The sequence below is a fragment of the Cynocephalus volans genome, chromosome 4 (genome assembly GCF_027409185.1).
Source record: "Cynocephalus volans isolate mCynVol1 chromosome 4, mCynVol1.pri, whole genome shotgun sequence".
Taxonomy (NCBI): Eukaryota; Metazoa; Chordata; class Mammalia; order Dermoptera; family Cynocephalidae; genus Cynocephalus; species Cynocephalus volans.
The window spans coordinates 127,066,578-127,138,666 of record NC_084463.1 but is presented as its reverse complement, the minus strand read 5'-3'; positions in this window follow the sequence as shown (position 1 = coordinate 127,138,666).

Sequence of the window (72,089 nt, the reverse complement as noted above, 5' to 3'; positions counted from 1 at the left end):
ACTGTCATAGAAGGATATATATCAAAAGCATCAGGAAGAATGAGAGAGTAGCAGTTGCTGGAATCACCAGCAATTAGTTTTCAGAACTAGGACATTAAAGTCAGAGACTGATGAGTAGCCAAGTTGCCAAACACTGCAGAGAGCTCCTTAAAATCACCCCTCCCGACTGCAGCTGGAAATAGGCCCACAGGGAGAGGAGTCAAAGCCCAAAGCTGAAGGGAGGAGAGTGATGGGAAGGCATCTACTTTTGGCAGGTGATCATCTGTCCTCCACACCCTTCTCTAATATTGTTTCTACAGATACCCTCACACCTATGTGGTTGCATCCTTTCCTCTTGCAGCAGAGGGCAGGCCTTTGATCTTCACAGAGCTCTCAATGCCCATTGTGCGTGGAACACTGAAACTATTTACCAAGTCACCATATTGATGGCTCCGTGTCAGATCTCACTCAGATCAAATATGGGATGTTGATTTTGTAAATCACCACGTGTAGCCCAAGAATGGACAAGAAGCACACACATCAAAGACGCTTCCCGCATCTGCAAGTCATGCGTGTTTTCTAAAGTACAGGATGTGATGGTAGCAAGGAATACACACACAGACGAACAGATGTGTGTGTTCACATATTTCATGGGCACACAACCATGTATTTGGGCCCGCAGGTGGACCCTCGCACTTACATTTCCATTATTTCAGATGCATGCACATACACATACATAGGAAAACATGGTCTCAGCAATCCCAGTTTCTATTACAGCATTTGACTGGGACTGGCAGATGGAGTCCATCCTAAACCCAGCAGCCATCTTCACTCAAAGGCCATGTTCAGTGCAACCTTAAAAGCACAGCGGGCTCATTACAATGCTATTACCTGCATTTGTGCAGAGATGGTGTGATTAGTCCAGCCACAGAGGCAGTGGAGCCTGTCTGCCTGCCTGCTGCCGCCCATCCAACACATCCTTAGAGGGAACGGGCAGCGCTGTGTCTCCACACCTGAAATAAATTGCTCCCTAGCTGATAAATCCCTGACCTCAGAGCAAGAGCCTTAGATTCAGTGCCAAGACCCTTGAGTTTTATTCTTTCCTCTGTCCCTTTGTGGTCCTAATAGGCCACTTTCTGTCTCAGCACTGCCTGATCTATAAAATGAGGATGTTGGTCTAAATTCTAAACTGTCTGTTTATCAAAACCTACTAGGTAACTTAAAAAATGTAGGTTCATGGGTTTCAGATGTCATGAATCCAAATTTCCCTGGGTAGAATTCAGGAATACATATTTTCACAAGTTCCCAGAGTGATTCTCATAAATACCTGTGAGCCAGGGTTTGAGAACACAGGATTAAATGTTCATGCAGACTCTTTTTGGCTGCCTCTCTCATTCTCTACACATAGCCCCCTCCATGTCAAGTGCTTTTTACTAATATGGGAGCATATGTGTGGAGTTTTCTAGAGAGGCTCTAGGTTAGTTATCTATTGCTAAATTACAAATTATTCCAAAACTAAGTAGTTTAAACCTACAATAAATATTTGTTCTCTCTCATGGTTCCTGTGGGTTAAGAATTTGGGAGTGGCTTGGGTGGGCAGTCCGGCTCAAAGACCATTATGAAGTTTCAGGCAAGATATGGGCTACAGTCATCTGAAGGCTTGACTGGGGCTAGAGGGTTCAGTTCCAAGATGGTTCACTCACAGAGTTGGCAAGTAAGTGCTGGCTGTTGGCAGAAAGCTTAGCTCCTTTCCATATAGGCCTGTCCACAGGGGTGCTGAATGTTCTTACAATATGGCAGCTGACTTTCCCTAGAAAAAGTGAACCAAGAGACCAAGGTGAAAGCCATGATGCCTTTTATGACCTAGCCTTGGAAGTCACACCCTTTACCACTGCAATAATTTATTGGTCATACAGATCATCTCTGGTTCAGTGTAGGAAGAGACTACACAACAGTGACAATACCAGGAGGTGAGGATCACTGAAGACCATTGTGGAGAAGAAGTTTAGTGGAGGCTAGGCCTTAGGAGACATGCAGGTATCAATGCACTAATGGCACCAAAAAGATGAGACCGGGGCAGCCTACCCATGCTGTTCTCTGAGCTCTGAAAATCCCCATCTTTCCCAGGTCTGCATAAGGGATCACATGCATGTCCTTAACCTGTGTTTACCAGCCTTTGACTTTACGTACACATTTAAGAGCACAAGGCCACCCATCTGCAAACACAGCCTTTGCTGGGGTAAGCGAGAAGCTCATTCCATACCCTCTCAAAAGCCATAGGCATCAGCTCTGAACCTGAGATACTGCCCCAGCTCTCTTTAGCAGAGAGGGAAACCAAACATTGCCTCTATTTCTCCTGTTATTCTGACAGTCTTGTGCTCTCCTCTGATCTTATCTAGAGATTTTGCCTTAGGCCCATTATGCACAATATTTGATTTAACCCTCACATTAACCATGACAGCTTGATATCTTTATCCCCACCTATGGACAAGGAAACTGAGACTCAGAGAGAGTTAGTGACTTTACAAAGTCACACAGCCTTTCAGAGGTGGAACTCCAGGCAGTTTGGCTGCAAGCCCCAGACAGGGGTACTAAATCTGAAACAGGCTTTCAGCTGCCTCAGCATCAGCAGACCACCCACCCAGTGTCTGACTGGAGCACTGATGTCTACCCAGCAGGGGGGTCTCCCCCAGGAATCTCCCCAGGGCCACAGGTCATAGGTAAGCTAGGGGTTTAGAGTTCCTTTAGGGCAAGGAGGCCTCCCCACGTAGCCTGGCCCCAGACCTAGCGGCTGGCAGGTCCTTGGTTACCCAGCTTTGAGGGGCCAGGGCAAAGGTCAAGCTCTCTTGTAACTAGAGAGCACTGCTTTGCCGGGGCCACGCGTGTCAACATGCTAATGTTTCATGATTGCGACTCAGTCTCTCACTTCCACACTACCTCCCAGAGCAATCATTGCAAAGCGATACCTACCGGCTGCCGTCTGATTATTTTACAGCCCTCCCCGGCTCCAGCTGCACTGGCCTCTCCTCTCTGGTTTCTTTTCCCTCCCTTTTCCTAGCAGGGTTGGGGGAGCCTTTAGAACAGAGGAATAGGAAAGAGGGAAGGAATTACTCTCTCTTTTCCCCCAGCACCTAACCTCTCTAGCCTGGGATCCCTCTGGAAGGGAGGTCTGAGCTGCAGCAGCCCTGACAGGGAAAGATGGCTAGTACTTACCCAGCACTACACGGTGCCAGGCATTGTGTGGGGCGCTTTGTATATATGATACATGAAATCCCCACAACAGCCCTGGAAAATGTGGGAACTCTCCCAGCTTCCTGGTTGCTGACTATGTGCTCTGAAGAGAAGGAGGACTCAAGGTGGCAGAGTCAAAAGAGACCCTCGAGACCACTCTTGTCCAGTGACCTCATTTTTCAATGGTGGCTGGGAGCCTCCTCCACTGAGGTCAGATGGCTTTGTCAGGCTGAGAGCCAGCTTTTCCTTCCCCCCATCCAAGGTCTTCCAATACCCCAGGCTGCTGTCACCATCTCTGTCATTAGAATCGTATTTGTGGAAAATGTTGAAGAAATCTCAGGGCAGCAATGGGACCTAGATAAATGCATGAAAAATTAACTTGAACATATATTAGAAAAAGTTACCAGTATATCAAACCTGTGATTTTTTATTTTATTTTATTTTATTTTTGTATTTTATGGTTTAAGATAAGACAAGATGTAATAAAGTAAAAAAATAAAAAGTGGGTTGTTTGGGAAAAAAATAAACTATAAGGCCAATGTATGAGAATATAGCAAAAAATTCATCAAAATAGTAAACAAATAACTGAATTTAGAGAAATACAGGTGCAGGGCATGGGATTTGAGTCATGACTTGTGCACAAATTCCAACAAATTGAATTTGTGTTCAAATCCCAGGACTTTTTTCTTGGGAAAGTCTAATCTCTATTTCTACCTCTATAAAGTGAGAGCAATAGCAGGATTATTGTGAAATGCAGATTGCATAAAGCATGTCAATCCCCACAGACACTCTTTTTAGGAGTGTGCTATGAGGGGAGGGCAAGCCAAGGTGGGTGCTCAGGGACCAGGGTGTGGTGGGGCTGGAATGTTAAGTTTGCACTTGGTGTAATATGAGCTGTGGGAGTGGCAGAGATGGTCATGGGGCTGGACCTGGGCTGCGTCGAACAGGTTGCCACAGAACTGTTGGGAATGATTCCAGCAGTGCATACTGGATGGATGGAGCAGGTGGGTCCCAGAAAGCCCAGAAGTGGGCTGTGGCCCTCATGCAGAGAGAGAAGGCAAAGGTCTGGACTGTGGTCTGGAGGCCTGGGAAAGGATCCAGCCAAGAGGCAGGGTGGAGGAGGCAGGAATGGGATGTAGAAGTTTATGTGGGTAAGTGAGGCAGGGATACTAGGAGCCCAGCCAGACTCTGGAAAAGAAGGACCTGAAGGCAGCCCATGCCTTGGACAAGAGCAAACTATGATGTTCGATGCTAAAGAATGGAGCTGTGAAGTCAGACAGGCTGGATTGGACCCTAGTTCACCTTCTCTGGGCACTAGCTTCTTTTCCTCTCTTATTGGTGGTGGTGGTGCTTGAGGGGGGGTGTTAACAATTAACACCTGCTCTGTAGGATAGTTAAGTGAAGCAATGCATGTGATACACTAGGGGCGAGGCATAGAACAAGTCCTTCACAGATGTCTTCCAGCTCTCACACCAGTGCTTAGCACAGCACCTGGCAACGAGGAGGCATTTGGCGAATTCTGTTACGAAATGTCTATAGGGACTTTCAACACTGACCACATCAGGCCTCCCCCTGGCATAAGCAGAAGTGCTTATTGTGCTGCAGTTTAATGTCAGAGAAGAGAACAAAAATGGCCCCAGACAAAATGTGCCCCAGTATCCCAAACATACCTTCTCTGGGATACCTCCCAGATGGTACAACATCCATTTCTAGAATCACAGGCTCTTGGAGGGGGCAGGGTCTTTGGGGCTGCTGTTGTTTAACCACTTGTCATGCAGATGGAGCCCTGAGAGGCCAGTGACTTGCTGGAAGTCATGGCAGAGCAAGGACTAGAACCTGGATGGCTCATTCCCAGCCAGAGCTCTTTCTGCAGAGCCAAAGGGCCTTCCTTGCATGTGTCATTTGCTCTGGAGAGCTGGCTCAGGGCCTGGAACCTTCCCTTCAGCAGCCACAGACAGCTGGAGTCCCTCCCTCCCTAGATCCTTCCAGCAGGGAGCCTTGTTTATTTTCCAGTTTTGAATAGACTGGACACCCTATTCACAGACTTCAGAGGGGGTAGGGAGGACAGAAAGTGTTTTGCAAATGGAAAACACCAATCCAGGCCCAGCAGGAAGCAAGTGCCTGCTGCTAGTCCTGGTTCAGTGGGGAAGGGGAGGAGGGTAAAAGGCCTGGGGCTGCACCTGCAGGAAAGAGCTAGTTATAAGCTTGGCAGCTCTTGGATCTGATAGAGACCCGACTGGGGATGGGAAATGTGGGGGAGGGAAAAGCTGTAGCAATAAGGTAAGAAAGTATAGTAAGAGGTTGTCATATTGTGATATAATAAAAAATATATATTTTGGTCTTTATCCACAGTTCCTGGCACAAAGCTCCTAAAACGCTCGTAGATGGAAATGTTAGGAGAATCTTTTTCTCTAATATTTGGTCTTTTAACCCAGTTCCTGATACAGAGTGCCTAACACCTTTGTAATTTTCTGAGTGATAAGAGCTTTTCATACAGAGCTCTTAAATTTCTTGGAATTTCCTGGGTGATAGGAACTTCTTTGGTTCTATAAGGCCAGTCTAGAAGGGCTCTTAGATGGGGGCTGGTCACCAGAAAGGCCAAGCCATGATTAGACGCTTGAAAAATTCAGCCCCACTTCCCAACTTCTGGGGAGGAAAGAAGAGTTCAAGGTTAAGTTGATCACCAATGGCCAATGATTTAATCAGTCATGCCTATGTAATGAAGCCTCCATGAAAACCTAAAAGGTCAGAACTTGGAGAGCTTCTGGGTTGGTGAACATGGGGAGGCTCTGGGAAGACGGTGTACCTGGAGAGGGCACAGATGCTCCCTGTCCCTTCTCCCATATCTTGCCCTATGCATCTCTTCCACTGGCTGTTCCTGGGCTATATTCTTTTCTAACAAACAGATAAATGTTAAGTGAAGCATTTCCCTGGATTCTGTGAGCCATTCTAGCAAATGATCAGAACTGAGAAGGGGATCATGGGAATTTCTAATTTATAGCTGGCCAGTCAGAAGCACAGGTGACAACCAGGACTTGGGATCTGAAGTGGGAACAGTCTTGTGGGACTGAGCCCTTACTTTGTGGAATTCGACACTATCTTCACATACGTATTGTCAGAATTGAGTTAAATTGTAGGACATCCTGTTGGTGTCCACAGGGAACGGGAAGTTGCTTGGTATGAAAAAAACCAACACACATTTGGTCATAGAAGTATTCTGTGTTGAGTGTAAGTACAGAGAGAAAAAATTTGTTTTTTCCTATACGGAGGTTTGTACATTTTAATATTCCTTAAGATTCCTCAGCACCACTCCCCATACTAACTTGGTCTAGGATGGGACCAAGAATCTGCATTTTTATCAAGCACCCCCAGTAATTCTGATCACTGTTTTCTGCAGATCACTCTTTAAGAAACACAAGAATTTGAAACCTGGGTCTGACTTTGCTATTTATTAGCTATATGACCTTAGGAATAATCTTTCTGAGATTTAATCTCTCTGGGCCTAAAACTTCTCATCTGTAAAACCGGTATAAAGAAATACATTTCTAGGAGGGTTGTTAAGATGATAAAATGAAATAAACTTAAAGGACTTAGCACTGGGACTGGCATGCTGGAGGCCCTCAAAAATGATATTTATTAATAGAACAAATGAGAACTTTGTTTTCCAGAAATTCTTCAGGAGAATTTCTCATTAAGAAATAGTCAAGGCAAGAAAAGAACTAAACTTCTGAAAAGTTCTTTGTCTTCCATGGAGTTTGAGCAAAGACCGGGGGACCCAGAGCTGCCTGATTCCTTGATAGTCATAGGAGGTTATGTCCAGAAGCCACTTCTGGGAAGAGGATGACATGGGTATTGAGGAAGATTTTGGAGGAAAGAATGAAAAGCGTAAACTGAGAAAGAGAGAAGTACTACAACAGGTTAGGAGTATAAACAAATTAGGAAAGAGAGACAAAAAGGCATTTAAAAATCTGTGTAATTTATGAAATGGATCTCATTTAATGTTTTCTGAAAGAAGAAACTAAAAATCAAAATTTGCTAGTAATTACTTTTGATTTTGGACTTTACTTCTTCGTATATGATTCTGTGCAAAGACCAGTTCATTTGGGCCCCCACCTATATTAAGGCTACAGTACAGTTTCTTGAAGCATTTCCCATGTAGTCCTCATTTGGTTGTGGATCTGCTAGAGATCTCTGCATTGCAACTTTTTGGACAAAGTACTTCCTAAAGCCTATCTATGAGCTTCATAGAAGCCCGGGCAGAGATGGCCTAGACTTAGCTCAAACACTTCCTGCAAATATAGGAAGGATTTTAAGAAGGCATCTACTTTGTAGGTGTTTTTGCCACTCCCTCTGGTCAATTCAGAGGAAAATAACATGGATTTAGCTGTAAGAGTAGAAGAATAAACTCAAGATGCAATTCAGTGTAGAGGTTAAAAGTACTGTTCTGGAGATAGATTGTTAGGGTTTCTATGCATTCTCTCCAACTCACTAATCGTATTCTCTTGGGAAAGTTTGTTAGTCTCTCTGTCCCTCAGTTGCCTCATCTGTAAAACAGGAATATTAGTACCTACCTTGTAGTGTTGCTGTGAGGATTACATGAGCACTTAGAACAGTACCCATGACACAGTAAGCATTATGTTCGTGTTAGCTATTAATTCAATTGATTGCCAAGGTGAGGAAACCATGAGATAAGCTCTCAATGGAGGTTACAATTTATGAATAACCTGTTTATCTACAAGAAGCAAAAGGAATGGTGTAGACCAGGGTTTGGCAAGCCAGTGCCCACATGCCCAAGGATGGAATTAAAATATTATTGTTACATAATGGCCAGAGCTGTGGAGAGAGACCCGCATAACCACAGCTTTATGTGCACAGTTTATCTGGGCTAATGGCAGGTAGAAGGAGCAAATCTTTTGCATTTTGTGGCCAAATCTATGTTCACCCTACTTCATTTCTTTAAATCTAGCTAACACACCCATGCCCTAATCAGCTGGAAGCCAGGAAAAACCAGTTAGGGGCCCCCAGGCTCTGTTTATCCTCTTGGTCTCATTCCACGTTCCCATTCTATTCTACCCAGCTTTAGACTGTTTAACTGTCTATTCTGTTTCCAGCCCTGCTCTGTCCTCTTAGAATTCAGCCTCTACCATTCAGACCTACTCAAAAAATCCATTTTTGCTTATTCAACATTTCCTCCTATTCTTGGCTGCCTTAGTTAACACGCCCTCTTAGTCCCTGAGCACGAAAGTTTGCTTCAGTCTACACAGTCCCCCTATGTGGAGATCAAAGGTCCACTACCACCTCCTTCACCCCCATTCCAAGTAATGGAGGAAAATGAGAACCACTTTGGAAAGTTGCCTGCTCCCCGATTGAGATGTCTGCCTGCTTTAAGATCCTAGGTAGGCCCACATGTGCCCTAGTGGCTCAAGTTGGGTGAAATCCACTCCCAGACATCACCACAATTGCCTAGCATTGAGATTTTCCTACATGCTTCCCACTCCAAAGAGCTCACCACACACCTCATTAACACAGTCCATAAACCGTGGTGCCTGCCCTCTGGGAAGCCAGGTTCAGTGATCCCAGCAACCTTCATGCCACATGGTCTTGAGCAAGCCACAGACACTCTTGGCAGCTAACATTCCCCCAGGTGGTCAGTTCCCATGACTCAATTGCTGTTGCCAAAGCGAATTGCCAAAACTGGTGTCTTCCATCAATGGCTCTTTGAGGCAAACACCTGGCATTACAGGATTATGAAGGGCATCTCAGTTCATTCCAGGGTTGGGTGGAATCCAAAGCCTCATTAACTCTTTTCTAGGTGGGTTTCAAGATGCTGGAAACATGTTCTAATTTAACTGGGGCCGATATCTAGCCACAGCCACCCCAGAGGGTGTTTCCTCCTGTAACAGCTCCCCCTCCTCCTCTAGCTCTGGCTTTGCAATCAGCACTAGGGGACTCAGAAATGGTTCCCTTTAGCAGCCCTGGGTGTAGGAGTTGGGAGGGACTAGAATAAGCAGCTTACTTTGCCCCATTCCAAATCCCAGAACTCCAAAGGTAAATCCAAAATGGGCAAGTTGTTTTCTCTTTTTTTTTTTTTTTTTTGTCTTTTTCGTGACCGGCACTCAGCCAGTGAGTGCACCGGCCATTCCTATATAGGATCCGAACCCGCGGCGGGAGCGTCGCCGCGCTGCTAGCGCAGCACGCTACCGAGTGCGCCACGGGCTCGGCCCTGTTTTCTCTTTTATAAAAAGCAAATACTGTAGCTAGGGCCTGTTCTCCATGGCAGTTACAACTTGTTTGACATTTGAGTTAGTGGTGCTGAAAAAAGGAAAATCCACCCTCGAGGAAGGAATGCTGTTTCCGTGGCTAATTGACTGGATGACACCTCCCTCCCTTGCTCTCTCCCTCCTGGGCTGCCAGATAGCATAGCTGGGTTATTTGCCACGGATGATGGCCTCAGCAATTTATTGCACCAGGCCAGAGGAATGTCAGGCTGCCAATTCTACAGCATGTTTGCTGTGGTTTATGGGAGCCCTTCTCCAGCTCGCAGTGGACTCATTTGTTCTCTATCAAAAGATGGTCTAATTGCAGAAATGGGATTATCTGAAGCTTTTCAGTAACGGGCAGTTGAAAGCCAGGCACTGAACTTTTGCAGGGGAAAGGCATGACAAGGCAGCTTTTGAGGTTGTCTCTTCCTCTTCTTCCTGGGGGACATGAAATCAGAGGACTGTTGGCCCAAGTGACAGGCCACCATGCAAGCCTGTCTTCTGCCCACGGAGGCATCAACCTGTCATTCTCTACTCTAACTGGGCCTGCTCAGTGTGAAAATAGTAAGTTCCTAGCTTCTGAAACTTTGCCTCCATTCAAATTACCTAAGCGGGGATCTTATTAAAATGCAGGTTTGGATCAGCCAGTCAGGGGTGGTGCTTGAGATTCTGCATTTCTAACAACCTCCTAGGTGAGGCTTGTGCAGCTAGTCCTCAGACCACACCCTCTGAGTAGCAAGGACCTAGAGTGGTTTCCCAAATCTTTCCTATCAGTGGAGACACCTGGGGGGCCCAGATATCAAGATTCTAATTTAATTAATCTGGAATTAAGCCAGAGGAGAGTTTTTGTTTTAAATTTCTCCAGTATGAAGGCTGGCCCGTGGCTTATTAGGGAGGGTGCGGTGCTAACACCAAGGACATGGGTTCGGATTCTATACAGGGATGGTCAGTTTGCTCACTGGCTGAGCATGGTGTTGACAACACCAAGTCAAGGGTTAACATCCCCTTATCGATCATCTTTAAAATAAAATAAAATAAAATAAAATAAAATAAATTTCTCCAGTATGTACCCGGGAGACACACATATACAACAGGTTTGAACATACATAAACGATTTCTGGAAAGATGCATAAGAAAAAATAACAATAGTCGTTCCTGAGAAGGGTAACTGGAAGACTAGAGTAATTATGAGTATACCATTCTGAACTCCTTGCATTTTTTGAACAAGCACGTATGTTATTATTTCAAAAGTATTAAAACAATTAAAGAAAAAAGAACTCCTTGGGTGATCTCTATAATCACCAGGTGTTATGGGCTCAATTGTGTTCCCTCTCCCCCCCCCCCCCAAAAAAAATTTGTATCTTAAAGCCCTAATCCCTAGTATCTCAGAATGTGTATTTGGAGAAAGGGCTTTTAAAGAGGTAATTACGATTAAATAAAGTCATATGGGTGGGCCCTAATCCAATACAATGGATGTTCTTATAAGAAGAGGAGATCAGGACATAGGCTCTCACGGAGAGTGGGGGATGGTGAGGGAAGAGAAGATGACTATAAGCCAAGGATAAAGACCTTAGAATGAAACCAACCCTGCCTACACCTAGACCTTGGACTTGAAGCCTCCAGAACTGTGAGGAGGAAAATTTCTGTTGTTTGATCCACCTGGGCTGTGGTATTGGTTATGTCAGCTCTAACAAGCTAATACATGAGTCTTCACTATCACTGATTTGGTGGAGAAAGCAATCGACCTGGAACAGTCAAAAGATTAAACCCACTCAGTCTCCAATTTGCCAGGAGATCTTGGGCAGATCACTTCTTCTTCTGGTCCTCAGTTTCCTCACATGTCAAAGAAAGGAAATCACCTAAGGAATCCCTACAATTCTTCTGTGCTTGGAAATGGGGATTCTACAAGTACGTAAAAGGAGCTAGAAACAGGCAGCATTGTTAGGTAGAGTGACAAATGAGTTTTCAATTTTTTAAAGCATGAATCCATTTTTATACAACCTGTTATGCTAAAGTCTAGTATATAAACATGTTGATTGAAATGGACCTACTCTGGCTGAAGTAGCTAATGTTCTAATTTGCCTTTGCCTTTATAGTAGAATCTGCACCACCTCTTCATGAACTGTTGGGGATCCTTGGGTTATAGTCTGAGAACCACTTATCTGGTCTCATGCTGTCATATTCCACGCATGGAAACTAAAGCCCGGTCATGCTGAGTAACTCACCTCAGAGTCATCCACTGTGTGAGTATGACAGCTGGGCTCTATTCCTGACCGTCTGGCTCATTAATCTTTTCTCTGCATTTTTGTGAGGCTTTAAGAATAATTTTGTGTTGTTGATACCATACAAACCATAATTTCTATTTTTTTCCTATAAAATGTGCTCAATATTATTTGCCTAAAAGACAGTATTATAGCAGAGGACCTATTCCATTCACACCAGGTATAGACACAGGTGAGGTTGTATACATCAAGAGTAGGCAAAACTCACCCATATTAAAATTCCCTGTTCTCTTCTGAAACTCAGCAGGCTCCCCTATCTTCTAAGGCTAATCTTTGTCAACATCATGTGACTAAGTTGGGATAGACAAAAGTGGGGAGAAAGAGGTAGCAGGCCAGATAAAAATACTCAAATAGATTTGAAGGAAGGGAGAGTAACCAAATATATTGTAAGAAACAGAGAGACCTTGAGGAAAGAAAACATCACATAATATGGATTCTGTGTTCCTTGGCTCCAGCTTTCATTTTTATACCTTGTTTCCTTTAAGAAAACTTAATTTCCCCCCAAGCTGTCTCCTGATTGACTTTCACTTGATATGGTTACTCGATAGCACCGATCAGTTAATCCTTCCATATGGTTAAAATTAAATCACCAATCCATGCTCATTTTCTCCCTTCTGCTTGCTAATTTCTTGTGAAGATTATCCTTCCAGCTAAATCACCCTGATTCCTTTATTATCACATCCATATTTCCCCTGGACACTATAAGGGTTCTCAAGAAATAGGAGGCTTGTTGGAGCACTTCCTCTGTCTTGACATCCTGCGTACTTCTGTGTCTTTCCCAGATTAGGCAACGGCATGGCTGGGGGTAGGGGCTTCACATTAGTGACCTCTTAAATTTCCTATAACCTATGGACTAGTTACGTGAGACCTTCGCTGTGATGGGAGTCTCACTCTCAGAATTCTCCACTTCTCCATTCACCTACAAGGCTTAAAGCAAGACAAATGGTCTCTGTGTCATCTTGACCCTGAAGGCCAATGCCGTGAAGTTATTTCCTTTCGATGGTCATGGATTTCGATTCCTAATACCTCATTGTAGTTGCCCTAAAAGAATCTGATCTGGTGCTGTGGTTCCAGCTTTTATTTTTAGCATAAGAGCTTTTCATAAACTAAGGGTATCAAGCAAGATTTGAATATAGGTGTAGGAGTAAGTTATTCAGAGCCTTTTGACATGTAACCCAATACCTTGCCTGATGACAGTTTGACCAGCCAGTTCCATTGGCTTTCTACTCAGACAATGCACAATTTATGAGATTTCAGGTGTAGCTTGAGTCCTATAATGCTGGTAGGCCTGAACAATCACGATAGACATGCATGTGCCTATATCCCCAGCTGGGGTAAGTTTGGGCCCTGAAAATTCAAATCTTCAACTCTAGTTTCAATTTTCTGCTCCCAGGGTGGTTTCTCATTCGGGCAAACACCCATTGGCATCAACAGGAGCAAGCCCATTGTTTTTGCTCCTTAAATGACTCTTGTTTCTTTCTGCCCAAATTGGCTGCACACAAACCCAGTCCCACACAGTACAAGCAAAGATAGGATTCCTGCCCCAAGGGTTCAGCAACCTCATATTTTCCTCTCTGCTGCCTCTATTTTTGTTCCAGTGTACCACGAGTTTTGAAGGCTTGGCGGTCCTGAAACACTTCACTGTGTTTTGTTTTGTAGGAAAGACTTGAGTTTTATGGCTGTGGGTTATAAAAGTTCCCCACCCCCAACACACACTGCTTCTCCCGGGAGATTTGATGGGTGTGACTGTTACCGATGAGCCCTTCCGGGAAAGTCCAGACCATGGTCAGCTTTCAGGCTGAGCCATGACTCTCCTTTTTGGCCATGGTCTGGTCCTAATTTTGTCCCCCTCTGGTTGGTTTTGTTTACTGGCATTAATGTTTCATATTAAAATTTAATATTTAACTTTTGCTTTCAATATTTAATGTTCTGCATCTTACATTTGGATATCTCCCTTCTGGGAGCGGTCAGCTGTACTGCATAAAGCAAGAGCCAATCCCTTTGACTTCCAGTAAAATCCCCTCCCCACCTTCCTTCTTTCACTGTTCACCATCACTCTGCATTCAAATCCATCATGGTAACTACCTAGAGAACATTTCTATCTTTTGCCCACACAGTCATTCAACACATATTTATTGAGTGCCAACTCTGTCAGATATTATAAAAGTTGCTTTTAGGGATGCACAAAAAGAAGTAAAACCCAAGCCTTATCTTGAGATAGTCAAAGAAAAAGAATCATACAGTTAAGATGTCACATGTTAAACAGAGTTTTATGGGCTCACACAGGAGAGAGAGAGACTAGCTCTGCCTCAGGAACTGTGGAAGGTTTTTCTAGAAGAGAAGTCATCTGAAATGAATCTTGGAAGGAACAGAAGAGCTTATCAGATTGGGTAGAGGGAGGAAGGGCATTCTATACACAACAGAAGGCATGAACATATAAAAGCATAATTAATAATGACAAATAATAATGACAGTGATGCTGTGTTTGTGGAATGGTGAGAAAATGAATTACTACTGGGCTGTGCATATGCAGAGATGAGTAGATACAAGAGGAGTCTAGTGACATAGTTTAGTACTCAATTATGATGAATTTTGTAAACCATAATAAATAGTTTGAGCTTAATCACTTACCAAATAAACCCATGATAGATATTCAGCAACTGAGAGGCCTGGGAAATCTCTTTCACAAAATTCTGCTGGAAAATGCCCTTCACTGGGAAAAGAATGTGAGTCCAGAGCACAGAGAACATATTTAGCTCCTTGTAGGGGGGATTAAAAGAACAATTATTTTAAATGCCTGCCTTTAAAATGCAGTCGGAAAAATAAGGCAAATATCAAGAACCAAGAGAAAACAATTGGATATATAACCCAGTGGCTAATTGTATGGCAAGAACATGTATTCCTATGGAGTAAGAGAAGGGAGCTTTGAGAGAATACTCCAACCATCTTTCCTTTGGGGCCTATATGCCTGGGTATTACCCACTCCATGAAGTTCACCTTTATAGATCATTGGCTCATTGATCAGAAAGGGAGCTCCAGGGCCTCAGAAAGGTATAAGCAAAGAGAAGAGAATGAAAATAAATAAGATGGGAGAACAGAACTAGAGCCTGGTAATGCGAAGGGACCACTCAGTGAGCAAAGCAAGTAGTGAACAGAGTAGACCAGGGTTATAAGTGAACAAGGTGGGACAATTCAAGACTAAAGGTGTGAATCCTTGATGTCTGCTAGAGTATTTCTGGTGTGCCTCACTGGGCTGATGACAAAAATCTTTTTAAAAAAAATTTTAATGAAATCTTTGTTTTTGCTAATTATGAAAGCAATAATCTCATTTTTAAAAGGTTGTGAGGGGTTTTTTTAGTTCACAAATACATAAAGGAGAAAGTAAAATCCTCTTCTACCCCAACTTTGGATAACAACTGTCAAAGCATACACACTTAAAATATATATAAACATTCATTTTCCAATGCGATGAATTTGGTAGGCTTTATGAAGACATGACACTGTCACACTGGATCTGTGGTTGACCAGAGGGTTGGTAATCCTAGCACAGCTAGGCATTGCCAAAACAATGTGCTGCAACTGGAAGCCGGGAACAGAGCTTAGTAGGTTTCCATATTGCTAAATGAAAGGCCAGACTGGTATTTGAAGCCAAGCAGGCTGGAGCCTGAACATAAGCAAGAGCCACAAGTCAAGATGCCACCATGCAGACTACCACAGTGAGAACTCCACTTGGAGGAAGTGTCTGTCTCCACAAGGGGTTTCTCATGCTTACTGCTACTGAGGAACTTCAAACATAGTTGGGGGATGAACATGGAGTTAAGGATGTTGTTTTGAAAAGAGGATGGACTTAGAGGCTAAGATTCAGGTCTGCTTCTTGGCTTTGCTGCCCATCAGATCCCTGACTTGGGGTATTTATGCCTCTGAACTTCCTTTTTCCCTTGTTATGAATGTGGATGATCTGAGTAACACCTGCCCTACCAAAGTCACAGGGTCACAATGAGAATCACATGACACAGTCATTCACTCAGCAGGTGCATTGAGTGCCTACTACATGCCCAGCCTTCTTCTAGAAGCCAGAGATAGAGAATAAACAAAATGGACAAAACTCCCTCCCCTCAGGTAGCCCACATTCTAAGGGCTCAGAGTATGTGAAAGTGTTTCGTACACTGAAAATTGCTGATGTAATATGAACTGCCGTGCCCTGGGCACACAAGGGCTCCTGTGTTCTACTGGGTAACTTGCTGTACCTGAACTGTGAGGAAATCATTGGGTCTCATTGGGGTTTTGAAGAGTAGGTAGGATCTGACTTAGCAGAAAAGATAGAGAAGGATTTTGAAAAGGTGGCCAAATAAACGCAACCATGAGAATCAGTGGGAAAAATACAGGGAAAAAATATTGGCTTTGAATGGGGTAAGCCCTCTCTTTATGGAATCATTTCAGCAGTTTCCTTAGGGACCTGCTTCTTATTTTCTCATGAGAGGCCGGGATCCCCACAAATGAGGTTGGCTTTCCCATACTATCTCATACATTAAGATGTCGAGGTGCTCTGAGCAGCATGGCATCACGGCAAGGAAGTCATGCTGATTCTGGAAGGAATCCACTACCACAAGAGCACCATGCCAGCCTCAGTGCCCTTTTTCTCAGATCTATTGGGTAGACTGATTTTTAGGTTGACTTACAAATCTTCACCAGCTTGAAGCTATAGAGATTTCTGGATGATGGTCAAGGCTAGTGAGAGAGGGTTTTAAGGAGTCATTCACAGAGCTGGAGAAGGAAAGGGGAGGAAAACTAACACTGAGTAAACAAAAAGAGACTGTTAATTTACATGTTGTTCCACTTACTCACTCCTGTTAACTAATAGTAACAGTGTGGGGGATTAAATATCCCCCCAAAACTTAATCCCCACTGTGACAATGTTAAGAGGGTGGGAAATCCTATTACGGTAATTGAAAAGTGGAGCCTTGACGAGGTGATTAGATTGTGATGACCTTGCTCTAGTGAATGGATTAATTCATTGATGATTTAATGGTGGTCATGGGCATGGTTCTGAAGGCTTTAAAAGGAGAAGGAGTAAAGAGTTAGCTCTCTCTCTGTTTCACCTTTCTCACTATGTGAGACCCTGCATTGCTGTAGAGTCACTTCACCAGATGTGCTCCCTGGACTTTAGACCTCCCAGCCTCTGAGACTGTAAGCAATAAATTTTTTTCTGACACCCAGTTCCAGGTATTTTGTTATAAGCAGCAGAAATGGACTAATACAAATAGCTAATACTTTTTGAATGATTATCATGTGCCAAGCATTAGTCTTAACTTAATATACATTACTGTTTGGAATCCTCTCAGCCACCCTCATTCACTCAACAAATATTTATTGGGTCTTTGCTATTCAAACCAAGGACTGCTACTGTCTCCATTTGACAAATGAGCAAAGTAGAGTTCAGAGAAGTTAATTTTTCCAGGTTTACTTAGTCACAGAGGTAGGACTGAAACCACATAGATTGAATCTATACATACAATTTTTATACATTATGCTATATAATATATTATAATTCTGGCATATTTTAGTGTTCCAGAACATTAGATATTATATTTTATTAGCATCATTGTCATCCTTATTTGACAAACGATGTAACTGAGGCCCAGATAAGTGATATACAATAGATCCCTATACATACTATGTTTTTTCATACATACAAACTTATGATAAATTTTGATTTATAAATTAGGCACAGTAAGAGATTCACAATAATGACCAGTAATTGTTACTAATAAGTATATAAAAATAATAACTAATAATAAAATAGAACAATTATAAAAATATACTGTAATAATAGTTACGTGAATGTGGTTTCTCTCTTGGCTAAGTGTCTAATGGGCGTGTGGCATAGACAGTGTGGATACACTGGACAAAGGGATGATTCACGTCCTGGACAGGACAGAGCAGGACAACACAAGATTTCATCACACTACACAGAGCCATGTGCAATTTAAAACTTATGAATTGTTTATTTCTGGAATTTTCCATTTAACATTTTCAGATTGTGGTTTACCATGGGTAACTGAAACTGCTGAAAGCAAAACCATGGATAAGGGAGGACTACTGTAAACTGTTCAGTTACAGGACCAGAAACTGGCTGAGATGGGATTCAAACCCAGGTCTCTCTAGGTCTGTTCTTTTTTGCTACACAATGTTACTCCTTTAGGCTTGAACACATCCAACACCACCACCAATTCAGGAATCTTCTCCTTTTCCCATTCATTCCCTGGGTACATCTACAGATGAAGTCACAGCCTCTTGAGTACAATTGCAAATACAGTGGCTATTAATAGTCAAGGGCTCCTGCCCTGCATGCCACCTTTATCTCAAGACATTATCCTGCTCACTCGCAGCCCATCTTTCTTCATGCCCTGCCCTGCCTTCCAGACTTGCACGTGCTTCTCACTGGTGGAAGTACCAGGCATGCTTTGAGGCTACTCTGTTTTTACTGCCTCTGGTGAGACTGAGGCTGACATGATTGGTTCTGACTTGCTCACCAGCCTGCAGCTTGTCATCAGGCCAAGCGAGACCTTGTGTCTAGCAGGTTTTACCTTAGCTCTTCCTCTCTCCCTAAACTATTCCCCCTCACTCCCTACCCCCACCCCCACCCCAAGTCTTTTCCAGTGTGTTTTTTGCAGTGGAGCTGAGCTGCTGCGGAGGAGGCTCAGGAAAAGTCACCTCAGGGTGAACTGACCCCACTGGTCACTACCAGCCTGGCTCCACTGTCAGCCAAGCCAGCTGATGGCAGGGCAGCGGACACTCTGGGGTTCTGAATTCCCTTTGGATTATTCATGAGTGCACACCATCCCCTCTGACAGTCACAGGTAAATCCCAGATCGAATTTTTCTCTTCCCTTGAAAAGGACCCTATCAGTATCCCTGGGGTCAGGCAGATTCACCATCTAGCCTTTCTTACCTGGAGTGGGGAGTAGTTGGAGGCCACTTGGAATTTACCAGCCTGTATTAAGTTTCTTTCTACTGATTGTGTCCTGGTGAGTGAGATCTGGGGAAGCAGGGCGGTGTGGATGGGTGGGTGGGTGGGGATTGTCTCAGAATTATCTAATGGTTTGGGGTAACTCTAAGGTGGTTTCTGTAGCTTTTCAACTGATCTTGCTGTGATATGGCCCTCCCTGCACTCAGTCCCTGGCCCTCCAATCATCATGCACACTCTGGCCACACTAATCTTCCTTAAATGCCTTTTCATGCAACACCACATGCCTAATTGCCTGCAGGCTTATCCCAGCACACTGATGTATCCCAATCAGCTATCAGGTATGTCTCTAGTCACTGATGCCTTAAAATACACATAGTAAGAGTAGCCACATTTGAAAATAATCAAATTATTAATATTAATTAGAACAAATTTAGGGTAATTCCTATTGGCTCATGTTTACATAATTGCATTTTTAAATGATTCCTTATTTAATACGTGTATTTTTTTTTTTCTACAAAAAAGCTGCTATGTTTAATGTATACAATTTGATGAGTTTGGACACATACATCTGTGATACTATCACCACAATCAAGGTAATAAATATGCATCACACATTTGAATATGTCATTATATCTCATGTCCTAGCCATGTGATCCTAGGAAAAGGACTAAGCCTCAGTATTTGCATCTGCAAAAATGAATATAAAACGGGTACATGACTCATGGGATTAATTTATTGAACAAAAATTTATTGAGCTTCTATTATATGCCAGGCACTGCTGCTTAACTGTTGCATAAGTGTTCCAGTTATAGCGAATACAGCAAACATCTCTGGGCTCATGGAGCTGTCTTCTGGGTTTCAGTGAAGATTAAATGAAATAATGAGAGCTAATGCTTGCTGAGGGCTCAGAACAGAGCCTGGCAAGGGGTAAAACCTCAATGAGTATTCTTCATGCTTAATCCTTAAAATAATCTTGTAAAGCAGGTGCTATAGTTATTCCTATATTATAAGTGGGCTTAAATGAGGAACGATGGTTTAAGTAATTTGCCCAAGTTCAGTACCTAGCAAATGACAGAGACAGGGTTCGGATCCAGACAACCACTATACTTTGTTGCATCTGGCTTTTAACTTAAAACACCTAGCACAACACCTGACACATAGTAAGTATGTAATCAAAGCTAATATTCTCAGTCTCATTTTCATTATTATGTCTCAAACTCAGGGAAGTGCTTATAACTCAATCTGTTATTTAATATATTCTTTTGCATAATCATGCCAATTACAAATGATGGTAATGCAAATGCCCTGTGTTACTATTTGTCTACTTTCATGCAAAATATTGTTTGATTTTCATCAAACTGTGAATACACTGTGAGAATATATTGTATGAGTGTCTTCTGCCACATTTGTTATGGCAGGGGGGAGAAAAACCTGCTTCAAATAAAATCTCAAAGAGGAACCTGTCTTTCAAGGTCACAGGGAGGAATTATAATAAAATGGGAAAAGCATGGGCTTTGGCATTAAATAAATTGGTGTTCAAATTTCCAACTTTGCTGCTTGTTAGCTGTGTGTGCTTGGGCATACAGCTTACCTTCTCTGAGTCTTCCTTCCCCTGTTCTGCAAAATCAGAAGGTTGCCTCAGGTTATCACTCTGGTTCTTTTCAGCCCTCAAGTGTGTGATTCAAGGTGTAAGTACAGAGTTTCATAAAGCTTTTCCTTAATCCAATTTTCTTGGGACAAGTTGCTAAAGAAAGACTATTAGGCTAGAGGCAAAGAACATTCAGTGAAAACAGTTCTGAATTCCATTACTAATAGGAAACCAATAATGAACATTGAACTTTTTTCAGTGCCTTATAAAAATCGGTCATGAATTCCCTTTCAAAACACAAGGGTTTAACCTCACACTTCGGGTATTCATGTTTGAAGACATTTGCAAGTAGAAGGAATGTACTGTGGGGTCATTCATTTCCATAGACCTTACCCAAAATCCAGAAAACTAAGGTGGCATTTCAGAATAAAAAGAAACAAAATATTTTTTATCTGAAAGTAGAATTGAGATTCAAATTTACGATGGAGTTTTGAGATTTTACTTTCTTCCTTTGAGTCATGGATAAATAAATGCATCCTTTCAAATAGAGAGACATTGTTATCTTAGAACTATTGACGGGGAGAGAAACCTTAGGGATTATTTGGCCCCAACCTTTTCATTTTACAGGTGATAAAATTCAGCCTCCATAAAACTAATCCATGAAAGAGATATAGCAGTAATACCTGGTGTGAAAATTAAGTAAAATATACTGGTAAACCACTTAGCACAGGACATGACATGAGATTAGTGCTCAGTCAGTGATAGCTCCTATTTATTATTATTTCTGCTTAGTATTTTATAATTGCCCAAAGCCACACAGATAGTCTTGACACAGTCAGAGGAGAAGCTAGGTCTCTTCAAACCTAGACCAGTGCTCTTCTCAAAATATCATTCACTCAACAAATATTTATTATCTACTAAGTTCCATGTACATATATAAGTAGTGGACCTACAGCAGTGAGACAAAAAAAAAAAAACAACCAAAAAATCCTGACCTCATGAAGTTTAAAATCTAATAGGGGAAGACTGATAATAAACAACATAAATAAATAAGTATAACTAATGTGTAAGATGAGAAAAAGAAAAAGCAGAGAAGGGGTAAGAAGTTTTGGGAGGTGAGGGTGCAATTTTAAATAAGTGGTCAGGAAAGGCAGAGATGAAGAAACAAGCTATGTGTATTTCTGGGAAAATTGCTGCAGGCAAGGGAACATCGAGCACAAATATCCTGAGGCAGGAGGGATGCCCATGTGAGGACCATCAACGAGGCCAGTGAGGCTAGAGTAAGGTGAGCAGCAGTGTGGTAGGGGATGTGCACGATAAATGGGCAAGACTTTACAGACTGTCACTAGGACTTTGCCTTTCATTCCTAGAGATCTGGGAAGCCATGCAGGGGTTTGAGCAGAAGAATTACTGAAGGAGACAGACTTGAGGAAATTGCTTCTGAGCCAGAATACCTGGGTTCCTGGGGTTGGCAAACTATATATGAAAGAATATGAGACAGAGACCATATGTGTCCAGCAAATCCTGAAATATTTATTATCTCTGGCCTTTTCCAGGATTAGTAATCTTCAACTAGATCAGGCTAGACAAGAAAAAAAAAAAAGGGAAAGAGAGAAAGAGGAAGAAAGAAGGAAAAAGAGAAAAAAGGAAAGAAAAAGAGAGAGGGAGAGAAAGGGAGGGAGGGAGGAAGGAAAAGAAAGAAGGAAGGAAGGCTAAAAGGAAGAAAGGAATCTGTATTGGTTATCTATTGCTGCATAACAAATTACCCCAAAACCTAAGGGCTTAAAAACCAAGCATTTGTTATTTCACAGTGTTTGTGTGTCAGGAATCTAGGCACAGCTTAGCTGGGTGTCCCTGGCTCAGGGTATCAGAAGGCTACAGTGTGTCAGCCAGGTTGCAGCCATCTGAAGGCTGCACCAGGGGATGATGAACTTCCAATATCACTCACATGACTGTTGGCAGGCCTTGGGTTATCCCCAACTGTTAGTCAGAGATATCAGTTCCTTGCCTCATGGGTCTCTCCATAGGGCAGCTCACACCTTAGAAGCTGGCTTCCATCAGAGTAAGAGAGAAAATGAGAGAAGGCACCCAAGAGAGAAGCCACAGTCTTCTGTGACCAAATATTGGGAGTGACATCCCATGACTTCTGCCATGTTCTATTCACTAGAAGCAAATCAATAAACCCATCCTATAGCCAAGCAGAGAGGATTACATAGGACATGAATACCAGGAGATGGGAATTGTTGGGGACCATCTGGAGGCTGGCCATACAAGTTAGAAAATACAATCAACTCTTATGAAAAGAGGGGAAATAACAGGTAAAAACTGCAGGAACTCCAAGATCAGCCTCTTCTGATTTCTGAAAATGATCAGTTTGGAGAGTGGGTGAGGAACCCATGTCCAAGCATTAGCAGACAGGGCTTCATTTAGTGAACATAAAGCTCACAGACAGGGGAATTCTAAAGCACACAATTAACTCCATCACACAGGCAGCTAGTCAGTTAAGTATGATAAGGTAATTGTAGGAGGCAGAATAGTGCCCCTCAGTAATGTCCACATCCCAATCTCCAAAACCTATGAATATGTTAACTTACATGGCAAAAGAGACTTTGTAGATGTGATTACCTTAGGGGTCTTGAGATGAGGCAATTATCTGGGATTATCCAAGTGGGCCCAATACCATCACAAGGGTCCTTGTAAGTGAACGAAGGAGGTAAGAGAATCAGAGAAGGAGACATAATGACAGAAGCAGAGGGCATAGTGATTTGTTTGCTGGCTTTGAAGATGCAAGAGGGGGCCATGAGCCAAGGAATGTGAGCAGTCTCAGGAAGCCAGAAAAGACAAGGAAATAGATTTTTCACCTAAAGCCTTCAGAAGGTCTGCAGTCCTGCTGCCATCTTGATTTTAGCCCAGTGAGACACATTTCAGACTTGTGATCTTCAGGACTATAAGATAATGATTTTATTGTCTTAGCCACTAAGTTTGTGGTAATTTGCTGCAGCAGCAATAGGAAACTAATACAGTAACCTAGTTCTTTTCTAATTCTTCTTGATTTTTACCTTCAGTATTTCCTGTTTATAAATAGCTATTATCTTCTTTTTTATCTTTAAAAATATTTGTATTTTTCTTTACACAAGTAATACCCAAATGTATATAAAAATGAAAACATAACACATATGCATGACAAAGTTCCTTATGATCACTCCTTTCAACGCATCCTTCCCACAAGGAACCACTGTTGTCATTTTGGTACAAATCCTTCCAGACCATACTCTATGCTTTTTTATTCATAGACGACATACACACCCATTCAATAATTGGCTCAGCAAATACTTGTTGCCTCACTACTAAATGATAAGCACTATTCTAGGTACTGAAAACACACCCCCAAATCCCTGCTTTCGTGAGACTTGCACACACACAAAATGCACACCAGATGGGGAAGGTCCTGCAGTGGGAAACAAGGGGTTTTGAGCAAGGAGTGACATCGTCAGCCACATCTGCACTGTCCATTATGGTAGCCACAAGACACACATGGCTATCAAGCGCTTCAAATGTGGTAAGTCCTAACTGAGATGTGCTGTAAGTGTAAATACGTATTGGATTTCGAAAGCTCAGTATGAAAAACAGAACGTAAAATATCTCATTAATAATTTCTTAAATTGATTATATATTACAATAAGATTGTGGATATATAATGGGTTATATAAAATATATTACTAAAATTAATTTCACGTGTTTCTTTTTGCTTTTTATTAATGTGACTGCTAGAACATTTAAACTTACACATGTGGCTCGCATTATGGTTCTATTGGACGGCGTTGTGATATATGTTTTTAAAAAGAGCACTCCGAGAAAATATTTGCAAAATATACATCTGACAAAGGATTAATATCCAGAATATATAAGGAACTCAAACAACTTTACAAGAAGAAAACAAGCAACCCAATTAAAAAATGGGCAAAAGAGCTAAGTAGGCATTTCTCTAAGGAAGATATCCAAATGGCCAGCAGACATATGAAAAAATGCTCAACATCACTCAGCATCCGGGAAATGCAAATCAAAACCACATTGAGATACCATCTAACCCCAGTTAGGATGGCTAAAATCCAAAAGACTATGAACGATAAATGCTGGCGAGGCTGCGGAGAAAAAGGAACTCTCATACATTGTTGGTGGGACTGCAAAATGGTGCAGCCTCTATGGAAAATGGTATGGAGGTTCCTTAAACAATTGCAGATAGATCTACCATACGACCCAGCCATCCCACTGTTGGGAATATACCCAGAGGAATGGAAATCATCAAGTCGAAGGTATACCTGTTCCCCAATGTTTATCGCAGCACTCTTTACAATAGCCAAGAGTTGGAACCAGCCCAAATGCCCATCATCAGATGAGTGGATACGGAAAATGTGGTACATCTACACAATGGAATACTACTCAGCTATAAAAACGAATGAAATACTGCCATTTGCAACAACATGGATGGACCTCGAGAGAATTATATTAAGTGAAACAAGTCAGGCACAGAAAGAGAAATACCACATGTTCTCACTTATTGGTGGGAGCTAAAAATTAATATATAAATTCACACACACACATACACACATACACACACAAACCGGGGGTGGGGGGGAAGAAGATATAACAACCACAATTATTTGAAGTTGATACAACAAACAAACAGAAAGGACATGGTTGGGGGGAGGGGGGGAGGGAGAAGGGAGGGAGGTTTTGGTGATGGGGAGCATTAATCAGCTACAATGTATATCGACAAAATAAAATTAAAAAATAAAAAAAATAAAAAAAAATAAATCAAAAAAAAAAAAAAAAAAAGAGCACTCTGGCTGCTGGTGAATGGACAGCAAGAAGCAAGAGCAGATGTGTGGGGACATAGCTGGGAGGCTTTTGCAGCAGCTCATACAGCACCAGGTGTGATAAAAGGTTGGAAGAAGCCTCAGAGAAGTCCATTCAATAACACTTACCCTCCAGTTCTTGAACAAATTGGAGAGAGAAAAGAAACACAAGTGCTAAAATTGAAAAACAGTACTAAATTGCCTATGACTTACTGTTCTGTTTTGAATGTCAGAAATATATGAAAGACAATAGATTCTAGGTTTCTTCTCTCTCCTAATCCTAGAATTTCAGTGAGTAATGAGGGGGAAGAGTCTAGTAGCCTCACCTAGAACTTCTTACTCATTGATCATTAGTTAGAGACCAGATATTCAAGGAATTAGGCAGGTGGGCCTCATTTCTCACTTTGATCGGGCCCATCCAAAGTAAATTCCTTAGCAGTACTGGACTCTTCATCAAATGTAGCCTCCCTTCCTCTACCTATAATGTCCCCTTCAAGAGTCTCAGCATCTATGGCCCTGATCCACGAATGTCTGGGACTTCTCACTGCAGCAGAATTTCAGCCACCTTCTCCCCAAATCCAAGCAATCTCCAGGCTTCCAGGGGCCATGGGCAAAGCCTACATTTACAGTTCTTCACCACCCAGTTTGATGATTCCATGAAGTAGGGCCTGTGAACTGGGTTCTCCATGCCTTTTTAAACAATATAAAATTACCATACTTTGAAATTCACAAAAAATGTTTGCAAAGATCAAATTTTTGCAATGACCCTGTGAAGCAGGCAGAGAAAGAAAAAAGGAAGAAAGAAGACATTTAAGAAATGACTTTTTCTTAAGCCTTTGCACATGCCAGTGCATTTTATATCTGATTTGGCAACAGATTATTCATTTAATCATTTTACAATTCACATATTGATTTTTTCCATGATGTTCTGCAAAAGCATCAATTCCTAGCACTGGGACACCTGGGCAGGTATCTGACTCTCTAGCAGGAATACACTCAGTCTCCTCATGTTGAATATATAAATCCACCCCAGTCACAGTGAGGGGCTATGGAATTTTGCTACCACCGTTAACCATTAATGTGACTGAACAAGCTCTCTGGCCTCTCTCCTAGGTTTCTATATTTTAAAAAACAAAAACAAAAAAAGACTTTAAACCATAACCCTCCAGTGTAGAGAGTGACTGGACAGTTAACTACATGGGCTTCATTTAAGAAAGGAATAGCAATGTGAGCATGAGATGGGAGACATGAAACTACTGGTCCCTTCATAGTCTCAGTTCTCTCTGGACTTTCACGGTGTGATCATCTTGCCTTGCTGAATATTTGTTTAACCAAGATTTATAGTTTTCATACATAGTTGTCTTCTTTATTATGTACTTCTGTACATTACCAAATACACTATGCACTTATACAGACATATACATACATATGTGGGGTTGTACACAGTAAACTCAGTGCATTGTTCACATCAATTATTTAGGCGCTCTTTCAAGAGTACTTTTGACCACATACTGTTTTACCTTATGTGTTAACTTTAGAACCTAACTTGACATAAAATGCAATGCCACTAAACTTTTCTCTGATATTCCCCAGGCCTAAGACAGGCTTAGGCACAGAGCAAGAAACTGCATGATGAATGCCTGAAGATGGCAAAATCTTCAGACCCCCCTCTGATACCGGTGCTTTTTGGCCTGATGGTTAATTAGACCTTTGGTTGATTCCCGTTCAGGTGGGCCTGTGAAACCTCCTTCCCTTTTATTATTTCCTGAGACCTCTGAATTCTCAGAGGGGTGAGTGATAGAAGTCATCTAAAATAGGGCCAAAGAGAGCCAAAGCAATGAATGTTCTTTTGACACACTTGGAAAATGAATTGATCCCCTATCTCTAGAGGAAAAACACATGATGTTTTCCATCTGGCAAAACTGTGGAAGAATAATGTTGTGGAAACAAGAGCCTATTCACTGGAGTCATTGTGGCACAGTCTTGTAGCTGGGAGTGGCAAGTTTACACCACCCCACCCACTTACAAAAACACAAATGTGGAATTCTGTTTACTGGCAAAAGTGTTTTCAGACTCTCTCCTCCTTCCCCCATCAAATAATTTTTGTCTAATAAATGTCTAAATGTCATGTCATTACATTATCTCAAAACTGGAAGGGCATCAGAGGTCCTATGGCATGCAGGCCACACATCCCCTAATGAAGAGCTAGCCACTGGGTTCTGGCTGGGGTGCCTTGGGCTACATGTAACATTATGCCCTGACTTAGATCTAAATGTTGGGGAAAATTGCCTCCTACTCCAGGAGCCCAAAGGAGAAAGAGAGCTTTAGGCATGGTGCAACAGTTCAGTGGTGCCATCAAAGACCCACCTTCCTTCCATCTCTCTGCTCTGCAGCAGCTTCTTTATAAAGCTGATTGCTTATAGTAGTAATCCTGCAGTCACAAAATGGTTGTGTAGTTGCAGGTGCCACAGCCAGGGTCCAGAGGCAGGAGATGGATGTTTTTTTTCTTGCGCTCCTTCTTAGAAGGAGAAACATTTTCCCAGGCCCCTTTCCAACTCCCAGCAGACCTGCCTTCTCATCTCATTGACAAGAGCTAAGTTACATGTCCACTGCAAAATCAATCACTGTCAAGGGGAGTGGAACTTCAATGATTGGTTTGACTAATCTGAATACAGTTGAGCTGGGAATGGGGACAATTGCTATCGAGGTATATGGCTGCGTGGATAAGAACTTTGCAGGGAAAGAGATGTTCTATTAGCAAGAAGGAAGAGAAAAAATAAATGTGGGGTAGACAACAGTGCCTTCCATATTCACCCATTTGTAAAACACAGATGGTGAGATAGCTAAAAATATAAGAACGTCATCACGAACAATAGATAGAGATTTATGTAGTTTTACGTAGAAATGATCAAGACCCTTTATTTGACCTTTCATCCCATTTCTGTAACTCTTGGATCTCAAATTATAGGCTCTCATCATTGTTATTATCATCATGTAGAATTACTGATCACGTAATAAGTGCCAGGCACTGTGCAAACTGCATCACATGGATTCTCTCCTTCAGTCTTCATAGCAGCTCTGTAAAATAGGTACTGATATCCTCATTTTACAGTTGGGCAAACTAAAGCTATGAAAGTTAAGTAACTTGCCCAAATTTGCACAATTAGTAAAGTAGAGGGGGCAGGACTGGAATTAGGTTGTTAAAATTCCAAATTACTAATCATTCATTCAATAGATGAGTCCCCATGCTAGGTGCTGATTATAGTGGTAAACCAAACACACACAGTTCTTGCCTTTATGGAATCTATAATCTAGTGGAAAAATAAAATAGAAAACAAGTAAATTACATAAATTGTACAAAATTTTGGTAGCTATTGTAAAGGAAAAGAAATGAAGGCATGAAAGAGGGCCCATGTTTATACTGTGGTGATCAAAAAAAGCCTTTCTGGAAGGTGACTTTAAGCTGAATCCTAAGTAGTGAGTAGGAGCCATGTGAAGGGAGGGATCAAAACATTCCAGGAAAAGGTCCTGAAATAGCAAAATTCTGGCACATTTGACACACTGAGCAAACGAGTGTGTTTGGAGCAAAGTGAGGAGGGAAAGAGTGGCACAGGTGATTCTGGAGAAGTAGGCATGGGGCACATCATATGGGCCTTGTTGTTCCTTTAACAGTATTGGGTTTTATTCTAGGTGCATTCTGAAACTATTAAGACGTTCTAATCAGAAAACTAATGTGATTAGATTTGCATCTTTAGACTTGATCACTCAAACTACTGTTTGAAGAATGGATAAGTTGGGGAAAGAGCAGATATGAAGAGATTAGTTGGGAAGCTACTGTAAACACTACGAAAGCAGTGGTGGTAGGTGACCATAGACAGTGAGAGGAAAATATGGGTTCAAGACACATTTTACAGGTAGAGGTGACAGGAGCTGGATGGGACCACATACAATAATAAAAGGGGAAGAAAAGAGTTGAAGATGATGTCTGGTTTTGGATTTTAGAACTGAGTGCTAAATATGGGGGACCTTGCAGGAGAAGAAAAAATGCAAAGAGAAGATCAAAGTTTAGTTTGAGACTTGTTCAATTCGATAGGTGAGCTGTCAGGTATGTTACTGCATATACAATCTGGAGCTGAGAAGTTAGCTGGAGGTCTATGTTCGGGCATAGCTGGCATGTTGATGATATCTAAAGCCATGAGGGAAGGTGGTATTACCTAGGAAAACACTGACGGTACAAGAAAACAGAGCCCAGAACCACCGTTTAGAATACTGGAATCAAAGGAGATTAGAGCCATCAGAGGGATAGGAAGAAAACCAGAAGAGTGAGACATTAGCTGTGCCAAAAGGTCAAGTATGGCTCAAGTATGATGAAGCCTGGTTTATGAAAGTACTCAAAGGACTGATCCATTCACCAATACTTTGATTTTTTGTTTTGTTTTTTGGGTTTTAACAGCTGGCCCACAAGGGGATCCAAACCCTTCACCTTGGTGTTATCAGCACCAGCTCTAACCAAGTGAGCTAACCAGCCAACCCCCACTGGCCAATACTTTGAATTTAAAATGACCTACACTGAAGCCCATTGTTATGAAATTCCATTACATCTCAGACCAAAAATAAGACTCTAAAACCTTCATAAGTAGTGAGAGAGGGACAATGGGAAAGCTACATACAAAGAGTTGGATTTAGAATAGCATAAGACTTCTCTAGAGTAAAAGTCTATAAATAGAAGTAAAAGTTACAAATAGAAGCAAAATGGTCTATTCACACGGCAATAGTTAATTGCATTCGTATTAGTTTTCTATTGCTGTTTGACAAATTACCACAAATTTCACAGCTTAAAACAACACACTTTTATTATCGCACAGTTCTGTAGGTCAGAATTCTGGGTGGCCTCAGCTGAGTTCTCTACTTAGCTTCTCATAGGCTGAGATCAAGGTGTTAGCAGTGTTGGGCTCTCTCTGGAGGCTCTGGGGAAGAATCGCTTCTAGGCTAATTCAGGTTGCTGGTTGGATTCAGGTCTATGTGGCTGTAGAGCTAAGGGTAACGTTTCCCTTGCTGGATGTCGAATGGCATTGCTGTCAACTCCTAGAAACCCCTCTCTGTTCCTTGCATGTGGACCCCTTTATCTTCAAGGCCAGCAATTATGTCAAATCCTTCTGGTGCTTCTAATCTCTCTAATTTCCTCTTCTGCCATCAGCTAGAGAAAACCCTTTACTTTAAAGGGCTCATGTGATTAGGGCTTATGTGATTAGATTAGGCCCACTGGCATATAATCTCTCTTTTACCCTGTAATATAACATATTCACAGGAATGATATCTTCTTCATCTTCACAAGTTCTGCCCACAGTCAAGGGGAGGAGATTATCCTAGGATGTGGGTCATTTAGAGTTCATTTTAGAATCCTGCCTACCACCGTATTTCACCATACACAATCAGTTTGCATTTTTATGAATAACAGTCACTTGCATTATTATTAGTTTTCTACAACTTATAGAATTGTGAGATAGGTTAAAGAAAAAGAAAGGCAAAGACAGCCTAGATGGGTAAGCTAGACCACTAATCTTATTTTGCCCATTTGAAAATTTTTCTGACGCCTATTATATAAAAAAAGAAACATGAGGGGTCTTCAAAATGTTCATGGATTCATATTATCTTTTAATTCCATTTTTCCATAAACCTTTGGAAGTACACTTGTATATAATTACAACAGACAACATGGCTCACCTTTGATCAGTATTGAAGTAAACACTGAATATTCATATAGTCAAAACTTGCAGAGTGACTATATGCGGAGGATGAGGATGAGCAATGGGGGATAATGTGTGCCTGGGTGGTGAAGCAAGGTAGAACAAAGTCAAAATTCTCTTCTTTCATAGCAGTAAGTCCATAAGTAATACCTCAACTGTAAAAATCAGTTGGAAATAAAATCAGGAGTATGTTATTTAGAAGTGTCGTGGTAAATACAAAAGGAAGAGCTTTAAGACTTGCCTCTGTGGGGCCATCATCACCCTGATACCAAAATCAGACAAAGATACAACAAAAAAAGAATACTATTGAGGCCAATATCCTTGATGAACATAGACACAAAAATCCTCAACAAAATATTAGCAAACAGAATACAACAGCACATCAAAAAGATTATACACCATTATCAAGTGGGACTTATCCCAGTGATGCAAGGACGGTTCAATGTACACAAGTCAAGGGCCAGCCCATGGCTCACTTGGGAGACTGTGGTGCTGATAACACCAAGGCCACGGGTTCGGATCCCTATATAGGGATGGCTGGTTAGCTCACTGGCTGAGCATGGTGCTGACAACACCAAGTCAAGGGTTAAGATCCCCTTACCAGTCATCTTTTAAAAAAACAAATAAACAAAAAAAAAAATACACAAGTCAATAAATGGGATCCACCACATCAACAAAATCAAGGATAAAAACTGTATGATTATCTCAATAGACATAGAAAAGCATCTGACAAAATTCAATATCATGGTAAAGGCTCTCAGCAAATAAGGCATAGAAAGAAAATATCTCAGTACAATAAAAGCTATATATGACAAACTGCTCAACATCATACTGAATGGGGAAAAGCTGAAGGCTTTTTCTTTAAGAACAGGAATAAGACAAGGATGCCCGCTCTTACCACTCCTATTTGACATAATATTGGAAGTACTAGCCAGAGCAATCAGGCAAGAGAAAGAAATAAAGGGCATCCAAATTGGAAAAGATGAAGTCAAACTGTCCCTGTTTGCAGATGACATGTTTCTGTACATAGGAAAACCTAAAAACTCTGCAAAAAAAACTAGAACTTATAAACAAATTCAGTAAAGTTGCAGGATACAAAATCAATACACAAAAATCAGTTGCATTTTTATACACCAGCAATGAACTAGCAGAAAAAGAAATCAAGAAAGCCCATTTATAATAGCTGTAAAAAAAATAAAATACTTAGGAATGAATTTAAGCAAAGAGGTGAAAGATCTCTACAATGAGAAATATAAAGCATTGCTGAAAGAAATTAAAGAGGACACAAAAAGATGGAAAGACATTTGATGATCATGAATTAGAAGAATTAACATTGTGAAAATGTCCATACTTCCCAAAGTGATCTACAGATTAAATGCAATCCCCATCAAAATATCAATGACATTCTTCACAGAAATAGAGAAAATGATCCTAACATTCACATGGAATGACAAAAGACCCAAAATAGACAAAGCAATCTTGAGCAAAATAAATAAAGCTGGAGGCATCACACTACTTGACTTCAAACTATACCACAAAACTACGGTAACAAAAACAGCATGGTACTGGCGTAAAAACACACACATGGACCAATGGACCAGAATAGAGAAATCAACCCACATACTTACAGCCAACTGATCATTGACAAAGGCACTGAGAACATGCACTGGAAAAAGGACAGCCTCTTAACAAATGGTGCTGTGAAAACTGAATATTCATCTGTAAAAGAATGAAACTAGATCCTTACCTCTCACCACATAGTAAAATTGACTGAAAATGGATTAAAAACTTAAATATAACACCTGAAACTATAAAACTCCTAGAAGAAATGTAGGGGAAACACTTCAGGATGTAGTACTGAGCAAAGACTTTATGAATAAGACCTCAAAAGCACGGGCAACAAAAGAAAAAATGAACAAATGGGATTATATAAAACTAAAAAGTTTCTGCATGGCAAAGAAAATAATCAACAGAGTGAAAAGACAACCTAGAAAATGGGAGAAAATATTTGCAAACTATACGTCTGACAAGGTATTAATATCCAGATTATACAAAGAACTCAAGCAACTTGACAGTAAAAAACAAAATAATCCAACTAAACTATGGGCAAAGGAGTTGAACAGAAATTTCTAAAAGGAAGACGTATGAATGGCCAACTGGCACATGAAAAATGCTCAGCATCACTAATCATCAAGAAAATGCAAATCAAAACCACATTGAGATATCATCTCACCCTAGTTAGCCTGGCTGTTATAAAAAAGAGAGAGAATAACAAATGCTGGCAAGGATGCAGAAAAGGGGGATCCCTCCTACACTGATGGTGGGACTCTAAATTATTACAGCTATTACGGAAAACAGTATGGAAGTTTATCAAACAACTACAGGTAGAACTGCCATATGATCCAGCAGTCCCACTACTGGGTATATACCCAAAGGAATGGAAATCATCATGTTGAAGGGATACCTGCACTCCCATGTTTATCGCAGCTCTATTGACAGTAGTCAAGATATGGAACCAACCTAAATGTCCATCATTTCCTGGATAAGGAAAATATGGTACATACACACAATGGGATATTACTCAGCCATAATAAAGAATGAAATTCTGCCATTTGCAGCAACTTAGATGAGCTTAGAGAAAATTATGTTAAGTGAAATAAGCCAGGCACAGAAAGGGAAATACTGCATGTCCTCACTTATAAGTGGGAGCTAAGAAATAAAAAAGAAACAAAGGAAAGAAAGAAGGAAGGAGAGAAAGAAAAAGAAAGAAAGGAAGGAAGGAAGGAAGGAAGGAAGGAAGGAAGGAAGGAAAAAAGAAAGAAAGAAAGAAAGAAAGAAAACAATCACAATAATACATCGAACTTTCAGAAGGAGAGAACAGAACTGTGGTTACTAGAGGTGGGAAAGGGGGAGGGAGAGGGGCAATAGTGAGAAATTGGCTAATGGACAAATAATGATTATGTTTTATAATGATGAATATGCTAATTATCCTGATTTGATCATCACACATTGTACACAGGTATTGATATTTAACTCTGTACCTCACAAATAAGTATAATCAATTGTGTTTCAAATTTTTAAAAAATTAGTAATCTAAAATTAATTAATTAATTAAACAAATAAATAAAAGACTCTCCTCTGGGAAGTAGGAAGAGGGTGATGAGTTGTAGGGCGGAGGACTGCTGTGTTTCATGTGTGGATAATGCGTGAGTGAAGGCTGGATGTGAAGGACAGGGCAGAGGGGACTGGTGGTGGACCTGCCTGTCCTTCACCTGTGTTTCTGGTTCCCATTTCACAAAGCTGAAGGGACCTTTATCATGGCTGAGAAATCCCAAGCCATGGGTAGAATTATCTGTTGGTTACGCATATAGTCACTATAGTTGTCCTTATTTCAGACAAAATTCAATGTCTTTCTACTTTGCATACTCAGTGATATGCTCAAGGACGCGACTCAGGCAAGAGAGAACGGGGGAGCTGGGGGCAGAGGAGGTAGGAACACACATTTGTTCACACAGCTGAATGCCAGGCACTACTGCATTGTATTTACTGTGGTTAGCAATCCTGTGAGGTAGAAAACATTGTCGTCATTTTACTGAGGAAAAATCTGAGGTTCAGAAAAGTGAATCATTAATAATATGAACAATAATAATATTAGTTGACACTTAGTAAGCCCTTACTAAGTGCCCGGTACCATGTTAAGCACCTTAGACTACAAGGATCACCTCATGTCATCCCCATAAGAACCTCAGAGGTGGGTGCTAATGGTGGTTTTAGTTTCCATTTTACAGAGGGGAAAAGTGAAGCTCAGAAAGGTAAGTAGCCTGATTTGGGTCACACAGCTGACAGCGTCAAAGCCAGATTGTTCTCACCTTTCACTTTTTGTGTAAGACCCACAGCCTCTTTCTGCTGTGCAAAGAAGCCTCCCTTAAGGGCGAAAACCCTGTCTAATCCGCCTGTATGTGCCCTCCCCCTCGACCCCACCTCCATTTCTTGCTGCATGTCTTGGGCTCAATGACTATTTCTTAGTCAGTTTTGCAGAATAAACGAGGACTTGCAGAGACTGTGTATAATGCCTATAAAAAGACATCTGTTGCTTTTCTCCACCTGCAATCTCTACCTGTTTCTTCTAGTAATAACACCCCGATCTCCAGTTGGAGAACCACTCCTCTTCCATTAAGAAGGATGGTACGTGACCTAGGCTTTTTAATCAGTGTTCTAACCTCTGGCCACAGGGATTGACTTAGGACTGGACAAATAATTCAAGCCAAGCCCATGAGAGCATGACCAGGGACTTTACAGGAAATATTGACAACAAGAAGCTCTCTTTCTCCTGGTCTTAATAAGATTGTAGGATGTGGCCAGAACCGAGCTTGGCAGTCAGGGGGCCAGAATGTGAAGAAAATTGCCTGAAAATAAAAAGCTGTTTAGGGGAAAGCAGAGGCAAGAGGAAGAGACCACGTTTTTAAGACATCATTGAAATATCTGCGTTCAGTTTTGCCTGATGTCTCCACTGCTAAGTTCCCTTCTCTGGGGCTGGTTGCTTATTGCCGAGCCATAATCTGAGAAGCTCCTTGAGATCAGGATTACCGAGGAATGTAAGAGAGAGGAAAGAGGGAGCTAAACATATAAGTAAGTAAGTAAAGTTTCGTAAGTAAAGGAAACTGGGGATTAGGAGGAGGAAGGAGAAGACCCTAAAGATGTGCTTTGTTTTCTACTAATGTGAAAAATTTCAATTTACTTTAAAATGTTTTTTTTTTTTTTTTTTTTTGTCTTTTTCGTGATCAGTACTCAGCCAGTGAGTGCACCGGCCATCCCTATATAGGATCCGAACCCGCGGCGGCAGCGACGCTGCGCTCCCAGCGCCGCACTCTCCCGAGTGCACCACGGGCTCGGCCCTTAAAATGCTTTTTAATGTGCTGGAAAAAGCTGAGGATGTGATGGGTTTCCCACAGTCATCATTATATTCCTCTTTTTTTCAGACTTTTAAAAAAATACTTACTTGTGTCAAGCATGGTGCTACGTAAAAGAAAGATAATAAGATAGAGTCCATACTCTGGAAAAGTAAGCGACCTATCATGGAACAGGCAAATGAAAAAGCAATATATAAATGCCAAGGACAAAATATTGTCATAGCACAGATAAAGGAGCAGTCAGGTTAGAACAGTGGAGGTAGAAAGACCTTGACTTGGGTGACAAGTGAGTTTGATTTTGAAGGATCGTAAAAATGATAATACCTAATATTTATTGTGTACAATAAAAATACTGGCGCTATAGTTTTGTGCTATTCATACATTATTTCATTTAATCCTTACAATCCAAAAGGGTAGAATTCATGCTACCTCCACTTTACAGATGTGGAAATTGAGGCACAGATAAATTAAGGAATTTGCACAAAGTCACACAGCTAAAAAGTGATAGAGTGAGAAACCATTCTCTTCAGGTACACTATACTGATTTTCAGAAAGTGAAAACAGTTTGTGGGAAAATAATTTCACTCACAGGATAAAGGAAATCATTTTCTTATGCCAAGGATGATCAAAGAGGTTCCAAGGTCCTCCTTGGTTGCTCCCACCATCAGTATTTAGGGGTGCACTTCATAACCCCCAGGAGAAGCCCCTGAATCGTGAAAACAGCGAGCCTTGACTCTGTTGAAGACTCCAACTTGACTGTGCATCAGAAGCACCTGGCTAGCTTGTGACTGCTGGGCCCCAAGCCCCGGTTTCTGATTCGATAGGTCTTAGGAGGGGTCCAAAAATTTGCATTTTTGTCTTATGAATTTAAAACCACAGTGAACTGTCACCTCACATGTGTCATAAGGGCTATTATCAAAAAGATGAAAAATAAGTGTCACGAGGATGTCAAGAAAAGAGAGCCCTTGTACACTGCTGGTGGGAATGTAAATTAGTACAGCCATTACGGAAAACCGTGTGGAGGTTTCTCAAAAACTAAAAGCAGAATTACCGTATCATCTAGCTATCCCACTTCTGGGTATATTTCCAAAGGACATGACATCAGTATGTCGAAGAGATATCTGCACTTTCATGTTCATTGCAGCATTATTCACAATAGCTAAGCTATGGAATCAACCTAAGTGTTCATCAATGGACAAATGGATGAACAAAATGTGGTATATATACACAATGGAATACTACACAGACTCAAAAAAGAGGGAAATTTTATCATTTGCAGCAACACGGTGAATCTAGAGGACGTTATGCTAAGTGAAATAAGCAAGGCACAGAAAGACAAATGCCATATGTTCTTATTTGCATGTGGAATCTAAAACAACCAAACTCATCCTAGCAGAGAGTAGAACAGTGGTTACTAGAGGTTGGGTGATAGGAGGAATGTGGAGATATTGGTCAAAGGGTACAAACTTTCAGTTGGACAGGAGGATGTTAACTAGATTGATTAAATTATTTCACATTGTATACATATATCATAACTTTGTACTCCATAGATATATACAATTATAATTTGCCAATTATACAATAAAGAAATATCACAAAATAAAAATAAAAAACACTTTGCATTTCTAACAAATTCTCAGGTGATGTTGCTGCTGCTTGTCAGGGGACTATATTTTTAAACCCAGTGTCCTAGGGTATGAGTAATCAGTAGCCTGGGGCAGTCTGGGACTGGTACCCACCCACCCAGTTCTTTGCTTCCAAACTTAAAAAACAACAACAGTGATAATCTGGTGTGGTTATTGGCAGATCATGTAGGGACAGAACCACTGAGTGGGGAAGCTGGTTTGGGCAGGATCTCATCATAGCAGATGGAGGGAAATTCAATATCTGTTTGAAATGAAATTAGGTTGGGTCTTGACTCTCTGTGTGTCAGGAGGGAGGAAAAGAGCTAATAACCTGGACTTATACATACGTGTGTGTGTGTGTGTGTGTGTGTGTGTGTGTGTGTGTGCATATATCATATACACATACTTTTTTTTCCCTAGCAGTGAATTCTTTGGTATCACCAGAAAGTAATCCTTAATAATCAACATGCTTTGTTATTTCTATCATAATCTTTCCAGAGGAATTTGAAAGTTACCGACAGAATGTGTTAATCTTCCAAAACCTCTAAGAGGCTTTGAGTATTGCTTGATTTGTCAAACAAAAAGAGAACATTCCATAAAAATGCTTGCTCTTTGTTTTTCTCCTAGGTTCTACAAGAAAGAAAACTTTTTACCATGTCTCATATGTTGTGTGTTTCCTGTTGCTTTCAAATGGCCCAGCTTGAAAGCCTATAAATCATATCTTGCAGATCTTAATTTCAAATATTTATTTCAGACCTTTTCCTCTCTGTGATGTGAAATTTGATTTCTCACTTTCACCTAACACTGCCCACTGAATGCATATTAAAAATGTATTTTAGAAAAGCTTTTTTTTGGGGGGGGGTTTAAAAATCTTAACACCCATTAGGCATCTATCTTTGTAGACTAAGAAGAGAGTGAATGTTCATCAGAAGATGTCAGCTTCATTTTCTTTGGAAAAGTTTGAACTATAATAGTTCAAAATTCAAAGGTGATGAGTGTGAACAGACGATAAAAAGACCCAGGACCAAGAGCTGGTGAGAGAGTAAAATCCAGACAAGACAGCAATTCCTTGTAAAAATAATACAATGGATCAAATGCTTTGTACCACAGGGTTTTTTTTTTTTCACACCTTCCAGGGAAATTGCCAAAAGTACTTAAAAACATGATAAATTCAAGTTGGTTTTCAATCACCATCACAAACATTTCTCTCACCTCTTCTAATCTCAAACAGGTGTGGAAAGACTATCAAAGATTGTGTTCGACACACCTGGACCTTCCTTAAAAAGAAAGCAGAATTTTAAAAATTTTTTGAATTTCTGCCACCTACTGGCAACTTGAAGGGATAGAAGTGAGCATGGGGTAATCGCACTTCCTGTTTGAGGCTAGTTATAGTCCTCGTCTGGAGGATAATTAGCACATGTAGCCGATTTAGTGAGAAAACAGGGAGGATTGAGTTATTTGGAGGCTAGTTTCCAGGCCCCAGAGCAACCTTTAACCATCCCTGCCTGGTAGACCTGATTACTAAGTAAACTCAGCATTTTTGGACTCCCTTCCCTCGTGGTATGAACCATATGGCTTCAGCGTTGTGAACTGGTGCTCAGATGGCTCTGTTATTTGCACACATGTTGCATAACCTTCAGTGGCAAAATCAGTATGCTTCTAGGTGTAATTCTAGAAGAGAAATAGTGTGTGTTTGTGGACTATCCAAAATAAATCTTAATTTTATTTGTGTGACATCTGGCATATATTCTGGAAAGTTCTTAGGGAGAGAATGTGTAATGGTATGGGATTGCCACTCTGGTGCATAAAGCCAGGCTTGTAGGGAAAGATCTTTCAGCTTGAATTATCAACTAGTTTCTGATGCTAATTTTGACAGCCTAAACCTAAACTTAGGTTCTTGGATAATCTCCTCAAATTCATCCTTTAGCAAAATAACCTATATGCAGCACCATCTTTGTCTTAACCTTATAACTCCCCTGGTCCTGTTTTGTCATTTCTGGGCATACCAAACTTCACTTCAAAGAGTTCATTTCATTCCAAGGGGCAACCAGAGAGGGATCAAAGACTTTACTTCATTTTGCAAAGTCCAGGCTGGAGAGTTTATTACACTGGGTTAATCTCTTTTCTAAGATTGCTATCTGTGGGTGTGAAACCTGAGTCCCAAGAAAGGCAGATGAGAAAAGCTTTGGGGGCAGCCACCAGACAGGAAGGTGTCATTTATACCAAGATAGAAAAGCCACGTCAGGGCTGCTGGAGAAGATCAAAAAGTTGAAGGTGCATTGGACATATGGCAAAGAGTAGCAACCATCTGGAGAAGTGGATATTGTAATAGGGCAGGCAGCAATCAAAAGGAGGGTTGAGGGTTGAAACTGAAAAAAAAAAAAAAAAGTAGGAAAGAAAGAAATTAAAGGCAAGAAATACATTGAGTGATATACCAGTGAGCATGTTTGAAAAATAAGGGCTGTGATGGTGAAAGACCCACTCTATGGTCTAGCCATATTAAATTTCTTTCAGTTCTGCAAACATGATATGCTCTATGTAGCTTTTCTCTCTTCAAACATGCCCTTCTCTCTGCTGGAATATTGTTCTGTTTCTGACCTCCCTGCATTTTCTTTTCATTAAACCAACTCCTCCTACTTATTGTTCAGATCTCAGCTTAAGTCTCTCTTCCTCTGAAATCCAGAGAAATCCCATCTAGACCTACCTAAATGAGTAACTCCAACTCTTATAGTGGAATGCTTTCTTTGCCATAGGCCTTCTCACACTTCCTCTTTGTGCTTAACATCTTCCTTTCCTAAGAGCTTGATAGTCACTGATGGTGAGAACTTGTCTTGCTCTTCTCACCACTACAACCTCAGCACCCAGCATGATTCCTGCAAAATGGGAGGATATTAATTCTCATTTCTAGAATAAAAGAATAAATCAAAAAAGCTTGAAGAGACCAACCAAACTATTTGCTATGAAAGAACATTCTATCAATTTGCCATTTCTGGTACAATGTTTTTCCATTGGTTGAGTAGAGGTGAGGACTGACACCAGTTTGGAGACTCACATTTTGTCACTGTAGTAGAACACCAGGGCAAAGACACTGGTGACCTGAGCAAGTCACAGCTGTCCTCTCTTCCTTCCATCTGAAACAAGTCTTTTCCTTTAAATAAAGCAAACTTTACTATCTTCTTTGCATCTGTTTGGAAATGTATAGAATCAAATTCTATCATTGTATTGATCAGGTTAAATAAGAGTGGTCCCAAGCATCTTCTCAAGAAGATATACCCTATGTACAAATGAAATATCTCCTTAGAACCCCAACAGAGTGAACAGAGTTATTTTGCTAGTATAGCTTTATATTAAAATATTAGATCAAATTGTTTACTGATTTTAAAGTCAGTAAGAAGAAGGCATGTTGAAGCATTGGTGTTTTGCTTTGTGGTAGTGTTAATATGGGATACTTCGAGTGTGTATCCTTTTATAAATCATAGTTCTTAAAATAATTTAGAATGTACTTAAAAATTAAATTTATATCAAACTTTGAGGAACCTCTGTGTACCTCTGCAGTATAGATTTGAGAAACACCTCTGCAACAGGCACAATTCTAAATGTTTTACCTATATCAACACTTCTACTCTCTGGAACAACCCCTTAAGGCAGATACCAGTACCCTGATTTTATAGAGAAGGACACTAAGGCACAGAGAGGTTGAGTAATTTATAACTTACAGCTAGTAAGTGATGTAACCAGGATTCAAATGCAAAAGTTTGGCTCCATTTATTCATTCTTTCAACAAATATTTATTGAGTGTCTACTACGTGCCAGGTACTGTTTTAGACTCCAGTTACACAACAATGAATAAACAGCCAAAAATATTTCCACCCACGGAGCTTCCTGTTTTGGAGGAGCTTCCATTCCAGCATCCTCACTCTTACCCACTCCACTCTGCTACTGCTCCTCTTCTCTAACTGGCTGCCTTGGGCTCTGTGGGAGGAGCCAGAGTCAGGAAGAGATAAGTCAAAACCATGCCTGAAATGGACTTCTGGTGAGCTTTCTGTTTTACAGAGGGTAACCCTGAACTCACCTTGACATTCCTCCTCCTTGGTATCTTTGGTGTTGCCTACTACTGTCCCTACCTCACCTCCTACCTCCTTCTTTCTCCACTTTGGTATCCAATTGAATGAGTTTCCCCAACTCCTGGTTTTCCTGCTTCCTTGCCCAGCTTGTGACTCCTCCCCCTGGTTCCTATCTCATGTACTCTTTGCACAAGGGCTATGCAACTCTCTACATACTCACCTGTGTGTTCTCAGATTAGAGGTGACTTTATTCATGTAACATTTATCAAGTGCCTGCAACATTCCAGGTGATGGTTCAAATGCTGGGTACCTGTAGGTTGCTGAAAAATGGTCCCCCAAATATATCCACATTCTAAACCCTGGAACTTATGAGCAGATTATGGATTGAATGTCCTCCCAAAACTCAATGAAACAATCTCCATTGTAACAGTGTTAAGAGGGTGGGAAATCCTATTATGGTCATTGAACGGTGGGGCCTTTAAGAGGTGATTAGATTGTGAGGACTGTACTCCTGTGAATGGATTAATCTGTTGATGGTTTAATGGGTAGTCATGGGCATGATTATGATAGCTTTATAAGGACAGCAAATGAGAGGCTTAGCTCTCTTGCTCAGCCTGTTCTCACCATGTGATACTCTATGTTGCTGTAGAGTCACCACCAAGAAAAAGGACCTCACCAGATGTACTCCCTGGACTTTGGACTTCCCAGCCTCTGAAACTATAAAAAATAAAACTTACATGGCAAAAAGAAGAGTACAGATGTGATTAAATTAAGGATCTTGATGAGGAGATTATCCCAGATTACCCAGATGGTGGGAGATTTGATATACATACAGAGAAGAAGGTACTAGGGAGAAAGAGTAGATAGAGATTTGAAGATCCTGGTCTTGAAGATCAGAGAGTGACACAACCACAAGCCAAGAAATGCTGGCAGCTACTAGAAGCTAGAAGAGACAAAGGACAAATTCTTCCTTGGAGCCTCTGGAGGGGGTGTGGCCTTGGGTGACAACTTGATTTTAAGCCCAGTGACACAGATTTTGGACTACTGGCCTTCAGAACTGTGAGAATAAATTTCTATTATTTTAAGCCACCAATTTGTGGTAATTTGTTACAGCAGCAACAGGAAACTAATACAGTACCTTTTCTCTGGATATGTCCTAAACTTCTCGAGGCATTCCTGTGGGTTCCCACAGCACCCCATGTTTTCTTTGTCAGACAACTTACCACATTGTATATTAACCACATGTTTCCACACCCTCCATTATACCAAAAACTCCTTGAAGGCAGAAACTACAACTTATTTATCTTCATATATTCCCATCATTTCATATAGTTTCTGGTACATAATAGATGATCAATAAATTTTTGTTACATGAATGAAAAAACTACAGTGGAGGATTGTAGTCTTATTTAACTTTTTTATATGTGAAAGCATTTTCTTTCCAATTAGACTGTGAGAAATCATGGCCTTGTGTGATCTCTGCTGCAAAGCACAATATGCTGCCTTGCTCCTAGCTGAGGAATGGCACACATGTTACATCTCTTATGACCAATATAATGGCTGTCTGGATACTCAGTGAAATAGCATACCTTGAGCAATTAATAATGTCTGTTATGGATGTGATAATATGGAGGGGTAATGGATGTACACATACTTTGCCATCCCTGACCCACTTTTTATTTATGAATAGGGTCTCTTCTATCTAAACATAAGCAAATGATATTCCTGCCCTCCAGAGTCTTAGAACTGAAGTCTGACATTTATAACTCATCCATGTTATTAGTGTCTTTTCATAGTCTTAGTTCCTGCTGTGAAAACCACCATGTAAGTCCTTCTTTTATCCAACATTTTCCTGTCCTCCTAGAGTATAAAGACTAACAAAGGAGAAAAACATGTTTTGGACTGATCCAGGTCAGCAATGTGGGAGGGGCTAGTAGTGGCACATGAATGGCGTAAGGGGGCTATGGTGGAGAGAGTGTCTTAGGAGGAAGGGAAGAGCAAAACCCTCAGGCAAAAACCTTGAATTAAACTTGCAAACTGGCTCTTGAGGCATTGGCTGAAGGGAGGGGAGACTTTGCCAACTGTGGATCAGGAGGAAGTGTGTGACTCAGTGGCTCTCTGCCTTCAGCCCTGGGTCCCAAAGGAGTCCCTGGGCTGTCTGGATGATTTTTCAGTGAGCCTGGTAAAAATTTAGCATTTCGGTCACTCTCTGTCCCCTGAGCAGAGCTCCGGAAGCAGGATCAATAGGGAAACATCGTCAGCAGCTAAAGGATGTTATAAATCTTTTCAACCTTGAACAGAACCATTGGTGGGGGGGGGGACTGGCTGAGGCTCATAGGAGGGGCTAAGGCAAAGTTCGGGGTTCCATTCTAATGAGCACTTTCTGCCGCTGAAAGCTATGCTGTCGGAGGGACACAGCAGGCAGCTTGCGTTGATAATTTTCTATTTTCTATAGGCTAGTGGGTAAAAACCAATGCCTTCATAGACAGTTATAAAAGTTCCCTCTTCCTTTAGCTTGTATCTGCCAAGAACATAATGTGCATATGTCAGGGTGCTGGGTACCACCACAAAGGTAATTTCGACCCACACACCCACCCACTCAAATACACTGATGTAGTAGAGAGGACATGGGTCATGGAGTAAAAATGGTCTGTGGTGGAGTCGAGCCTGCACCTCCAAAGCTGTATGATCGTAGGCAAGTGCCACCACTGCTCTCATCTTAGTTTCCCCATCTGTAAAATGAGCGTAATAATAGGCTCTACATTAATGAATGAATATTAGGACATAAAGGAGCTTAGCCAACTGCTTGGAAGATAATTAATGTTAATTACAAATAACTTTTACAGGGGAGTTAAGGCTTTCCCTGGAGGCCGAGAACAAGTGGCAAAACACAAAGTGCCAGCATTGCTTGGGGACCTTCTTAGCGGCTGCGAGCTGATCACTTATGGTAAGATTGGAAAGCAGTAGCATGGTTAATATCTACTGCTCCTTGTTTATTTATTCAGCAGACACTTACTGAGCTCCTAGAGTGAGCCAGGCACCTTACTAGGTCCTGGAAGTCCAGAGATGGTCAAGCATTTCTGGCTGTATCTGAAGGTCCATGAGAGCAAGGACCATGTCTGTTTGGTTCCCTGTTGCAGCTCTATCACCTAGTACAGCCAGGTAGAGCTATGTTCATAGGTGTAGAATAATTATTTCTTAATGAGGAAAGTAGGTGTTTAATGATTAGTCTTAATTTTAGAAGGCAATAATAAAAATAGTACTTAACAGAAATTATGCATGTCCAAAGTTGGCTAAATACTGCCAAATAAGTCTCCAGAACCACTGTACTCACTGCCACTCCCACCTGCAGCCCTACATCTCTCATCTCAACCTACACTTGGCCCTGTCCAGCTTTCTAATTACTGCCAGTCTAAAATGTGTAAAGTGATAGCTCATTTGTTCAGACTCACATTTTTCTGATTGTTAATATATTTGAGCAAAACTTCAAATACTTGCTGGTCTTTTGGGTTTTCTCTTGCCTGTTCATGTCCTTTGCCCAATCTTACTACTTGGTATATATTCCAAGTAGATTCTTTTTTTTATTTTTAATTAAAAATTTTTTTATAGTTTATTATTTTAACTTATCAATATACAATATTGTTGAACCAATTCCTCCTTTTCCTCTCCCCATCTCCCCCTCCCCCCATCAACATCATATCTGTTCCACCTGTCTTAATAAAATCAAGGAATTGTTGTGATTGTTGTGTCTTCTTCCCCCTGCCTCTGGTTTGTTTGTATATTTACTTATTTATCTTTATTAGCTCCCACAAACAAGTGAGAAGATGCAGTACTCTTTCTGTGCCTGGTTTATTTCACTTAATATAATTTTCTCTAAGTTCATCCATGTTGCTGCAAATGGTAGTATTTCCTTTTTTTTTTTTTTTTTTTTTTTTAGTAGAGTAGTATTCCATTGCTATTCCACTGCTGGGTATATAACCAGAGGAATGGAAATCATCAAGAGTTGGAACAAGCCTAAAGGCGTGTCATCAGATGAGTGGATAAGGAAAATGTGGTATATCTATACAATGGAATACTACCAAGTAGATTCTTAAATGTGGTGCGTAAGAGTGGTGCATGAAAGTCATCATTGCTGTTATTTGCAGCAGCAAAGAGTTGGAGAGAGTGTGAAAATCCTTCACCCAGAGAGTTAATTGGGAAATGCAGTGAATTCATATCCTGACGTACTACATGGCAGTTCTAACTGATGAACACATGGGTAGCAGCATGGATGATTCTTAAAAGCATGGAGATGGGTGCTAAAAGAAACAAATGAGATCTATAGAACATTATCATTCATATGTAACACCCATTTGAAACACCCATTTGTGAGTGTGTGTGTATTTTTTAAAGAACAAACTAAACATATTAGAGTAGTTGTTGGAGGTGGTGGGTTGTAGCAGGGGATAGAAGTGAAAGAGGAGGATCAAAGAGAATAAAGAAGTCACTTAGAGATAGGGCCTTAATAATATGCCTATGTCAAGAGTTGAGTAAAATAATTTAATCTTGAGCATCTGAGATCTCATAATAATAAAAATAGTACTTAATAACCATAAACATTATTGTATTGTATTATATCATATATTACACTATGCTATATAATTCTTTGTATTTCTATGGCTCTTTGAATCTTTCAAAGCATTTTATAGCTATTTTATTTGATACCGGTAACAAGCAGCCCTATAAGGAAGACACACATTCCTTTTCCTAATGTAGAGAGAAGGAAATCCAGATGCAGAGAGATTGTGCCAGGGCAGACACTAGGACCGAGAAACTTTCACACCAAACCTGCCTTCTCCTCACTACAACCGATTGGTCAGATGCTGTCACTAGGCTCCCTGAATGCTGGTGAAATTTGAATAAAGCCCTTCACTTATCTTTCTTCCCGTCCCTACTGCCGGGTAGAAACCCACGTGCTTTAGCGGGCTCCCACTCTCCTACTATATCTCAGCTATTAACGCTGTTCACACATAGGGCTCCCATTGACCCTGGCTCATTCCCTAATTGAACCTGAGGACTAAAACATCCTTTACAATAAGCACTTCATTGTAATAGACAGATTTCCTGGACCCATAAAACAGCTTTTAGAAAGGGCGAGCTGTATTTAAGGAAGACATTAATATAGTGCCACAAAATGAGGTTTGCTGACATATGACTCTTTGAATAATTTACTTTAAATAAATTAACACTAGAATTTACATTTACCTTTGAAAGTCCAATTTACTGGAGACACCGAGGATGTGCTCCTGGGAGAATGGAAATAATGAAAAACACCAGCCTTCATTTGACTGCTCTGCTAAGAACCCTAATGATGAAATGACTACTTTTTCTGAAGAAATGTCCCTCCCATCAGCACTCAGACATCCAGTGAAGGGACTCCGCATTTTCCCAGCAGTCCTTTTGTTTGCCAACAAAATGAGTTTGGCACCAGAAGGGACAAGGGATAGCACAGAGGGAAGAAAATCCAGTATAATTGAAAAGTTAAGACTCATTATAATAAAATAACCAGAAGTTATTGCTAAATGATTTACATATATTTTCTCATTTAATTCTTATAAAAATTCTACAAACTAAGATCTCATATTAACCCCTTTTGATAGATGAGGAAACTATGACTTAAATAGTTAATTTGCTCATGAACACATAGTAAGTGGTGGACCTAGTATTCAAATGTAGGGAGTCTTCAGAGTCCACACTCAGATTTTTCCTTTAAATAACTGTCAAATTATCCATAAATATAATCAATAATTTAAATAATTATAAAATTGACATGATCTTCTAAAATATTGGAAAAGACAGAAAAATATATAAAGAATCACACACACACAATCACTCTCCTCTTAGCATTCAGGATTATTATCCAGGGCACTCAGGGTTAATTATTTGGGCATATTCTCTTTTCGTGAAAAGATTTTATTTCTGTTTTTCAGGACTGAGAACATTTCTATGTGCTTTGGGGGCAAAGGTGGGTGGGAAGTGACTTTTATAGAGTAGAAAGATAAAGCAGAGACCTTTTGGCCCATTAAAATGAGTGCATGATTTATCTGTCCTTTCCAACTGGCAGCTGACCAGAGAGGCTGATGGGCATAGCAGGATTCCTGGGTACATGTGGCTCCAGCATATGGAGCCGCGGTGCTGCCCTGGGCCTGGTAATGACATCTCCTCCTCATCACTCAGGGCGTGGAGCAGCCCTGGCCAATGTAAGAACCAGGAACAAGGAAGCACCTGAATCCCTGGCCTAGAGGTGGTGCATGTGATTGGCAGATTTACTGTTCCTGGCTTCTCGCCACCACAACCTCCTTTGCAGGTGGTGCCAAGGGAGGTCCATATCTCACACTGTCCACATGCAAACATACATGATCCAACAGCAGTATGAGGGTGAAGAGCTTGGGCTGTGGAGTCAGAGCTGGGTCAAATTCTGGCTTTGCCACATTCGAACGGTGTGAATCATGGCAGAATATTCAACCTCCTAAATTTCGGTTTCCTCAACTATAAAATTTGGCAGCAGAGTGCAGCCATTAAGCATGTGGGCACCAGAATCAGGCTCTATGTTTCCAAATCCTACCTCCATTACTCACCAGCTGGGTGACCATGGGAAAGCTATTTACCTTCTCGGTGTCTCCATTTTTTTCAGAAACTAAATAGGAATTATGACAACCTCTACCACACAGGTGACGATGAAATGAGAAATTACATGTAAAGCTCTCAGTGCAAATATTTGGAAAATATTAGTTGTTTTTGTTAGTACTATTTAAATGGGTGGTGATTATAGTATTTAACTCACAATACCGTTGTGATGATTAATTGAAATAATATAATTAAAGCCCTTTTAAAAATGTATTCTATTGGAAGTATAGTAGCTTGAGTCAAATACCTCAAAGTCATCCTTAATTCCTTTTTTTCCTCTCCTAAAATCATTCTACCAGCAATATCATCAGCTCTACTGTCAAAAAATTTCCAGAGTCCACCCCCCCTCTCACTTTCTCCCCTCCTGCACCCTAGTCCAAGCCACCATCCTTTTTACTTGGGTAGTTTTCATTATAGCCTCCTAACTGGCTTTCTGACTTCTGTCCTTGCCCCCATACAGTGTATTCTCAATATGGCAACCTTAGTTTAGATTTTTTAGTTTTTTTACCTTTTAATTGTTTTACTTTTTATTTTGGAATACTCACTTTCAGAAAAGTTCCAGAAATCATACAAAGAGCTCACCTGTACCCTTTACGCAGCTTCCCTGTAACGTACATAATGTAAAGCAATGATGAAAACTTTAACATAGGTACAAAACTATTAACTACAGTTCTTATTCAAAGTCCACCATTTTCTCCCTAATGTGTGTGTGCTTTCGGGATGCAATCCAGGGTCCCACATGGCATTAAGTTCTTACCTCTTTAGTCTCCTCCAGTCTGTGACAGTTTCTCAGTTTTTTCTTGTCTTTAATAATCATTTAATGAAATTTTTTGATGAGTACTGGTCAGTTATTTTGTAGAATATCTGTCAATTTGGGTTTATCTGATGTCTTCCCATGATGAGATTGAGGCTGTGCATTTTGGGCAAGCATATCACAGAAATGACACAGTGCTCCTTAGTGCATACTATGCAGGGTACATAATGTTCGTATGTCTTATTGGTGATGTTCGCCTTGATCACTTGATTTAAAGTGGCACTTACCAGGTTTCTGTACTATAAAGCTACGATTTTCCCCTTTGTTAACTGGTCCATATTTTGGAGATGACACTTGGAAACGGTGGTGATATTCTATTCTGCTCAAGTTTTCACCCTCCATTTTTAGTATTCATTGGTGGGTCTTGCCTACAGCGATTACTATTGTGTTGTTCTAATGGTGATTTTGTATTTCTTTCATTCACTCAACATTTATTAATTTGAATTCTTCTATTAAAAAGAGCTGTCTCTTCTCTCCCCATTTATTTATTCAATTATATATTTATATCATTATATTTTATCCTATGGATTTAATTAATTCTATTATTATTTATTTTGCTCCTCAAATTGTTCTAGATTTGACTTTCAAGTTGATTCCTGTCTCCTTTTGACATGTCTCCATCTTATTTTCAGGCACTTCCTTTATTTCTGGCACCACAAGATAGTCTATGCTCATCTTGTATTTTTCCTGCCCCACCCCTGGAAACAACTTCTCTAAAAAGCCCTGAATTCTTCCATTGGGAAATGATCCCATGGTCGAAATAATCCAAGCCAAGATCTAGGTTCTGGATGTACTTGTTAGTGTGGGGGTGTCATTGCTCCTGGGCTCCATCAGCAGACAGAACTGGGAAACATATGTAAGTCAGCTTGTCATTCCTCTGATCAAAACCCTCCTCTGACGTCTCATCTCATTCACTCCATACAATGGCTTACAAGACCTTTCCTGATCTTGGCCTACATTTCCTCTCTGACCCCATATCCTCCTACTTTTGCCTCCCTCTAGCTATGCTGGTCTCTTTGCTGTTCCTCCAGTGCCAAGAAAATTTCTACCTCTGGGCCTTTGCACTTATTCCCCATGGCCACAGCTCTCCTCACCTAGATGGCTCACTCCCTTAATTTAGGTCTCTGCTTAGATGCCTTTTTTTTTTTTTTTTAATTTTATTTTGTCGATATACATTGTGGCTGATTATTGCTCCCCATCACCAAAACCTCCCTCCCTTCTCCCTCCCCTCCTCCCCCCAACAATGTCCTTTCTGTTTGCTTGTTGTATCAACTTCAAGTAACTGTGGTTGTTATATCTTCTCCGCCCCCCCGGTTTTGTGTGTGTGTGTGTGTGTGTGTGTGTGTGTGTGTGAATTTATATATTAATTTTTAGCTCCCACCAATAAGTGAGAACATGTGGTATTTCTCTTTCTGTGCCTGACTTGTTTCACTTAATATAATTCTCTTGAGGTCCATCCATGTTGTTGCAAATGGCAGTATTTCATTCGTTTTTATAGCTGAGTAGTATTCCATTGTGTAGATGTACCACATTTTCCGTATCCACTCATCTGATGATGGACATTTGGGCTGGTTCCAACTCTTGGCTATTGTAAAGAGTGCTGTGATGAACATTGGGGAACAGGTATACCTTCGACTTGATGATTTCCATTCCTCTGGGTATATTCCCAACAGTGGGATAGCTGGGTCGTATGGTAGATCTATCTGCAGTTGTTTGAGGAACCTCCATACCATTTTCCATAGAGGCTGCACCATTTTGCAGTCCCACCAATAATGTATGAGAGTTCCTTTTTCTCCGCAACCTCGCCAGCCTCTTTATGAGGGATTCCTTACCCCACAATGTGAAATGACAAATGTTCCTCACCCACCCCAATACCCCCTATACTCCTTACCTTACTTAAAATTTCATCCTTCACTTATCAACATCTAACACACTATAATTTCACGAGTTTGCTGGTTTTTGTCTGTCTGTCTGTTAGAATGTAAGCTCTGCCTGCTTTCTTCACTCCTACATCCCTAGTACCTAGAAGAGTGCCTGGCACATAGCAGGCACTCAGTAAAGATTTGTTGAGTGAATGAATAAATTGTCAAGAGCATAAACTTTAAAATTAGCAAAAAAATCTGTGTATCAAGTCCCACCTCCACTACAAAAACCAGCCGAGGGAAACTGGGCAAGTTTCTTAAGTGTTCTCCTTTCAGTTATATCATATGGAGAAAATAATTCTTAATTCACAATGGGTTATTGTAAGAATTAAATATGATAATATGAAGCAATCTTTATTGAATGAATGAATGAATGTGTTAAGTTCCTGGCAAATAATGCTCAATAAATGGTAATTATTAACATCATCATCGTCGTTGTCATTAGCTTCCAGTCTAGAAGTAGGTTCACCATGGATTCTCTCCCTTCCCTTTTGGGGAGGCATTTTGCCAGCTTTCCTCCTCCAACCAAGGAGCTTTAGTGGGAAGTCCATGGTCCCACCTCCGGCAGCTGTTCAAATGAGTGTTTTTCCAGAGAGTCTGAGACCACTGGGACATTCTCCGGAGCCCTCAGGCATATTTTGATGTGCTGACTTGTGTGAAAAAACTCAAAAGGTGTAACTAATTTGTTCAGCAGAAATATAAAACAGGCCCCTTCTAGTTGCATCTGGAAAGAAAAAGAAGGGAAACAAAGAGGGACCCAAAGTTTGCCAGAATGACACCCAGGTCCCCTTAAAGGACACATGACCCTCTCTCAGGGACTAGGCTGCAGTGAGAAACTCTAACTCCCCCTCACCAATGCCACCCCACCACCAGCATGAATTTCCTACATGGCTCCCAGACAGTTCTTCAGGGTCTACAGGGGCAGCTGAGAACTGGGAGAGGGTTGGAGTTTTTAGCTGTTACCTGGGTCGGGGGGTCTTCAGTGCATCCTCCAGACAGGTGCCCATCCAGGCTCCCCTGTGGGTCTCATTTAGCTTCCCTTTTTCCTGACACTGACACAAGAGGAGTGTTCCCATTTTCCAAATGCTCCCTCATGCGCTTTCCCAGTCTAATGCTGAAACATTTATCCAGGCTCTGCCACAGCAGCTGTGAGCCGGGAAATGGGCTGAGACACCTGGAGGAGGCCTCGCAGTCATCCAGCCTCAGGAAATAAGATCGCTGGCTCCTTGCCACACAATGTTGGTCAGTCTCATTGGGGCCTTAGAAATGCGCGGAGTGAAGCCTGGGTGGTGGACTCAGAACTTGAAGGAGGGGCCATAATGCGTACTAGGAGCATGGGACACAAGGTTGTGATTTAAAAGTGGTTCTCAAAGATTTAAAGCAAGAAGAGGCTGGAGGTAACTTGCAGTTAATTTCCTAAAGCAGCAGTCCAGTGGTAGAAAGGGTTGTGAACATTTCCCTTCCCACTCGGCCACTTTGTTAGCAGCCCTAGTACCTACCTCAAATAAATTACTATGAGGATTAAATGGGACCATGTCTATGAAAACTTTTTATGAAGCACTATATGAATGCAAGGACCCATCATTACTTCTCTTCCTGTCTCTGATAGATTCTACTTTCCTGCTCTCTGTTATGTCTCTTTCTTTCTCTGTTTCTCTGCACATACACACATGTTCACCCATCCCATTTGTCCAATTGGATTCTAAAATGGACTCTTCCAGAGGATTCATCTGTTCAGTATCAAGTGGTGATGGTTAAACAAGTGGGTTTGATGCTGGACTCCCTTGTTCAAAGCACAATTCTGCTGCTGTCTGGCTGAGTGACCTCAGGTATGTTACTTAACCTCTCTGTTCCTCAGTTTCCTCATTTTAAAATGCTGCTGATGATAATAGCTCCTACTTACTCTAAGGAGCTGTAAAGTCTTTGAGCTATGTTTAGTACATATAAGTACTCAGTTTAAGCACAAATTTTCTTATATGCAAATCAGTGATTTCCAAAAAATGAAAATATAGTCACATTTACTTTCTGCTAAAACTACACTGTGTGAATTTGAACCTTTCTGTTTTGGTTCAGGTGTCCTAAGGTCTAAAGGGTCCCAATTAATATTATGAACATAAATCACCATTGTGTGAGATGACGAAAGAGTTGGTTACTTGAGCTCTTGTATTGTGTGGATTCTGGCTGCCTAAGATGACCTTTTCAGGCCACACTTTGTGATTTTAACTTGAATCTGAAGGGGCCAAATAGGAACAATATTGTCACTAAACTGAAGTCACCAGACAGGGCCTCCTTTGAATGCCTGAGACTGACATTCAAAAATCCTGTCATACTTGTGATGTGACCTCTTATGTGGCTGGGAGTCTTGTTTCAAAAAACAGAATTCCATTGGCACAATGCATTTCCTGAAGCTAGTTATGTGAAACACCAGTTCCTTAGAATGTTAATAGATGTTGCATTAAAAGAAGGCCCATGTTACATGGTTAGCTACTTCTCATAGCTTTTAGCATTCTAATTCATACTAAGAAACCCCAAGATTGGGCCATGGTACAAAACATTCCTCAAATATCTTTGACCACAAACCTTTCTATTGTAGAGCTTATAGGACCTTGAGAAATGCTAGCCTGGTGGGAAGAACAGGGATTCAGGGTCAAACAGACCTGGAAGAGTCAAGTCCCAGCTCTGTGACTTACCACCTGTCATAGTAATTTGTAAGGTACATTACTACATTTCTCTGAGCTTTGGTTCTTTCACCTACAACGTAGGGATAAAGTATATACCTCCTGATTTGTTAGATAAACTGTATTTTGTGAAGAAAAATAATATGTATATGCATGGGATGAAGATAAAATTAATGCTGGTATTTCTTGCCAACAGGCTCTGGTGGTAAAATGTTTCACCCTGCTGTTCAAATCAGTATTGTTCTATAGGGTGGCTACTAGCCACGCGTGGTGATTAAGGACTTGTAATGTGGCTAATCTATAAATGTAAAATACATGCTAAATATTAAGACCTAGTACAAAAAATGTAATATGTATCATTTTTTTACATTGATTACATGTTGATAATATTTGGATATAGTGAATTAAATAAAATGTATTATTAAAATTAATATCACCTGCTCCCTTTTACTTTTTTAAATAAGTCCATTACTAAAAAATTTTAAATCATATAGTGACTCCCTTTTGTGGCTCACATTATATTCTTCTATTGGAGAGCATGGTCCAGATCATTAAACAAGTCTTACAATTGTCCCACTTTGTAGTCTCGTTGTCACCACTTTTCTCATTGTCTGGCAGCTGCATGGAGCCACTGACCACTTTCTGGGCTGCCCAAGTAGTTCTTTGAGCGGCTAGTAGCCTGACAAAATTTCCAGGACATGGCCAGCATTATCTCTCCACCCACTCAAATGCTCAACTGGGCTTAGAAGTTAACGAATTAGCATAAGAAGATGAATAAGCTATTCATAATAGAAACAGATTTCAAAGTCAAGTTGGGAGAAAGCACTATTTGGTCTAGAGTCTATTATTTTGATCTTGACTTTGATTTAATAACAACCCCACAATGTCAGCATCTCACAGACAAGTCGGCACTGCCAATTTAATCACCAATTAAGAGTGTCTGCATCAACTGGATGCCTTCTCAGGGCTGTTCAAGAGATGAATTCAACAGCTCATTGGCCTCGGGGGCTTCAAATGGTGTTTGCCTCATGACAGAGAGTTTCCAGGTCCACTAAAGTTAACCCATTCAAGAGGGGCAGCCTTAAAGGTGTAATGAATAGCTAAATGTAGTTCCTGGGCATTGAACATAGTGGGTGATATGGAAATGCTCAAGATGAGGGTAGAGGGAGGGATAAAGAATTCTCCTAGAGCTTTGACTTTGTCTGTTTAAGGACACATACTACTTACTGTCTACCACGTATGACGCTCTTGTGTGAACTATCTGATCTTTAGAACATAGCTCTAAGTGTCCAATGAAGATCATATCTGTCATCTTTGTGTTATTATTTGATACAGTACCTTGAACTTGAATCCTCGATAAATGTACAGGGAAGTAAATGAGAGAAAGAGAGAGGGATGGAAGAAAGGAAAGAACACAGAGACGGAGGGAACCAAGGAGGGAGAAGATAAAAAGAGGAACGAAGGAAGAATCGAGAAACATACCTCCTCCTTAGAAAATTTCACTCTGAGGGCTCCAGATAGGCAGTCCCCCAGGTTACTTCAGTGTCCCTGAGCTCCTCAACTAGAATTAGCCATTAAACTTCTGAAGTTGCTCCGATAGCAATTAATTTCCTTAGTATCCCCTCAAAGGAGGTCATTCAAGTTGGGTTTGTAAGCCTCAAATAAACCCTCTTTTAAGTTGCCCTGCACACACTAGTCCCTCACCATCACATTACTCAGTTTTTGTTTTTATTTCCACATAAATAATTGCAATTTTGTTTTTAGAATTTATGCCTAATCTCATTTCACAAAGATCAGAGTGGGTTTACCACGGATGATGACACCTGCAATAAAATAACATACCTATCAAGTGAGAATCAGGTTTAGGGAAACTAGAAATAGAAAAGCAAGGCCAAGCAGAGATGAACCCAAATGCTGGACCATGTGCACCCTGGGTGCAGGAGGGAGTCCTCTTACTTGGGTCTGAGCATGGCCAGGTACTGTTGTGACTACAGAACTATTGCTGCTCGACTTATACCTACCAGGGGTCGAGGCCTTTAAGCCTTCTCCAGCTGCTTCCCCTTTCTTCCCAGGCCAGCCCCAAAGGACAGACTGGTCTTCTGGTGCTATACTGCAGTGGACAAAGAGAGGAGGAGGGGCAGGAGATGGCACAGGAACAGCAATTAAAAAATACCGATTACTGCCTTAATTGAGCTGAGGGGAAGCGTGGGACAGCCAGCAGTGTGGTTTGCGCCAACATCCTTCCAATAAGCAGTGTCTGTGTGGGGAGGAAGTCTGGGCCTTCCCCTCATCCATTCTCAGCATTCCCATCAGAGGTCCCGGAAGCACAAGCCCAGAGCTGCTGGCAGGGCCAGGCTTGTGTGGGTGAGATGGTGTTCTCTGCTACTTACTCCCTGCCAGCCTCACCTTTCCCCACCAAACCCAGGCCTGAGCACGTCTCCTCTTTCCTGTAAAGCTGGTGGTAGACTGGTTGGCAATGTTTCCTGAGGTACCCATTACACCGTAGGGGACCTAATTAAGACCTTCAAGTACAGTGCCCATGGAGGTGGGTGAGGGTGGCCTGAATTGTCACTCCTGGCAGCTGGCTGCAGCTGCCCCTTCGTGCCCCACCCTGCCTGACCCAGCCCTGCCCTCCCAGCCCACGTGCCTGTTAAGAGGGGTCTGAACCCTAGCCCACTGCCTGATTAGAGATGATGAGCCTATTTTTAAAAACCATTTCTCCCTAATGAGCATCTAAATCCTTGTTTCCAGTCAAAGCCCACGCAAGGTAGGAGCTGGGCAGGGCCTCTGTCCTCAGCAGCTGGCTCAGCCCAGAGGCCCTCAGCAGCCTCATTATCACAATTCCCAGAACTGATGCAGCCCTTTGTCTAGAAGCTTGTAACTTGTTAGTGGCTGGAGGCTGATTTATATATCCTCTGCCTATAGGACAATGGCATAGGCCCCCCAAAAGCATTGTCTAGCTCTATCTATGGTCAGGGACTAGGCATTGGAGAAGCTGAGAAGAACTTGTCTTCAGCGATCTAACACTTGGGGTAGGTGTAGCTGGGAGGAAGACCTGTATGGATACCTCTAGTTATGATATACTATAATTCATGCTGTAAAGAAGGCATAACACATAGCATGCCCAGTCTAAAATAAGGTGAGTATAACCCAGAGGTCATGGTGAGGCATCCTTTTTGTCCCCTGAGATACAGATAAGATTGGTCCAAAACCTCTCATTCCAAGACCCATAGAATTCCAAAACCTTCCCTGGTTTTCTGCAGATACCTGAAGGGCTTATGTTACCATTGTCACCTCTGGGCTCCTATATACATGCATGGTGTCTGTGTTTTACAACTTGGACCCAGAGACAAATTCAGCTCTCTCCCTAGATTATCACTCTGACATGAATATACACACACCCTCCCTTGAAGATTCCTAAAGGGAGTAGACTACTCTGAAGAGGCAGGGATTGGAGAGAGAGATGGAGAAACAGCGCAAGACTCTTCCAATGGAACATTGGGCATCTTCCAGTCTTAAAATGCCAATGGCCAGCGTTGTTTCCGAAATCCTCCTCTGACTCCTCTCTCCTATCTGAGGTTCTGATCTCCCTGCTGTCTCTCAGCCTGTGAGAAAACAGAACCAAAACTAAACTAAAACCAAACAAAACACAAATTTCTCTTATTACCCCTTGCAGGAAAGCTTAACCTTCTTATTTTCTCATGACACCTCCTGTTGCCCCTTATTCTCCCAGGACCTTACAGTTCCCCCCTCAAAACTTTCCAAGATATTTTCCCAGATACAGATCCCTCTCTAAGATGAATTCTATGCCAGATATTCAGGTAGTATTTTTATCGTATTTGTTAGGGTGCCATTCACAAGGCAGGGTGAGTGCCTAATTCTCCTAATAAGCACTAGAATTCATTCATTTGACAGATATTTTTTGGAGGAGGAGCCTTGAACAAGACAGAAAAGATTGTTGCTTTCATGAAGCTAACACTCTACTGAGAGAAGGCAGAAAATAAACAAGGCGACTAATTCTTGTTCCAGAAAACACCAAATGGTAGTAAGCACCATGAAGAAAATGAAGCAGTGAAATGTGTTCGAGAATATGTCTAGGTGAGTTTCTCAAGATGCAATGATCAGGAAAAATCTTCTCTGAGAAGGTGACATTTGAGCCGAATCTGAATGACACAGAGAACCAGCCACGCACATGTCCGGAGAATGTGCAGACCTGGCAGAGGGAAGAGCAAGTGAAAGGTCATCAGGGAGGGACAGAGAAACGAAAATGAGGAGGCCAAAGTGAGTGGAGGGGAAATGGTAGGAACTGAGATCAGAAAGGAAGACAGAAGTCAAGTGACGGGTGTTACAGGCCAAACATAATAGGAAGCAAAGGCATGAAATGATCTAATGTTTAGATTTAGAAGATCACTCTAGCTGCTGCTTGAAGAATTGATGTTAGAAGGGGAGACCAAGTGTGGAAGCAAAGAACCAGGTAGAAGGCTGTTACCATCATCCAAGCAAGAGATGGTGGTGGCCTTGACAAGACTGAGAAGGAGGAGGGGACAGGAGGACAGGTTTTGGAGACAGAACTGAGTTCCTGCTATTCGTGGGTATTGAGCAGTGATCAAGTCTATCCAACCCAGTCATATTTTTATTTCAACATCTGCAAGACTTATTATATATTTAAGGAAGGAGATGCACATACCATTAACCGAGCAGGTAAACAACTATAATATTACATGCAGAAAAGTGAAAGCAATACAATATGATTCTGGAATTGGCTTCTAATAGCACCTCCCTTGGAATCAGCAGACTCCTCATCCAAGTCTGATTAAAGATATTATGTGAGTTTTTTTCTGTTGTTAATATAGTTTCTCTTAGAATATAATCTTCCTTAGGGCTGGGACCCCTATGTTCTGTTCACTGCTTTATGTCCAGCATCTAGAATAAGCCTATCACATAGTAGGTGCTCAATAAGTATTTCTTGATTGATCCTCTTCCTCAGGACCTTACTGTCCTTGTCCCAGGCCAATCAATATACTACTACTACTACTACTACTACTACTGCTGCTGCTGCTGCTGCTGCTGCTGCTACTATTTACTGAGTGCTTACTGTGTGCCAGGCCTTGTTGTAAGCCCTTTGCATCCACTAAACCTGTGAAGTGAATACCACTATTTTGTCAATTTTAAATACGGGGGAACAGAGGCACAGAAAGTGGCAGAAATGGATTTGATTCTTTAGGTCTTCTTTAGCTTGTATCTACTATGCTAGAGGTTCCCTTTCCTTACCAATGCCTTTAATACTAATTTCAAGGCCTTCTTAGTTTCTTAGGTGCAACAATTCAAAGTCTCAGCTTCATGAAATATGGGATGTTGATTGCTAATGAGGTTTGCTTTCCTCTGATCCTTCCTACAAAGGCCTGTCACTGTTGTCTTTTTGAACAAGAATGAATTCTTACTGTGTCAGTTCCCTATTAGGCCTTTCTGTTCTGCTCTGTTGGGATGGGGATTTTATCCATCTCTGAGTCTTGGCGGGAATCCCAACTTCTAGACTGAGGCCAAGCTTGGAAAAATCTCCCCAATGTGCAGAAACATGGCTTGTTGGAGACTTCCTGTGTATCACTCTCAAACACCCTCTTGGGTCTCAGCTTCGTGGTGTTTCATTCACTCCGGAACCACACCAGAAACACCAGCCCGGGCTATGCGTGCTCAGACGGGGCCACAACGACCCATGATTAAGAAAATATTGATGAGAGCTGTTGGGAGGAGGAAATGTAAGCTGGGCCTTCAGGGATGCAGAGAAAAACACTGCTCCCTTCCCCTCAGTTCCAGATGTCACTAATCCCTGTTTGTTTTCAATCTGCTTCATAAGCAAAGAGGGGTTGTATTGAAGGATGGCACTCTTCTTCAAGGACACAACAAAGGCCTGGGCCCAGTTGCCGAGTTGTGAGTATTAATGATTAAAACATGGGACACATTAAACACAATGCCTGGCACATAATAATGTTTGATAAATGTTAGCTCTTGTTATTATTGTTAATATTTGTTCAAGAGTATCATGTTGAAATGACATATTACATCTTTTTGCATAAGACGCCATCTGTGTCATTTGTGATGGATAAAGCTCTGCCTCAGAGCAGAGTTTGGCCTTAGTTCTATGGAAAGCCTGTCAACCTGGGAACTGATTCTCCCATCTATCTATGTTAGGGGCTTGCCCTTGGATCCTATCACAGGTTTTACAAGAAACCTTTTTTTACCTGATGTTTAGAATCATACTTTTAGAAGATCGCAAACCGACCTTAGAAGTCATTCTGTTTGAGTTAGGAGTCCTCTTATGTGCTCACAAAGTACCTTGAACTCATACCTGCTCTGCCACTCAGGAAACTGAAATGAAATTGACATGTTGGTTGTCAGTATTCCCCATTGGTCCATCAGTTCTTTGAAGTCTGGGACTGCATATTGTTTACCATGATGCACAGTATTACACCTGGTATATTGCAGGAGTTTAGAGTACTTGCTGAATGAATAAATAAACAAATAAATGAATACCAGCCACCACTGTTCTAGTAACTGAATTTCTCTGTAAAACACCCATGATTTGTAGCCATGCAGCCTCTTCTAGGATCTTTCAGTGACAGGGAAATTATGGTTTTCTTACTGCTAGAAAGTTTTTGTTGTTCGATTTTCACCTGATTTCCTGCATTTTCTATGCATTGGCACCGATATAGTCCAATATAGCCAAACAAGATGCATTCCATTGTACTTAACAGCTCTTCAAATACTTGCAACAGCTTTATTTTTCCTCTGGGCCTTCCTCCATGTTCTTCTTTCTACCAAGAAGTCTTTGCCCCCACTTTTGGCTTCACAAAATCATATTTCTCTTTCATGTTCTAACTTTTATGTCACTTTTCTAACAACATCATATGAACCATGCCCCCACTTTTATTCTTTTCATATTCTCATTTCATTTCCTTTTTAGTATTTGTAACAATCTGTAATTATTTCTTTATCAATCAGGACCAAAATTCAATACAAACTAACTTAATCCATAAAAGTGGATCTATTGCCCTACCTAACCTGAAAGCCATCTCTAGATTCAGAAATTCACATGCAATTTCCAGGGCTCTTTCTCTCTTTGTTTTCTAAGCTCTGACTTATTCTGTGCTACTTTCATTTATTTTCAAATAGATTGTTTTTCCACAGGATGGCAAAAATGGACACTGTCTCTTCCAGTATTATACCTCTTTACAGACCAAGATCCCTGAGAAAGAAGCTCAATTGTCTCCCTCAAGAGTTCTGCAGAACTCTTTGTCATGATCTAATGGGCCTGTCTTAGGTCACATGACCATATTTAAACCAGTAACTGAAGCCAGGGGTCACTGGCAGACCAGTGCTGCGCCACATGCCCAATCTTAGTTCAGTGGATGTACAGGGAAATTAGTGAGGCCACTACTTTAGGAAACCATATGCTTTATTATGAGAAGAATAATGGACCATTTCTCAAAGGAAGAGATCCTGGGCAAGCATAAAATATGGGGGTTTTGTTTGTTGTTGTTAAAAGCCCTAAATTGTACATGCAATATTATCAGGAGCCATTTCTGTTTTCTTCATCCCTAGCCAGAGAAACTAGCACATGGTAGACACTCAAATAACTTATTGAATGAATGAATGAATGTTTCAAATGTGTCTTCCCTTCTTCAGACTAAAGACCAGCCCACCCTGTTCTTGAAACCTTTCTTAATATTACTTGGTTTTCGGCATTACCAGAAATTACCACCAAATTCTGGATCAACCTCTACCGGGAATGAAGTCTATGATTTTGGACAAAGCACTCTGAGCCAAAGTTTCCTCATCTGTCAAACGGGAAGAATAATTCTGTCATTGGTTTTAAAGATTAAATGAGATATATAAGTGCTTTGTGGTTTCTCCATGTGACATTTAAGGTAAAAATAATGATACTCGCCAATGGGCTTTGCCTGAAGGTGCTTTCAGAGTTGGTTCTCCAAGGAATGCATGAAAACAGGCAGTTGAAGATCCTTTACTTTGAACTCAAATTCAGTACCTCTGGGAAGCTTCCCAAATCCTTTCCTGGTACTGTACTTTCCTGGTACTGCTGGCACTGTATTTTTCAAAATCTCAGTGCCTATTGGGGATTCTCAGCACTGACCTGGAGATCTGAAAGGAAGGACTGTGCTCACTTCTGTAAGACATAGCTCCAAGCAGAAAAGAGGAAGCCCATTGGACAGATGGGCAAGAATACCATTACATATTTACTGCTTCATTGTCTAGTCCTTTGCTTTAACCTTCTCCCTAATCCATATAATGAAAGAAGAAACAGTTTGCAAATCCTAAAGTATCTGGTTTCCTTTCTAGCATGAAAATAAAAATCCTAATATAAGAAAGACTTGCCTTCCTATCTAAACATGTTTATTGCTCTCAAGATAAAGTCCGGTGTCTTAACAACTCACAAGATTCTTCCTAACTTGATCCAAACATTTCTTATTATTCTCTCTCTTGCAGATTCTGGTCTGGCTTGGTAAAATACTTGCAGTTCCTCAAACGTGCCTTCTCCTGCTGTTCCTTCTGGGTTTAAATGTTCCTTCTGCCAACACTTTCCCTTCCCTATCTCTTCTTTCTCCTATATCTCATTTCTTCCGGGACGTCTTCCTTGGTCACTCCAACAGATAGGCTAGGTGCCCTCCAATGTGCTGCCAGAGCATCTTATGCTTACTGTCTTGTTGATGAGGGCAGAGACAGTCTATTTTCTTCATGCTCTGTTTTAAATACAAAAAGTGTATGGCACATAGTAGTAAGTAGGTTTGTTTGTTGTTTTTCAATAGGTGATCTCTTAACTCCAGATAACAGGGTACACCTTCCATTCGGAAATAAAATTTGGAGCATAACCCATTGTCTGTTCCTTAATCAGCGTGGGTCTTTTCAATGAGGTCATTAAGAGCCATCATTTCCCACCCACGCACACGGAATTTGAGCAGTGGCTTGTGACATTTGGAAGGGATTTAGAGATCTTGGCGATTATTTAGATGGATTTGTATCATGTTGCAGTCCCCATAGCATGTCAAGCCTTTGATCAATATACAGAGTGAATGTGGGCCAACCAATTGTGACAGGGGCTAGCAAGGGACCTGGAGCATCCTTTGCGAAGGACTAAGACACTTGTGGCTTTTTCTGTGCCGTTTTGGCTGCATTCTTGAGTGCTCACTTTCTCTATAATCAGGGCCATGACTTTTCAGGGATGTTGACAAATACAAACTCACCAGGGACATTCTAATCATCCCTAAGCTAGCTGGAGCTTTCTGGCCATGAGTCGTAACCTTAATAAGTATAAGTAGGTGCCATCTGTCCATCCACCTCTGCACTGCTGGACTAGCCCCTTCTTGATCTGCTCAGTCTGGGAGAGTTGCCAACTTCCCGTTAGGGGCCATTCTTAGAGCAAGAAGAGAGCCTCCATGTTTCTCACTAGGTCCAGGTCTTGTTCTTTGTATGAATGAAAAAGCAACAATTAATTACACTAATTTGAGGGTACTTCCTAATTTATCTCCTCTTCCAGGGATTCAAAGATTTACACTTTTAGAATCATTCCTTTGGGTGAGAGTATTATTTTCCCCAAAGATCCTGAAAACATGTTTACCGAATAGCACTGTTTTAATTTCAAGTGATTGAAATTCCAAATCAAATTTGCTTGAGGCAAATAGGAAATATATTGGTTCACATCACTGATGGGGGGAAGTGTTGGCTTCAGGCAGAGCTTGATTCAGGGGACCTATCAATGTCCTCCAGAACCAATTTCTCTTTCTGCATATCTCCTTCTAGCTTCTCTGTGTTAACTCCCTCTCAGGCAAGCCCCCTTAGGGGATCCTAGCAGCAACAGGCTTTCCTTTCTCCCAGTTTGACATGCAGCAGTAAGAGGACATCTCAGCTCCTGTGATCAAGCAAAAATAGGTACACAAAGATCTATGCTCAAAGACACAGAAATGGTCATTTTAACATTATCATCCAAATAAGTTAACTATATCATCCAAATAAGTAACTCAAATGATATATTATTATGCACATGTTAAAAAGATATTTTAGAAGAATATTTCATGGTATAAGAAAATGTTCATAATGTAATATAAAGAGGGGCAGAATTAAATGAATATGTATAGTGCATGCAAATTATATTTAGGAAACATATTCATAAAAATATAGAAATAAATAGCAAAATGTTAGGAATGGCTTTCTTTATGTTTTTAGAATTTTTTTTCTTTATATTTTCTTAGTTTATTTTACAATCAGGGGAAAAAAGCTCTTTTTTAAGGAAAAGCAATCATGTACAACCCCAGGGCTGTATAGTCATGCTGCTCAGATTACTAACCCAAAGCAGGGCCTTGAGATAAGGTAAATTTATTTATTTATTTTTTTTAAAGATGACCAGTAAGGGGATCTTAAACTTTGACTTGGTATTGTCAGCACCAGGCTCACCCAAGTGAGCTAACTGGCCATCCCTACATAGGAACCCGAACCCGTGGCCTTGGTGTTATCAGCACCACAGTCTCCCAAGTGAGCCACGGGCCAGCCCTAGAGATCAGGTAAATTTCGATGGAGAGAAAATTACAGGGAAGGTTTGTTATATAGAGGCTTGCCTTGATAGAATATACAAAAGAATATTCTGCGGGTCTACTAGAAGAACCAAGAAACTGGGGCAAGAACTAAGAAGCATCGGAAAGTGGAATAGCTTTATGCTGGTTGGGCTCAAGAAAGCTCAGGGTGGCCTAGATTATCCTGCTGAAATTCTGCCGAGTCAAGAGTATTCTACAGGGGTGGGCGTCATCCTTAGCTCTTTAGAGAGAGTGACAGGCGGAGCATGACTGAAACTAACAAGTCCCATGATGTGGGGCATGTGAGGGCAGCAGTACTGTGCCATTAGCTTGATCATTGGGTCAGGGAGAGATTTCCCACAACTTTCCCCAAAACTGCCATTACTTTGAGGAATGGCCTGAACAAATATAGAAACCATGGTAAATAAATTCCATATGCATATTTTATAAGGCATTCTGTATCTTTCAAAATACACTCACATATCCTACCTCATCTAATCTACATACAGAAACTGTGAAGTAGGCAATACCAATATTCCCATTTGTCAGATAAAGAAATTGAGGCCTTGGAAGAGAAGAAAGCTTAGTTGGGAAGAACCTTACTAAAAGGTGTTTGATTTGCATTCAGACTGATTTGGGTGTGTACTGTAAGAAGAGCACAGGTAATTCCACGGACCCCACAAGGCCAGGAGCTGAGGAATAGCCATGCCTCATGCAGCCTGCAAATAGAGGATCAAGAACCGAAGCTCTTCTCAGTATCGACACTATAAGCTGTCTCCTCTCTGCTTCTCTCTGCCAGCTGGTCTCATCCTCCTGCTTCTCTCTGAAGATCTTCCTCTACTTACTCAACTTGCACAGGCCCAACATGGTCTACCTGCCCTAAAGACTCAGTGACCTTACAACTCCCAAGTCTGCCACCAACCAACCTCTGGGTGTCTTAGTCCAAATTCTCAAGGGAGAGAAACTTACTGGCTCATGCAGACTTTGAATGGGGGTGAAACGAAATTAAGATATTTAGAGGCCATAATACTGAAAACATTATATGAGGGTACTTCAAAATATTCATAGAAAAATAGAATTAAAAGATAATACGAATCTCTCCATGAACTTATTGAAGTACCCTTGTGTGGCCTATCTCCACGAGTCATTCAAAATAAAGACAAGACTACTCAATAAATTACTACTGTATATGCTATTATATTGGGCAACGTTTTTACACACACACACAAAAAGATTCTTTAGAAAAAAGAGAGTCCCCTAATATCTGAGCTCTTTCAAAATGTCTCACATTATGGAACATTCTTTCAAAGTCTTCATTTTGAGCAAAAAAGTACTGTTTGAGGAAGATACATTGACCTCAAACTACCTCAGTTAATGCTGGCTTAGGATGATTACAGAGATTACCTGGCAGAATTGGAAAAAGAGAAGACAAACTCAACATCGGTTTACTAATTATTATGATTATGAACCCACAATTATTACGAGTAAAAGCCCATAATTTCAAATGTTGGATATCATTGTAAACAAGCTTTTTAAAAGGTCATCTTCAAATGCAACAGAATAAGTGTGGAAATTGCAAATATATGCATATGAAAAATTCAAGGATCCTGATATTGTGGAAATGGCTTCTTGTATGCTTGAGATAAAATATCCAATGACTGTGTCATGTAAGGATTCAATAAACACCCTATCTCTAATGACTCATGAAGAAAGGCAGGTGATGTTCTCTGGAAACGAACTATTTGAGTTTTAAATGCTTAAGTGACTCAAAAAAATCTCTCCAGGGATTAACAAACATGTTGATGTCTAAGATACTTTTGAAGAGTTTGGACAAGGTTTTGCGATCTATGAGAAAGAAAAGGCATACTCCTAAATTGATATATTTTATATATAATATAATGTGTAAACATAACTAATTAATAAATTAGATACAATATGCATACACTTGATTATTTCATACCTAGAAGTTTATCTACTCCTCTTGGCAAACAAAACTTTCTTGTTAATTTAGTCACTAGGCAAACAGGAAACAGCATCATATTAGGGCACTCATATATGCATATATGATAAATACAAGGAATTTAATAAGAGCTCCAACTTTTGTCATGATTACTATTTTAATTCTTTTTTAAAATATCAAATATCAAAATATTTTTGAAAGCTTTTTTAGGATTTTCTCTGATTTTGCTAGTCACTGTGTGCATGCTTGACTTACTTTTTAGCTCATCTGTATCTCCTCAGGTCTGTGGTCCAAACATCATCCAAAAGCTGAAATCCAGAAGGGATAGAATTAAATGCAGCCACATAGACTTGCCCCTTTCAAGATCTGGGACAAATGTTGTATCACAACTCTGTCACTTTCTGTAGGGATTAGGACTCCTTTACCCCAATTCCTGGTTTCCTACCTACTCGGGGAGTATGAACATAGTGAAATCTCATTAATCTTCTAATTAGTTCCCTAGTCCAAACATTCGGTGGCTTAAAACAACAGGAATTTAGTTTCCTATAGTTCTGGAGGTCAGAAGTCCAAAATCAAGGTGTCAGCAGTGTTGGTTCTTTCTAAAGGCTCTGAGGGAATATCAATTCCATGCCTCTCCCTCAGCTTCTGAAGACTGTAGGCAATCCTTGGCATTCCTTGGCTTGTAGGCACGTTGCTCCAGTCTCTGCCTTTGTCTTCACATGGTCTGTGTATTTGTATCTCAAATGTCCCTCTCCTTTCTCTAATGACACAAGTTATTGGATTAAGGGTCTACTCTAAATCCAGGATGATCTCATCTCAAGATTCTTAATTTAACTACATCTGCAAAGACCCTTTTTCCAAATACGGTCATCTTCATATGTTCTAGGTGTTAAGATTTGGACACATCTTTTGAGGGCCACTGTTCAACCCACTGTTCAACGCACACAGTCTTCCCTTATTTTTTAGACAACAAGAAACTATTCATGGGTAATGAGAGCTTTGGAAATAGCCCAAGACAGCTGCATTTCTATAGTACTTGACTGCTACAGCAAGTACTGTCTTGATTCATGATGAAAATCTGGGCAGTTTCTGGATAAAATAGGTAGAGAAAACAGCCATTCTAAGATTTTTACCCAGGTCTTTTAACATTACAAGTATTCCTAATCTGCACTGGGGGGCACGGAAAGGAGCCACTGAAAAAGTGACGTTACCTTAAAAATAAGCCCACAGACCTAGATTGGATGCCCCTTCCCTGTAGTTTTTCTGTCCTTGACTTATTTGTGTTCCTCGCAAGGCTGCAGTCTGAGAGGGCAGAGACTGCCTTGTTCACCATCATATTCCTAACACAAGACCTGATATGAAGTAGGCACTCCACAAATATCTGTTAAACAAAATGCGAATGAATGAAAGAAAGGAACCTTCTTCAGCATGTTTGGCTGTGTACCTGAGACCAAGCTTTCACCTGAGGTCTTCTCTACCCAGCTCATACTCCTTCTCACTTGGAGTTCTAGACCCTCAAATCTGGGACACTGCCCAGGAGATGGGCTGCCCCTAAGATTGAGGCACCCAACTCTCCTTCATTTTTCTCCTGATTTTCTTTTAAATGTGCCTTCCATAAAACAAGGAGTCAAATGGGGCCAGGTCAAGAAAGCTGCTCATTAATGACAACCTGGATTCCCAGACAGATACAAATAAGAGTCAAACATGAAATGTCTTTGGAAAACTTCAAACAGAAATAAACATATGTAATTGAGAAAGTTGTGCTGGTGTGTGTGTGGGGGGGGGGGATACTGCTGAATACCATCAAAACGGAGAGGCCATAGGGGAGATGAATTTCCTGGAAAGGCGAGATAGTTCAAGCCCCAGAAGATGGAAGTTCTACTGAGAGGTAACCTGGACTCCCACAGGCTGTAGCATGGGCTCTGGAAAGGGGCAGTTCAGGAAGCCTCATCCATTCCCATCGCCCGTCACTGACCCTACTATGAAGGTCTCACTCTCCCATCTCACTGGCTTCCCTCCCTCATCTGTGACACCTATCCCTGCATGGCTTTGATCTGACTTTGCTAATTAATAACTTCCTAGGTGTCATCCTTCTTAGGAGTATTCAAAAGTTGATAAAATGGATTGATAAAGATTCCATAGCCTTCCAGCTGCAGAGGAGTGGGGTGGTGGTATTTGTTTCACACCATCTGGGCAGATGCAGATGCTGCCAACAGTACGGGCCATCATTGGGCAACAACTATCTCTCTCTCTTTCCTTCCTTCCATTGTCTACACCAAAAGTCACTAGTTTTTACTGTGCTTCTTCATGACATTTTATTCTACTAAACACTTCCTCCTTAATCCAAAAAATATTAGACAAATCAAACATGACTTACTTCTCTGGCTAATTTCATGTGGACTCATTCCAGATTGTTTGTAGCACTTAAGAAACGGCGCCTCAATTTTATCTCAGTTGTCTTCTTCCCTAAAACCCAGTACAGTGCTGGGTACAGAGGAGGATCTCGATTTAGTCTTAGTATGTTGTAAGAAATTAGATTGGGTGTCTCTCAGTTAAGGAACGAGTTGAATTTAAATAAATTATAATTAAAGTAGAGAGAAGAGAGTATGGTAATTTGAAGTAGGACAAAACAGTCTGTGACTTTGGGGCTAATTATAATTATATAAATCGAGTATTAATTTTGTCATCTGTAAAATGGGAGCGTTAATATGCAACTCCCATTGTCGTAAGCAGTCCTCAATGAAAACACATATGAAAAATGCCTACCACATATTAGTTGTTCATTAGTAAGTTCTCTTCTCTCCCAAACCTTAAAAATGTTCTGATATTGATTGAGGGCTTTTTAAAGAATAATACATGTCACATCTAGACACATTTGTTCCAAATTTTAACAGAACTATATTCAGACCAATACTTGCTTACAATATTGTGGCAGGAGCACATATGACTTTACATATGGGCTTGTACTGTACACATAAGATTTGGGCATTTGACTGTATGGAAATCATATCTAAAAAAAACCCGTCTACTCTCTCCCCTCCCAAAAAAGTGGGATCATGTTCCTGCTCCCTGAAAGGCCTCCTGGTATCCTCTCCTGGCCTCCAGCTACAGATGTAGCCCAGCTGGAAAAGGTGAAGACAAGCTGCTTAAATGTTTATGTACTTCGTTTCCTCCATTATAAATCCACATTTTCTCATTTTAATATTTCTGGAGAAGCAACCTACATTCAATGTACATTTGATACAGTGTTTCTTCTCTCCACTGCCTCCCCAAACCACTCACTCCCTTATCCTCGGGAAAGTTACTCTTAAATGAACAGTGTGTCTCTGCTGTTTGAAACACATCTTCTGCAAAACAAATCCCATTTGCCCTCAAGGAACCAATGAGATAGTTATCTGCTAAATGAATGTAGATCATCTAAGGATAAATAGTAACTAATACATTTTGAGCATTTCCCATGTGCCAGGAACTGTTCTGAGGTTTTATAAATACGAACTAATTTAATCTTCAAGACGAAACCCACTGAGATGGTAAGCTCATTATCCCCATATTATAGATGAGGAAAGCGAGACTCAGAGAAATTAAGGAGCTTGTGTAAACTCAAAGCATGTAAGTGGCAGAAGTGGGATTTGAATCCAGGCAATCTGGCTCCAGAGCCTACCATGCCATAACCGCCACACCTCACTGCCTCTCTAAATGAGATAATGTTAGTGACAGGAAAACTTAAGTGTGTTTATGGAAGCCCACTGAGTGCACTGAGAACAAGGGGGGAAAATAATATCGTTCTGGCCTTTTGGGGTTTACAGTTTCAGGATACATACAAATGAAACCTAAACATGAAAAATGTAGGGCTTCAGGAAGCACTTTTCATACCACAGTACAAGTCTTGTGTCTCTGGGCCAAGACAGAGGCCCTGTGGGGACTCCATTCATTGACTGGTCACATTTCTGGAAAGGAGCTTTGGGGGCCACCTTTGAGTTAAGGGGTGTGTATGGGGGGATGTAGAGAGAGAGAACACTAAGTCAGCTCCAGCCCCTTTCCACCACTACTAACAGACCTCACTCACATCCCAATCTGAGTTCACCCAGAGAGGCTCTATTTTCAGCTTGAACTTGTTCTTGCCTAGCTCAGAAAAGGCTTTCAGTGTGTCAATTCCCAGTCCTCTTCCTAACTTAATGTCTCAGCACATGCCCCCATCCTTGACCATCCCAGCTGGGAGCGACCATGTTTGGAAATCTTATGGCTATTTCCTATAGAATTTTGCTACTTATCACAATTACTGGCTTTGTATACATGTGTCTTATCAGTAAGATCCCCCATTAGACCTCAGATTCCTTGAGGGCAGCAATACCACGCAACTTTGTACCCCAGATCCTGGCACTCAATGACCGCTCAAATGCTCAGTGATAGTGGCCAGGCACCTGGGTTCTCATCACCCTCTGCCATTCAGCCTTAGGCAAAGTCATTGGGCTTCTGTGCCCCAGTTTTTCCATCTGTCAGTGCCAAGAAGTAGTGTCTAGCATATAGTAGGCACCCAACAAATACTTTTGGATGAATGAGTGAATGAATACACATTCATCCATACCTGCTTACAGATTATTTGAAGATCAAGTAAGCTATTGTGAATGAAAACCCATTGGAGAGTTAATAGTTCTGCAGAAAGTATCAAGTTGTTTTTTTTTTGTTGTTGTTGTTGTTTGTTTTTAATTTTCAAAATATGTAGTAGGCATGACCAAGAAGCCTACTATAATGGCTATTACAATGGTCCAAGATGATTCCCAAAGATCTCCATCTCCTGGTATTCACACCTTTGTGAATCAGGGATAAACTATATGACTAACAGAATATGAGAGAAGTTAGAGTGTATGATGTGTGACTTCTAAGGCCAGATTTTTTTTTTTTTAAATGCATAGTTGCTTCCTTCTGGGAGAAGCCAGCCGCCCTGTTATGAACACATTCCATTAGCTCTGTGAAGAGTCCAGTTGAAGAGGAACTGAGGCCTCCCACCAATAGCGAGCATGAACGTGACAGCCATGTGAGGAAGCCCTCTTAGAACTCAGATCCTCCAGCCTCCACCAAGCCTCCGGACAACTGTGGCCCCAGCTGACATCCTGAGTGCTGCCTCACGAGAGACTCTGAGGAGAACCACCCACCTAAGATGCTCCTGAATTCCTGATCTGCAGAAATGGTGAAAGATAAATGCTAATGGCTGTATTAAGCCACTAAGTCTTGGGGTAATTTGTTATGCAACAATAGATAACTATAGAAAGAGAGACAAAAAAAAAAAAAATCAAAGGATGCACACAGGGACCTTAATATCTGGTAGTCTATTTTACCCATCATAACAGAGAATCTTCACAGTATAAGATAAATTATCCACACCAGCAGCTGGATGCCGGTGCCCCCGGAAGCTTCACAATGGGTACAAATACAACAGGAGGTGAGGAAGCCTGGCTGAGCTGGGAAAACATGCTCTGAGCAGGTGCTTTCTGCCTCTGCCACTTTTCCCATATCTTTCACCTCTCCCACAAGCCTCCACTGGGGAATAATGATTTCACAAGGTGATAGAGAAATAAAGGATATGGTGCCAGCCCCTGAGAAAGCTGGGCCAACCTTCTTGCATTGGCTACTGGGCTGAGATAGTTCATATAGTGACTTAACGCCAATCAAGAAAAAGCACCCCTTCCTCCCTGCAGCCACAGCCCTACTCCAGGGCACTGGCATGAAGAACAAAATGTGGCCTGGATTCCACTTCCTCTCACCCTCTTGACTGGCACCCTTCTGTGGGGCACAGCCAGCCCCTGGAAGAATGATTATACTGACTGATGGATGCCCAGATTTGACTCTCTATCCTCACCCTCCCCACACCCCTTCCCTATCTCCTATGGATCTAGTGAGCAATCAAGAGAGCTCCCATATCCAGTGTCAGTACTTGGAGAAGAGTGGAGGCAGACCCTG